This window comes from Prosopis cineraria, unplaced genomic scaffold (assembly GCF_029017545.1).
Source record: "Prosopis cineraria cultivar Desert tree isolate PC_DT_omini unplaced genomic scaffold, ASM2901754v1 PC4, whole genome shotgun sequence".
Taxonomy (NCBI): domain Eukaryota; kingdom Viridiplantae; phylum Streptophyta; class Magnoliopsida; order Fabales; family Fabaceae; genus Prosopis; species Prosopis cineraria.
The window spans coordinates 37,795,999-37,846,924 of NW_026555335.1; the positions used below are offsets into that span (position 1 = coordinate 37,795,999).

Sequence of the window (50,926 nt, forward strand, 5' to 3'; positions counted from 1 at the left end):
CTTCATAGAGCATGAACAATATTCATCAATCATCACACGTGTGTTTCCAACTCCAACCAAATCCAATGCCCATTCAATCTTTGAAACGAGAGAAAATTTTCAAGGGATTTGAGAAGGAACCTCACTGTTACCTGGGTGCTCTATGTTTCTATCACTTGCATTGGTGTGTCTTCAGAGCCTACCTAATCATAAGGAAGCAAGAATCACGAACCCCGCTGCCAACCTGTCTCTCGGGGGCAAAAAAAAAACAAAACAAAACAAAACAAAAAGGTAAGAGAAGATTATAATTTAATGCCATCTAGAAAATGGGAAAGGAAGTGGGCAGGGATCAAGGTCAGAGTTTCAGAGGATTTAATCAGAATATCAGTACCATTTAACTATTCAAAAATATGAGGGCAAGATTCCCAGTTCCCTTCTTCCCTGGCCTCCCAGTATCCACCAACATAACGGTAGATATTGCTGCCTTTGGCCTTCGCAAACCACCTTGGCTTCCAACCCCTCTTTTGCTTCGTCAATGCCTGGCAGTCATCATGAATGTGTTCGAGATTTGGAAAAAAAAAAAAACAAAAAACAAAAAACAAAACAAAACAGTAAAATGAACAAATGCCATTGTCTAACTCAAATAACGTAACTCAGATGCGTGAATCATACCTGCCGCTGTATTTGTTCCAGCCGGGACTTCTCAGCATTAGCCATTTCATATAGTCCATTCTCCAAATACTTTTGATCAGGTCTTAGTCTTGAATCCGTTGGTGGCAGCTTCTCCTGTTTGTGAACTCTTATGTAAGAATTAACAAATCTTTTGAAGAAAGGCATAGATAGAGAGAAAGAGCAATCTTCTAAAGAGTTACCCTGAGACCAGGTGTGATTTCATTTAATGTAATGCCGAACTGTGTGAGGTTATATTTTGTGGGGCGTTCTGGTGGTTCGCTTCGCTTCCATAGAAGATGAGGTTTTGAGGAGACAACGGAACCTTTTCCTTTCCTAGAATTGTCCCCGACTACATAATGCAAGCTCTCGTGCCACTTCCCTCGTAAAGTTGCCACTGTTCTACCTTTCTTATCTGCCACTTGGCCGTGCACCTACAACAGAACTTAAATGACAACAGACCGAGTTATAAAAGTATGTCTACCGAACGCAAAGAATCATGCTATACAGATAACTATCCAGAGATTTAAAAAAGTCAACAATTGTGCAGTTTTATCATTGACAGCAAACAATGATTTAAGTCAGCAGGAACAGACAACTTTCTGCATTATATTTGCAAACAACTAATGGATCAGCATTAAACAAAGTGGTGTGAAGAATAATATGCATGTCATTTTTTCAGACTTCAGGTATTGCTGGAGACCACATAGACCTAGATAGTATAATAAAAATCCATTTCCATGCAAACGTTTTTTTGTTTTTATGGTTTTTTCCATCTCCAACTCAAGTTCCAAGAGTCTGAAAACTATTCTAGTTGACCAAGTTATAGAGAGAATTTCTAGGAACGTGGAAGGTGTTCAGTAGATCAATAAAGTTTGCCTATGAAACCTCTAAATAAAACTCTCTTCCGTCAGATGGCCACAAGGGAGAAGATTACATGCTGAGTCCAATATAATGACACAAGTCAAAGATATGCAAAAATAAAACACTTTAAACAACCCATGAGATCGCACATCCAACAGAAAGGAACATGGAAGAATAGAAGGTGTAGAAAGGGCACCTGGTGAGGGTTTCTGTTGATGATTGACTGCTCTTTGAATTTAACCTTGCATGAGTGCTCTCGATTTCCCTCTATATTCATTGTACCGTAATGATCGCAGTAGAGTTTCCCTAAAATGAGGTTGTAAACGGATGTTGTTACCTGATGGTAGAATATTAGCTAATCAGCAGGCATCTTGGATGAGATTGGGCAAGAACAATACTCGTGAAAACACACCTTACACCACCGAAAGACTTCTCCGTCGTCAAACTCCAAAGTCAATAAACCAACAGGATCAATCTGAATTGAACGACCCCAAAATTTACTTTTTATATTGATGTCACCCCAAAATTTCCAGCAGCTGCCCTCACAGTGGCATGCAATAACCATAGGATGATGACTAACCTATTTCAAGTTAAATTACACAAGTAATTCATTCCCAACTGCCAAAACATTTAAACTTCAAGATCGTCTGAGTACAAACATACATGTATGTATGCGCGCGCGCGCGCCAATATTTCAATATGCCTATCAGATTACTAGCGCTTTCAAAATTATAGATGTTTTTTTTTTTCGGGGGATATTATAGAAAAGGCAAGGTTTTCTAACTTTTATTTAAGATGAGCACACAAAACCTTTTCAGAGATAAAGCGAATTCCCTTGTCCGGATAATCAGCTTCATACGTCTCACCCAACAAAGGATTAAATGGCTTGCAAGCCCTTCCCTCTGTGGAAGCATAACTTGAAACTGCAAATGCAGCCACATATAGCATCCTCATAAGGTTGTTTCCCTGTCACATGCACCGTAGAAGTCAGAAGGAGCATATAACCAGCACAACTATTTACTGAAAAGTGTATGAATTCGGCTAACCCTAGTGAATGATGTCATTACAAAACATTGTCAGAAGGAACTAACCATTTTTCCCCATAAATATGCTTGATCTAGAAGATAAGAGTACTCCAGGTCTTCAAAGCATTTCTGTAACAAGGAGAGGGGCTCGTTGAAGTTAGCCGGAAGACAAACTTTTGTGAGATCCTTCCCAATATTATCCTTTAAAATTGACCACAGACTGACTCCCTTCTGTTTCTCAACAGGATCAGGCAACTTCTTTCGCCGCTTGACATGAGGATAGTTGGACCCAACAGACCCGTTACTTAAATTTGCTTTGCATTCACCCTTAGGAGTCACTTCTCCAGAATCAAGTGGTGATCTCTCTAAATTAGATACATTATTTTTATCACTGACTGGTGAAAGAATATCACTTGAATCGAAGAATGCGTCGTAGTCATCATCAGAATCATCATGCCAGTCAAGCTCATCAAAAAAATCGCTTACACTCCCGTCTGTAATATATTCAAAATAAAAAATAATTATGCCTCTCCTAGAATGGTGACCCAGTGAACACAGTGGAATGTATGAAACATCATATCCCTTCTATCAAGTCTTCTCTGTTCCAAAGCAGTATTACAGAAGTATAACTGACAGGATCATGACCAGACTGAACCATATATCTCTCCAAAATTCAAACCCTTTCAGGATCAGTGCAAAAGAGGACTTAGCATGCGCCAAAAATAATCACCCATCTTTATAAGTGAGAAAGCGAACATGAGTTCAGAATAGGCACCACGATATATAACTGACGAAAGAGACAATGATTGTATAATTTCCTTTTGGCCATGCTTAGTAACCCAAACACATCATTGAAGGCAGTGGAAAAGAGAGCCTAAAAGTTAGAACCATTGAAAGCAGTGGAAAAGAGCCTAAAAGTTAGAAAACAATGTACTAACCTACAGCACATAACATTGAAAATGTGTGAGATAATCTCAAATGCAGAAAGTATTGCAAATTGTTTTCTTCTATTACCGTCAACTCACCATGGGCAGCTCTCAAACCAGAAAGAATCATATAATCTCCATTAAGGGGAAAAATGAACGATATGAATTATTTCACTGGACAAATAAACATAGATTGGAGTGTTTCAACTTTCAACGACAATTTTTTAAACCGGAAGCACAACATTGCATTACCCTTTGAAAAGGAAGTGGATATGGGTTGGTATAAGGGAATGACACTAACCGCTGTACTTCTCGTAGACTGATCTCATGGAATCTCCGTCCTCCTTTGACTGATTTCGGCTTTCATGGACAAAGGTGTTCTCCAAGTCCACCTTTTCTGTCTGTAAAAGCCAGTTGAAATAAAAGAACTTCAACCAAAAATTACAAAGGAAAAAATAAAATCCTTAGCATGGTTCAAATAATCAAACAATCTTGAAAGCACGAGAGGAGAGAAGAGGAGCCGGACCATAATATATCCCAGTCGTTCACTAAACCTCATCGCATAGATTTCGTCATTTAAAACCGTACAATGTTGTTAAGAAACAAAATTGTTTTATTGAATTTGTAATGATGCTTCTGAGCTCCACATCAATAACATAACAGTCATTACTATTCGGAAGAACTAAAAAAAGAATCCATAAAAATGCCAAGAACTTGTTAGAGTCAACAGTCCAACACGTATGAGATAATTTTAAAAGAAAGACATAGGCGCGGTCTGTTCTGTCCTTGAGACTCATTATACGCTCACCTCTAAATTGCGCAACGCGTCCACTAATTGCATCTGCTTGTTCTTGAGGATCACAATCTCCTTATGCATCTCGGTAAGTTGGTCTCTCATTATGTGTTCACTGTCCTGTATAGCAGCCTGACTGATACCCTCTTCTAGGAGGCGTTGCCTCAATTTCTCGGTGGAAATTACGAGAGACTCCGCTGGAGCCATAATCTCTGCATTTGAAAAACGAGGAAACATATCCTTTGCGGCCTGCAACGCCTCTACCCACGCTTCCTTGTCCTCCCTGCTCTCCGCCCGCAAATGCAACCTCTTCTTCGTCCCTGTATATAACGAAAACCTCCTCTCATCCGATTTACTCTCTTGAATAGAACAAACCTACACAAACGTACACGCGGCATTCAAAATTTGAAGCAGTAAACGACACACATCATAATATGATTGTAAAACTGCGAAACTGAAAACCTATAACGCTGAAATATAATTTTAAGTGTCTACATATCAGATATCAAGCATCCATTGTTGCATAGATTACATCACAAATATTCATGAAATTGAATGGAAGAATTGGGCGGAATTAAGAGACACCATGAGATGGATTTCTCCGACGGGCTTGCAGTGTCGAGACGAGCGACCTCGATGATTATATGCGCCATAGAAACTGTCTAAACCAATAAGCAATGACCCTGTTTCGACTTCACGATTGAGTACGACCATACGGGGACCGTTGATTTTGTAATAAGAAAGAACGCCGTCGAGGAGAACGAACCACCGAGGTTGCCAACCTCGACCGTAATTGATCCACTTGTATAAGATACCGGATATGCCGTTTCCGACAATGTCCTTGATCATCAGCTCCCTCTGACCCACAGGCAAATGAAGTTGCCGATAGATTTTTGACGCGGAACGCTGCGAAAAAATGGAGGGAAGCTCGTCGTAGGAGAGGGATTTGGACCTTTGGTGAAAGAAAGAGGGTCGACGGGAGTGGCTTTTGGCCGACGACGGCGTTGAGGGAAGCCTGTGATTCATTTCCGAACACGGCGACCCGGAAACGGCAGAAGAGGTCCGACCTTGTCATTTGTCACGAGAGACGTTGCCTCTCAAAAGAAGCGTTGTTGGAATGGAGGCAAAATCAAGCGAGGGGGCTCCCGCGAAGATCGTTTTGATTTATTTTTTAATTTTTAATTCCCTCTTTTTATATTTTTAAATGATGGGGCGGAAGAAAGATTTGAAAATTTGTTTCTGAGTACTAATTATTTATAAATAATAAATCAAGGAAATAATGGTTATGTTTGGTTACCTATATTTAGAACAGTTTTTTCTTCTTAAAAAATGAAAAAGCCTGTTTAAAAATATATTTTCTGTTCTCAATTTCAAAAAAATAAAAAAAATAAAAGTTATTTTTAAGAACTAAAAAAATTAGAATATATTTTAAATGTTTTAATTATTTTTTATTTTACAAAACTTAAAAAAAAAAAACTATCATGCTTTTATTATCGAGGTAATAGACCAAAAGAGGAAGTATGATTGACATTAACCGAACTTTTATACCTTTAAAATCAAAGTAGTTTTGACTCTAATTCAATTTGATAAATCCAACTCTCTAACGATTCTTATCAGCCGCAATTCCGCTCGTATCTAATAAAAATCAACCACTTTTGTTCATAAAACAAAAAACAAAAAAAAATCAACCACTTATGACTCAACATTACAGCATTTACATAACCTGTCTTGGAAAAGTTTTGGAGGCGGCCCTTGACAATTCCAAGAAAGAGCATCTTTAAAAAAAAAAGTTAATATATAATTTAAATTATGAATTATAACTGTAGGAACAATCTAAATTTTAAATTTATATTTAATACATTTTAAATTTAAGATAATTAAATTTAGAATAATTTTACCCTTATTATTAAATTAAACAAAACGTTTGTTAATTTTTAAAACGTTTGTTAATTTTTTAAAAAGGAAGCCTCATGTGCAATTTTCTGTAAAGGAGGGTATGAGAAAAGGGATAGTAAAATTTGGAAAAGATTTATGCATTAGACTCCATTTTAAAAAAGTAACAAATGTTTGGTTTATTTTAATAGTGGAATAAAATTATCTCAAATTTAATTGTTAAGCCTTTAGAATGTGGTCAAATTGCCCTTGATTTATAATTCATGATCCAAATTGAATATTAATTTTGAGAAAACAAAGATAAAAATAAAAGAAGAAACAAGTATCATTATTGAGATATCATCCCACACAATATTGGGGTCTGGTAGTTTAATTTGCTTGGATACAGGAGATCAATTGAATGTGCTTCTTGCATTTGCTCCTCCATATCCACAATACTACTTTCAGTGTTCTGTTGACATTAATCTCTCGATCTCTAGTTCTTTAGAATTTATAGCCTGTTCCAAGTTTAATGGGTCTCTACAAGGAGTTGCTAACGACCATATGACGTGTTCTTGATTATTATTTATTTTAAGAACAAGAGACATAGTCGTGGGCATCATTGTGGGCTTTTCACTTGTTGATAACTTCTTTTAAAAAATTATGCACATGTATTTTTTTGTACAAGATGCAATCTTATTTTGAGACACTATTAAACATTAAATATGGATATATCTCTTAAAAAAAATTTAAACATTGATTTATTGTGTTGTAAAAAATCACTCTCTTTTGCCAGATTTAGCCACCATTGATAGTTCATTGTTAATTGAGAGAATATCAACAAAAGACCTATGAAAGAATTTAATATTTAATAAAAATTTAGACAGATGGGATACTTGTTAAAATAAGAATTCTATTTATTAATTGTCAATGTTTATTTGTTAACAGTTCCTTTATCAAATTAAATTGCTTTATGGATCCTTTATTATTGATATTCTCCCTTATAAATTTGCCTTAGGTAAAGGTTTGGTGTTTTATCTTCTTGTTTTCTTTCATTCTAACTTCAATTTTAAGATGATCAGAAGCATCTTTTAGCTTTAAAATAATAGATTTCTTTTGCACAACGCCTAAATTCAATTTCTCCACCGATTGTACTTGTTCGTGGCCTATATTAGCCCATTAAAGTCTAAATATTTGTCTTGGTCCGATATTAGGGTTTGCTTATGTTGAGATTTGTTGGGACTTAAGCCCTTTGATTTTTTTTTTAATTCTCCCCCCTAACTCCAAAAAGACACCCACCACCCCTTGTTCAAATGCATGTGCCTTAGAGCAAATTAGGAATAAGCACCCGTTGGGAAATTTGGTTCGAAAAAAGGATGTACATTTTCTGTAACACACCAATTTTTTTTTAAATAATTTAATTCAACTATAGTTGGGTTACAGCCACCCAACACATTTTTATATCAATAATTTCAATATAAAATATTTTATAATTGGCTTCAACTCACACACTATAACATTTCAGATAAATTTTTACCTCCCACATGCCATTAGACTAAATCACATTTATCCATCCTTATACTCCCAACAAGTAAACTAAATCACATTTGTCCATCCTTATACTCCCAACAAGTAAAATAAACAATTTAGTCAATTTTCAACACAAGCCAGTTATTTGGCCTTATAATCATGCCATTTTAACCAATCCAAAGTAAACCAAATATTAAAATTACAATTATCCAAATTGTACCAAAAATAGAAATAGTTGGAAAGGCATGATTACATTTATATATTCATATAATTGACAATAAACAAAAAGCCCTAATATTGGCAATATAACACATTATAAATCATAAATTAAATACCCAAAAGAGACAGTGGATCTATACCACTAAGCCTCTGGGACTCCTCCACGTGTCACTCATGGCTCTTCTCCTAAAAATTGTTAACCACATAATGAGACTCAAAAGTCCCATTAACTAAACCCAATTTATGATAGTGTATACAAACAGTTAAGTGTGTGCTTACTAAGTGAAAATTAAAAATAATATAATTCTAACAAATATAAGAAATATTACAATAAACACAAATAATCATCCTTATATCCCTCCATTAACCTCGAACCGTAGCCCTCACTCAGTGCTAAATTATCCGGCCAAAGGTAGATTAGCTCGAGCCCTTACAAGCCAACTATTGAGCTCCAATAGGGGCGTACCACGTGGCACATAAATACAACAATAATAGCAAGTCTCCCAACACCTCCCATAATAAATAAACAAATTCATAATAATATTGCACAATTATACAATATTACAAAATTCATAATTTTCTCAATAATCACCCAATTAACATGAAGTAACACTAATCACAAATTAAAAGCATGGTTACCTTGTGACTTTTTCAATAAATTATTCCTTAAAATTTCTCTCTCACCACAATCTTCATCAGTAATACAATCTACAAATAACATATTATTTATAAATATTAGTTTCAATTTTTGAAACTAATAAAATAATTCTAATAATAGAATTAAAAATATAATATAATTCCTAATCTCAATCTTAATACAAATCTATAGTTAATACTATTAAGTAAAATTTTTAACTCCTCTTTTAATTATCAATAAACATTAATAATCTAAAAATCAACTTCTAAACTAATTTCTATTATCAAAATTTTCTTTTTATTTCATAAATTCGTACCTAAAATACCCAAAAATTAAAAATTGAGTCTCTAGCTTAGAATCATAATCCTATAACCATAATAATTCATTTCTCATCCCAAATAATCATCTAAACCTCAATAAATCAACATATATTTTCAGATCTAGTTTAGAATTTGATCCATAAGTCACAGATTCAAAGATCATCAATAAATTTATACTCTAGAACATTTATTATACTACTGACAACCTCAAAAATTATATTTATTCAACATAAATTCATCCCTCTTCCAGATCTTAAATTTTCTACCACTACAAACTCAGAAACCAAAGAAAAATGATGACTAAGAAAAAATTTTAGAACACTTACTTAGTCTTGAAAAGCTTAAAATCACACCCTAAATATCTTATTAAAAACTCTTACCTTAAAACCCAGCACTGGTGAACTTGGCTCACAGATGCTCTCTCTGTCTCAGCTCATGCACGAAAGAAAGAATGAAGAAATGAAGGAACAGGTGAGTTTTTATAAAAATTCAGTAGGTCCCACACATTTTTTTTATTATTTCTTCTTTTCTCTCTCTCCCCCTTTTTTTATATTATTATTATATACAATGATTGTTGTGGGCGGCCGAAAGCAATTTTGTTCTTCTTCTTCTCTTTTTTTTTTGCATACCTTTTCCCTTTTTTTATTATAATAATAATTTAATAATATTTTTATTTATTTATTATTATTTTAATTATTATTTTTTTAATTTTTTTAGAATTATATCCTAAGTTAGATTTAATAATCATCTCTTACTAATTTTCTTACCTCTAAATATTATTATTTTTAAATTTTTATTAACCCAAATTAACTATTAAAATTTAAATTGGAATGTTACACTTTCTCAGCCAAAACCCAAAAATGTAGAATAAAAATTGTAGGCAAAAGTTAAAATGTGGAACATGGAAGATTAAAGGGAGAAGAACATCTAGGGCCCTTGGAAGGAAGAAAATTGCATAGAAGGCTTAATGGAATTTAAAATTTCTCTGCAAGTTAAAAGGGACCCAAATGAAATTTTGTTTTGAAGTAGAAGAAAGTCAAAAATACCCCAAATTTTCATGGATGCCCTTTTAAATGTTGCCATGTTTGATGCCCCTTCTCAATATAGCTGGAGTGTTATACAAGTATGAATGTTGTTTTTTTTTTGTCAGAATCTGTATTTGTAAATCTATATAATATTTATAATTTGGTTTTTTAAAAAAATTGAATGGATTGCAAGTTGATGTTAGAGAAGATAAGTAATTATAAAAATATACTTGATAATATTAGAACTTTTAGTTGATATTATCATGGACTTGTATAAGGTATTTAAAAAGAAATAACAACTAGATATTTACTTGTTAAAATCTAAATGAAAATTTGTCAATATCTAAACATTTACATGATAAGTAAGTTAGGTTTTAACAAGTAAATATCATCTTGTTATATCTTTTAAAATATTTTATCTTTTGATTACCTTATTTGAGTTATTTATAATATCATCAACTATAAATTATGATATTGATAATTATATGCTTAAAATTGCTTGTCATTATATTATTTATGTTTTTACAGCACAAAATCTAGTTATTTTTAGGAGGAACTTTCAACATTTAAAAGACACCTTCAATAAATCTAGGGCATTTTTGACTTTTTACCTTAAAACATAATTTCAGCGGGTTTCTATAGGCTTGTAAAGAAATTTCAAATTCCACTTAGCCTTCTTTGCAATTTTCTCCCTTCTAATCCTAGATACTATTATCCCAAGATTAAATGCATATTTTTGTGCATTTTATTTTTCATATTTGCCTTTTATCTTTTGCATTATGAACTTTTTCTTTTTATGTTCTTGGGCTAGGGAAATCTAGGTTTTCTTGCTAATTATTTTTTTGATCAAGTACTCCTTATTCCCAATTTTCCATCTTTATTATAAAAACATATTAGTAATATAGTTTAAATTATTTATGTTTTTGAGTTATTTCTAACTTTTTATATAATTACACACAATTCAATGTTTTAAATTTTGTGCATTATAACGCTATTTTAAATCATTAATATTTTAAAAACTATGCACAAATATATACATTAAAAAAATCCATCCATAATATGGATTTAAAGAATAAAATGGCTTTTTCACTTAAAGAAAAAAAGAATAAAATAATCTAAACTCTAGCCCTATTTGCTACTTGAGATGAGAGGTTGGGCTTTTAATGTTTGGTATAGTGTAATCAGCAATCTAAGTCTAATATCAATCCCAACCTACATGAAATTACTCAATACCATCCTTAGCATGGGAACACCACTTCCCGCCTGACTTGCATGCGTTAAGCATGCCACTAGCATTCATCGTGGGCCAAGATCAGACTCTTCATGAGATTTATAGTTACATTACTTATAGCTTCTTTATCCGTAGACAAAGCTGATTCGAAATTCTCTTTCATTCTAAAACATAACTTATATCCATATGCTTCATATTTGCCTAGAGTTTGCTCCCAGAAATATAGTCCTCCCTTTCATTCCAAGGCAAATTGACTCTTATACTAAAAAAAAAATTACCTAAATACTACACTTTTAAAAATATTTCCCTGCATACTACAAATTTAGAACTCGGTTCATATCAAACCAAGTTCCAAATTTTTTTAATATTGCAGTACAGAACTCAATCTTTGCTAGATGGAGTTTTGTACTTATAAAAAAATAAAAGTCAAAATGTAACCTCAAGCTACTCTGCACCTCACCTCCTCTATCCTTTCAAGTTTTTCAATAATATACATCAATATGTTTTATCCATGGTGAGTTGACTTTTTTGCTTCTAGCTTTGTTTTTTTTTTTTTGCCCACGAGATCCCAACATGTAATTGAATATCTATATATGATATAAATAATATATTACATATAAAAAATATATCATTTTATTAATTATAATTATAGTAATTACATACTTCAAAAAATTATAAAAATTATAAAATAACTACATAATCAATAACAACATAAAATTACATAAATTTAAATCATAATATATAATTTTAGGGTTAAACTATTAAAGATCATTTCTCCCTCTAATGCTTTTCTAGCCGCACTTGGATACCCTATAAGGTGAGGCAATGTCATTCCTAAATACTCTATACGTTAAAAAATATAAAGTATTTTTTGAAAGGTTTGATGTTAAAAATGTAAAACATTTTTAGTCCTTTAAGATGTAATTATTATCTATTTACCAAAAGTACTCCTATTAAATAAATTACTTTATATTTATATCAAGATAAAATACCTTATTAAATAGAGATAAATATAAAAAAATGCTAGTTTGAAGACAAGTAATTATTTTATTAAGGGGTGAGATTTAATTAAAAAAATTAAATTTCTACTAAATAAAATGTAAAGTGATTTATTCAATAAGGGTACTTTTGGTAAATAGACAATAATTATATTTTGAAAGACTAAAAATTATTACATTTTTTAATACCAAACCTTTCAAAAAATTTCTTATATTTTTAAATGGATGGAGTATTTAGGAATGATATTGCCCCACCCTATAGGGTATTCAAATGTCGTTAGAAAAGCATTGAAGGGAGAAATGATCTTTAATAGTTTAACCATAAAATTATATTTAAATAATATAATATAATTTAAATTTATGTAATTTTATGTTGTCATTGATTATATAGTTATTTTATAATTTTTTGAAGTATATAATTACTATAATTATAATTAATAAAATGATATATTATTTTTTGATACATAATATATTATGTATATTATATATAGATATTCAATTACGTGTTGGGATCTCCTTTGCACAAAAAAAAAAAGAAAGAAAGAAAAAAAAATTTATATGTTGGAAGCAAAAAAGGTAACTCACCACAGATAAAACATATTGATGTTTATCATTGAAAAATGTAGAAGGATAGAGGATGTGGGGTGCAGAGTAGAGTAGCTTGAGGTTATACTTAGAGTTTTACTTTTTATATATATAAGTACAAAGATCGAGTTCTATACTGCAATATTAAAAAAAAATGGAGCTTGGTTTGATATGAACTGAGCTCTAAATTTGTAGTATGTAAAAAAATATTTTTAAAAGTATAGTATTTAAATATTTTTTTTTGTAACATAGGAGTCAATTTGCTAGCAAAATCAGTATTGAGATTGAACTTTTTTTTTTTGCAAATTTCCTCTTCGCTCTATCCCCTCTCATCACTCCCTCTGTCATCCTCTCATCCTATTCATCCCCCTTCGATGACATCTCTATGGATGATTCCATCTTCCATCCACGAGGACAATAAAACTCATATGATAGAATTCACCTTCTAATCATATTTTGTTTCTATCACCAAAATCCTCTCATTTTTCTTGTTTTGCCATTAAATGTGTTTGGAGGCTCCCCTGCAATCTGAATCCTCTATGCTCGCCACCTACCATTTCATTACCGGCCTCAATAAACTCAACATTGCTCTAGAATTTTTCCCAAGGAGCCTCCTTGCTGGCACAATAATGACTACAGCAAACCTAGAGTTAGTAGGCTCAATCTGCCACAAGATGCAAGTCAGGTTAGTAAAATATGCAGCTTGTTTAGATGTAGGTCTTTTTTGACTCGCATCACATAACCCAAGCCCATAGCAGGCCTCATTTTTTAAATATCAGGATGAAACCTAATAAATGTACGATAATAGTTATTTTTTTCATTTTAATACTCATTTTTTAAATATCTAAATTCTGTTAAAATATATTTAAAATATTAAAAGAATAAAAAAATGAAACCTAATAATGTACGATAATAGTTAAAAATGAAGAAATAGTGCATGGAGTTTAGGGGAAGTCATTGATATTAATATTTTCGTGTTTTAATTTTATTTAAGAATGCAAATTAATTAACCTTGTCGAATAATTTCTTACTTTATTTTTTTTATAAGTGTCTCAATGTTACATTTGTCAATTTAATTTTGCTGAGGCAAGCAAGAGTTTATTCCGTTAGGTATTTTAATTCAAACCCAAATTTGAGTATCTAACAAACCAAAATTTCAACATTTCAATGTACTAATATGCAATACGAATTTATAAGGGAAGGAAATATTTATAAATGAGTTAAATTTTATATAATGAAACGGAAATATGTCTAATTAAAAAACATAACAGTATTTAGAAAGTTGGCAATTTAAAATATTTGCTAAATAAACAAAATGATTCATTTAAAATTTCAAAACAAAATTAAGAGAACAAAATAACTTCTTCTTCTTCTTTTTTTTTCAGTTTCCCATTGGTGACTGTTTTACAACTGTGAATTTGTCAGTATAAGTTAATGTGAATTAAAGTGAGTCAAGTTGCCGTAATACCAATGCTCTCCCATGGCTGACTTATTGGCCTGTGAGAAAGCTATTGTCATAACTGCTAATTTTCCTTGCTCAAAAATGATTATTGAATATGATTGCTTGGATCTAACTACTGCTTTTAATTCCAACAGCTTTTATTTATGTCACATTGAATGATCTCTTTGAACTCAACAAATAGAAACCCGTGGGTTGGCAAATTGTATTAATGTATTTTACACTTTCTATTGTTTTTTTAATGATTTAGAATGAGTTTTGTTGTTATTTGGATAACTAATTTTTTGGGAGGAAATATAATTTCTTTTACAATAAAAAATCATGAAAATATGTGAATTTGTAATTTTTAAAGTTGTAAAAAAAAATTCTATTAGCAGGTTAGCCTACCATCTCGCCAACCTATTGTGGGTTGGCAAAAATTCAACCCACCAAAATACAGGTTATGCCAATCCGCAACCACCACTTGCAACTCATGAGCTAACCAATATTACTAGCTCTAAACAAACCCCTTGTTGACTTTAATCAAGCTCGCAAAACAAGCCATTACATCTGAGACAAGGGCATACAAGGACTCAAACTTTGGAAGGTTTATGTGCCTTCATGAACATAGAGGAAATGACATGACTAGCAAGACTAGATCTCATTTATTTTTAGATTGTGGGGTAGTAGCACGAAAAATTGAGAAGATGAGGACCCTTATGTCTTTTACTTTTGCTTTTTTTTCTGGATTAAAGGAAAAAAAATGCCCTAATTTTTTTAGAAGCGCTTGGTATTCAAAACTTTTGTTTGGAGCAAATTTGTCCTAAAACTTTCAAAAAGGGAGCAATTTCATCCCACCATTAATTTGATTGTTTGTTTGACCATTATTTTAATTTGCTTTATATCCTAATGGCATTTTTAAAAAAACTTAAAAAAAACACATCTAAAAGAGACTCCCTCTCTCCCCCCCATTCATTCTTTGTCAAACTCTCTCCCCATTCTTCTTGTTCTTGTTTTCTTCATTCATCATCACTCCCTCCTTCTCCACTAGTGTCACTTGTGAGAATGCCTTATTACTCTGGCATTTAGCTAAAACCTGTATGATAATCATGAGACTAACCCAAATGAATTACCATAAATCATTATAAACAATAATCTGTAATCAAAGTAAATAAACCAATATATATAAAAGTGGGATCCAAGTTTTCAATAGTTAAAACCCTGTTAAACTTATTAAAACTAATGTAAATTAGAGTATAAATAATTTCGAAAGCATAGGATAAAAGTTAATACTTAAAATTACTTAAAATCAATTGAAAATAACAAGTTAACAAGAAATAGAGGAACATGTTGTAGCATGCAAACATGCGCTATGACTTGCCCTCTTTATGGCACATGTCACAGCACATTGTGCGGTTTGTGATAGCAAGTTATTGTCGTTTTACAACTTATAGGGTGAACTTTCAACGTGTTCTAAATCTTCATCTAATATCTAATTGAGGTGATTTAGATGTCCAAAGAAAATTCTTTTCACAAACAAGCTAGTGACATGAGTTTTAACTTGAAATTGGTTTACACAAAAAGTTAGACACCCAAATATAATTTGATCACTTTTACATATAACCATAACAACTAAAGTGTCCAAAGCCAAGCCAAAGTGCCAAGAGCTTAACCTAACACCTAGACTGTAATATCCTAGAAATTTAAACCCAATTAACTAAGCTTAATGAGGGTAATTAAGTGAATTAATGTGGTGTGTATCCAGAGAGATTTAATTTATGTAATTGATTGTGATTTATCGTTAAATGTGAGTTTGAAGTGAAATTAGGCCAATCCGGGCATCAAGAGATGAGAAAGAATAAAAGAAAGGTACTTTGTGCCATATGTTGTGGCACAAGGAACATCTTTCTGTACTGTGCATGATGGCATGGGCTGCGTGTACCGTGGCATATGGCCAAAATTTTGCTTAAACCAATCATGCTCCATTCAAAAAACTAGAGAGAAGGAAAAGAGAAAATGAGAGCACACTTATTACTTTGCTATGGTATAAGCTTAGGGACCCTTAGAGACATTTTGGAGCTTCCTAACTCATAAGGTAAGTATATTATGCCTCCCCCTTCCCTTTCCTTCCATTATTAAAGAGGATTCAAGTTAGAGTTTGAGTTGTGAAAGTGATTTTCAATTCCTATGAACTATGGGTCCAAACCTATTGGTTAAAATGGATATAATGGAGTTATTTAGGATATTTAAACCCTACATTAATAATTTTATAAGTGATTAGTTATTGAGGACCATTAATACTCGAAAATGACAATAAATAAGGTTGTTCAAAGTGTTTGATGGCCATTAATGATGGTTTAAGTGCTCATTAATGATAATGTGAGTTATTGAAACTTAGTAAGCCCAATGGGTATACTTGGGAGTGAGCTAATGACTTTGATGAAAGGGAAAATGTGAAGTTGTAATGTTGAAAATTACTTAGAAGGGGTAATTGATGTTATCCTTGTTATATGATTGTAGATTAACCCAATTGGCACCGTTCAAGTTAATTTGGAAGCTTTGGAAGTGGTTGTTTAGAGGGGCAAACCTTTGACTTGAGGTAACTAGAAAAAACCTTGTTTGTATAGTTGTGTGTCAATTACTTATTAAATAAATGAAATTATTTGAAAATTATTTGGGTACTTGAGAACTATTTGATGCAAATTTTACAATGTATGAAATTGTATTGAATTGTAGAGAATAATGTGCATATTTTCTCATATGTAATTAATGATAAAAATGCAATGTTTAACATGTGGAGAATGATGAATGTGATATTTCAAATGTGTTGTATAGTGGAGAAAATATGGTTATGGATGAGATATGATATAATTGTTGGTTGAATTACAAAATGTGTAATATGAGCATAGCATAATCATTGGCAAGAGTTCATCTAAGGAGGCGAGTAGATTGGTAAATTCACGTGGTATTGGCGGCTTACCGTTAGAATCAAAAGCATGCCTTGGCACCAACCGATGGAATCAAGAGGTAGTCATTATCACATAGTTGATTCAGGGCTGTCATACTTGTTCTTTAAGGAATTTAAACCTGACTAGTCTCTACCAATTTATAAGGAGGCTAGATTAGAAGTACGACACCCATGGTTATTTGTGTTGGGAAAAACCACAGTACATAAGTAAATAAGTTAACCCTAACTTGGTAACTCTTCACAGGTGGAATGTTAGGTAGTCCAAGTTACAAACGTAGCCACTAATAGCCACTGATTTTATGTTAAAGGTAACATAAGGTTATAAGGTTGGAATTGATCATGCATTAATAGGTTTAGCCACATGGTTGTTATAATTGTGGTCTGGCGTGTTTTATGTAACATCATCTCTGGCATTACCAAACACACAGAACACCAAACACAGAACATCATTATGATAATTAGGATTAGTCTAATCTCAAGGTGAATGATCATCATAACAAAAGGGTTAAATAATGTTTGAGAAAATGGGATCCCGAGAAAAACCCTTTTTAAACTTGTTTAAGCTTAAACTATAGTTTAAAATCAATTAAATAAGATAATGGAAGCATAATAAATTTATCATGCTACGAAAATAATACAACAAAAATATTTTTAACCATACAGGCATAGTGCGCCGTGGCACAATGCATCGTCTGCCATTGCAGACTGCATAGAGAGAACGCCCCCTTTTTGTGCCTTGCGACTCGGCGCGCGACTAATATTATGATAGCAAACTGCTATCATGATAGCTCTCCCGACCAAATTTCAGAATGTGCCATTTCACCGTTAGACATCCAATTTGAGTGACTCAAGCGTCCAATATAGCTCTTAGAGCCACTTAGCTAATGGTACCGGTTTCACATCTAAACATTAAGTTAAATAAGATCTGAACACCTGAATCTAAAATAACTCATTTTCTTTCAAAAATACTACCAAGGTGCCCAACCCCCAAACCAAATGCTAATAGCTGTAGAACCACTAGACATAACTCAAATGGATTATAAACAACTTGTTCAAGCATTCACAGCCACAATAGTCTATACAAGATTTGACCATCAAAACCCCAATTTTTAATATAATTTTACAAAGCGTAATAAGTTTTCATAAACACTCTAATGGCCAATTTAACACATAAATCAATATAAAACTAATACTTGCAATTGAGAGCTAGTTCCCTCGATACTTGATTGTACCTTTCTTTCTCTTACCTCTATTGGAGCCTTCGCTTATAAAATATAACCATGGGATGAGTCAAGGACTCAATAACCAAATAGTCTAATCAACTACTCGTGTGTGAGAACAGTTTGTGCGTATATGAAGTGGCACAGTAAATATATAACATGTCTCATAAATCCACATATATGGTTATAATGATATGTATAATCAACACACTACCTTTACCTTTCTTATCTCTTCCGATTGAATCTGTAGGTTGACTATTGGATAGGACTAAATCTATTTGACTGGACTGGCCTAAGCTCACCATTTGTAAGAGGCAGCCCCAGTCTAGAGTGCCTTCACCCACTATGAACCATAAATTACCCCTGTCTACAATTATTAAGGGTGTTGATGCCTAATCTACCACTTGTAGCACTAGGACCTCTAAACAATATAATATTGAGCATCAGAGCCTCTATGGTGCTAGTGTACCATTTGAATTTTTAAACAATATCTTGAAAATACACTAGGGTGAACTTCTACCCTTTCATAATGATTATGCCAAACATGCTTAATACACCTAACACATATTCATAACATATCATTTATCACAATTTCTCATTTCCACTTAAACCACAAAATTTTACAAGTAATTTTACATAAAAAAATAGCATTTAACTTTTCAAATATAAAAGTATTAGAACAAGTTTTCATCCCACTTCATATAACTTCAAAATCATAATTTCATATCAATAATAGGCTAGTATTAAACCAAAACATAACTTCTAAATCAAACACGCTACCATCCAAATACAAAAAAGAGAGATTAAATAATCCAATTACCTCAACCCTTTTGTCATAAAAAGGATTATCGTGGTCAACTAACAGCTCCACACGCGTCTATTAGCACCACAATGCTCGATCAAAGATAAATTAATACAATTAAACTCTTAATTGTCAAATCCTCACACTAATCACCTCATTTATAATACAATAGGGGTACCCATTATGCTCAAAACCTTAATTTAGCTTTAACAGTCCTTTCAATACACTACATTAACCCTATTTAACATTCCAATACATAAACAACACCATTACATTACCCATATTGCTCTTAATAATCCATTTTCTACCTAGGGTTTGTCTAAACCCTAACAAAAAATTTTAAATATTTATGTAATCTATAAATATAGGTTTAAAGGCTTGATTTAACTTCTCAAGGCCTTAATTAAGGTAATGGGTTCAGCCATTACCTGAGAAAACTTAAAATTATAGCCCCAAAATACCTAAATCATTAGAAAACTCGCATAGAGGGAGAGGAAGAAGTGAACGAAGCTTATCAAAGCTAAATCTTGCTCTAAATGATTCCAATAGTCAAGCCCTAGTGCCTACCAATCATCTCCCATCGTCTCTATGCATTCTCTCTATCCTACTTCTTATACCCATACACCCGCCTATAACTATATAATTTGAAATAAAATTCCCTAACTCTCATGAAACCTTTAAAACTTGTCTCAAATACTCTAACCATTTTAGAAAACATGTACACATAGAGTATAAAATGCATGTGCCATCACTTGTAAATAGTTAACAAGTTAATAAATAACGTGGGCTATCTAATTACATTAATCCTTTTGTCACAAAATGGTTACCTGTAGTTTGTATTCATTGCTTTCATTTTTGAAACTCTAATAAGTTTCACACACCTCAATCTGTAATACAAAGTACTTTATGTTAATTCCATGCTTAACACAAGTACTTTTAACTATATATCACCCTAAATTCTCCACTAATCACCCATAATCTCACTCAAGGAGCTACTTAAGATTATAACTAGCTCACATCATCACATTAAGCCCCCTTTCTAGCTTAATCTTAGCATGTCACAACCTACTACAGCATGTCACACTTCAAGACCCTAAAATTTAGCTAGGGCTTGAACCAATCTCTTCGTCTAAGAACATAAACCAAGTTATTATAACCACATGCAACACATAGAGCATGGATTCCTAGCTTTTTCAAGACTAATCATCTATTTCTCTCTTTAAATCCTTGAAATTTATGGTGTTAAAGTAGAGAGAAAAGAGAGAAGGGTTACCAAAACTTTGTATAGTTTGAATTAGCTTTTGGTATCTCAACTTGCCAAACCTTAGTGGACTACTTTTCTTCTCCTTGCGTGCTCCTCAATTTTCCCAGTTTTCCTCTTTGTCTAAATGTTGATTCACAAACTATTAAATTTAATTAAGTGTTATGAACATCAGTGCAACATGTACATGTCGTGGCGCATGGTACAAAATGTGGCATCACCCTAATCCGCTTCCAAATCCTTCCTAGCCTGATTTGAAAACTTCCTCGTAGTTTAAAATACCAATTATTTATTTGGAATTAATCAAAATAATTCACTTATTTACTAATTTTGCCCTTAATTTAAGAATTAATTCATATTAGGATGTTACATCCAACAACCACATTTATGACTTCACAACAACCAAATTCATCCTCCATTATGAGCCCAACCATTAATGCTAGCTTTAGTTGACTCAAACAATCTTCATTAACTTTATTTAGATTAATGGATTTGGACTCATAACCTATAAGTTCAAAAATAACTTTCTAAATACAAACCCTAACTTAAGAATGGAGTAGAAAGAAAGAGGAAGGGTGGGGAAGACTTACTTTGATGATTAGAAGCCCCAGTTCTTCCTAAAGCCCTTCAAATCTTGTGCCTTAGCAGAGTAAGTAGTGTGCTCTTTATTTTCTCTCTTCTCCTTCCTTTTGTTGTTCAAACCTATAACTATCTCATTTAATCATATTTTCGACCATGCACTGTGAAACATGCAACCCATACTGTGGTGGATGGTATAGAGAGAAACATTACTCCTAAAAGCAAGCCATTCACTGTGATGGATGGTGCAAAGAAGGCATCCTCTTAAATTGCTCCTTAGCTAGGCTTAAGTGGCCTAAATCTACTCCGGACTTGTTCCAAAGGCTATAACTAAAACTCAATAAGTGCATTAGCTCTCTTTAACCATCCTCAAACTCATTTATACTTAAATTTACTTAATTATCTCTTATTAACTTAATCAAATATGGGAGGTCAAATTTAGGATGTTACACCACTGCATGCTTCTCTTATTTTTTTTCCCATATTTTTGTCCTCCATTAGTTAAGAATTCCACCTACCTTGATCCATACCTCTATTCTACCTACGACCCCATAAGTCCTAAAGTGACCTGTTGAGATACAGCTAAATTGAACTACGGCTCAATTTGAAAATCGAACACGACTTGGTCTGTAGTTGTAAGAGTGGATAATCACAGCCAGGATAAGTACTTTTATAAAGAAAATCAACCTTAGGATTTAGGTTTTTGGATTGTTTGTGAGGATCTGAGTTTGAATCTTGATAAGGAGATCTCTCTCATCCTTACTAACTTAAAATCTTCAGTGAAAGGTTCTAAATCTATGATTAATGTTAAATTTAAATTTGCTAAACTTAAATGTGAGAAAACAATTAGTTTTGTCTCTGTTGAATAATTAAGATTGTGGATCCTAAAACTGGTAGGCAATGTTCTGTTATTAATGTAACCAAATTTTTGGTTCTCTCCTTTTACTATTTTTAGGTGCTTACTAGCTCTAGTGTATGCACATTTGTGTCTTGGTTCTGGCTGGGTTGAGATGCTTACTAGTGTCTTTTCCCTTTAAAAAATTGCTCTCCTTTTCATGTTCTAAGATTTTTTTTGCAAGTTGTTTTTTTAGTTCTAGCTTGCAAAAGGGGGAAAAAGAAAAATTAGAGATATTCGTTTCATTCTTCCCTTCACTTGACGATTGTTTTGATTCATTTTTCTAAAAGGATGGTTTACTTCGTCTTTTGCTTTTGAACTGGCATTTACCTTGATAATCAAATTGGTGCTCTAAGTTTATGATGAATGAATTGGGGGGAGTATTTTCTTTTATATTTTTTTATTTTTTTTAAAATACTAGGTGGTTGCCATCTAACAAAGGAAGTCAAAATAATGTTTAAATTAAAGATGGGGTGAAATTGCATCTTTTTTAAAAGTTTCGAGGCAAATTTACTTTAAACAAAAGTTTAGAATTCCCAATACTTTTGGATAAAAATTTTTAGGGTATTTTTGCTTTTTAACCATTTTTTCCCTTAATTTGAGTCTTAACTTTTTTTTTAATCCCACCATATACCAAACATAATTTTAAAATTTATTCTTACTTTAGATTTCGTGCCCAATCTCATATCTAACTTTTTTAAAATTCAACACCTTATAGCAAGATTGTGAAAACTCGTGAGTTTAAGCATACTCATGTTGGGATGTAAACTTGTAATACTTTATTTCTATTAATAAATAACCATTAAAAGTATATGATTAAATAATTAAAATAAAAGTAATAGCATAATTTGATTTAAATATATTTTAAATATAAATCATTGAAATTAAATTCATTTACATTGATAGGTTATTGTACTTAACATAAAGATTTCAAAATCAGGCAACTTATTTTTAGTAATTTTTATTTTTTATTAATATTAGCTTTTTTTTATTTTGAATAGGGTCCTACTGTTTCTATAATTTGAGTTTTATACAATATATACCTAACTCCCTCAACTTAATAAAAAATTAAAGAGTTTAGCAAGTTTAACTAAATTTAAATCTCATCCAAATTTATGAGTGAGTTGACACAGTTTTATAAGTTATAAATACAAAATTAGTAAATTTGAAGAATTAGCCCACAAGTTTAATCGAGTTTACATTTAGTCTAAATTTATGAATAAGTTAATATAATTTTATAAGTTAAAAATATAAAAAAAATAAATTCAAAATTTTTTCGGCCAAAAATAAATTCAAAAAATTAATTTGAGAGATTTTGACAACAATATTTTATACCGAGGAGGCCTCAAGTCTCAAGTCTCAACCCTCAAGGCCCTATTTGGTATAAGGTATTGAATTTTTATAGGATTAGGATTGGGATTGAAATTAGGATTGGGACTGAGACTGGGATTAGAAATAAGTTTTAAAATCATGTTTGGTATAACATGGGATTAAAAAAAAAGACTCAAGTTTGACCCAAAAAATAGCTAAAAGACAATATTGCCCTCATCTTCTCCATCATCATCCTCTCTCTTGCAAGCTTCATCGGTATCGACGAATGGCAAGCACGTCTGTCGTCGCTGGGAGGTCTAAAATGAGATTCCTGCCTTTCCTCTGTTTCACACTGTCAAGTGTTCGTCCTTGCCAGTTGCTGTTAAGCTCATTCTTCCATCACCGTCGCTGTTAGAGTCGCTATTGTCTACTCTTGCAAGGAGTTTCGTTTAGGTCACGAACTCTCCTGTCTCTGCCTTACTGTCGATCCATGCCTTCCCTGTCTTTACGTTGTGGCAATGCTCTTCCATCGTCTCTGCTCCTGTTCACAGGCGTGTCGACGTTGTTAGTACACAATGGCATCGTCTTTATCTTCCTCTGTTCCTATTCCGTCCCTATCATGTGATGATAGGCATCCTTGTGTTGCCGAAGTCATCTTCAATGGAGTGTGCAAGGTCGAGGATCATGGAGGAGATTTGTGCGCGATGATGGAGGAGTAAGTTGACTGGACAGGTTTTTGATGAGGGCATTTCAATTATGAAAATTTCAATCTCAAGATTGAAATTACAGTACTAGAGGGGAGGTGGTATTGGGTATTTCCACCAAGATGGGATTGAGTTTGGGAATAAATTTATCATTACCACCTACCAAACATAAAAGCTTGGTATTACTCAATTCCAAACTTAGTCTCACTTTGTCAGTGTTGCGTACCAAACGAGCCCTCAAGCTCACACTGTGGAGGGGCATATTTTGAAATAAATATTAGCTGAAGGGCATGATCGTAATATTAAATTCATATGCAGCGTTAAATAAAATTTTGTTTCCCACAAGGAGGGACGGGCGAGACAGGGAGTCTAGAGAGAGAAAACGTGAGAGACCTCTTCGTCTAGAACTCAGAATATACAAACCAAGAACCCCCCTCGCTTCAATATACATTCTGGTTTCTCACATTCCGCGGGATTTCACTGTAAGATCCTCTCTCCTACCTCTTTCACACTCTCTCTATCTTCTCTCTCCACCTTTTCACTTCACTGCCTTTTTTTTCCCGACTGCTCGCAAACAGGTTCTGGCGGGAATGAAGGTTTTGTGTCGCAGTCGGCGATTTAAGATTCTCCCATTTTTCGTTTCACTCCTTTTTGTCGATGACAGTCACCATTATTTCTATTTATTTTTAGTTTGTTCATTATGCAGTGCTTCGAGTGTTTTGCGAGGTTTGCGTATATTGGCACCTAACTTTATTTGGTCTGAGATCGGAAAAAATGCATATTCTAGGGTTTCCGTTCTGTTGCATCGTATCGGGGCTTCTCGGTTTTGTGTTTTGATGGGAGTCTCAATGTTAGGCGTTTTTATATTCAATCTTCAACGTAGGGTCTTGTACTGTCAATTTTTCAAAACAATTTTAATTCTTTTTGTAGCTTATAATTTATGGAGTTGAAACTAAACAACATGAACTTTTATCTGACTTTGTCTTTTTTAAGCTAGCTACATTGGTCATGGAATGAAATGTCGCAATGACAATTTAGGTTGCCCTGGCAATTCTTAGTGGTTTATTTGACCAGGAGTAACTTTTCATTTTCCTTTTCTGGGGCATGTTAGGGTTTCTGGCACAAGAGACGCTTATTTTTAATTAATGAGCATGCCTCACTGGAGTGAAAGTGTTTTCTATTCTGGTTTTAACACTTAAATTGGACTTCTTTTTCGTTTACCAATCGTTAGGCTCCTCTTGCTGACGATCTAGGAGAAAACTATAAAAACAATATTGTTATTTGAGGTCTCGTACTTTATGGTTATCATACTGATTGATACTCAGCCAATTAAACCATCTTTAGTACTGACGTAGTTTTTAATCCCAACTAGTTTGGTGTGTTGGTCTTATGATTTGTATGGAGTTTGGGACGAGCCACAATATAGTTTTAACCCTAACAGTATTGATGATTTAAGTGGTTCTTGTATTCAGCTGTTTCGAGCTTTTGTGGGAACTATAAGATTAATATTACTGAAATAGTTCTGCCAATTTCTCTGTGCAGGGTGATTGTCTTCGTTTGACAACATATTACTAGATGCCTCTTTTAAAAAGGAAGCCTTTTGTCTTGGCTGAGCTGCCTAAGGATTTGGAGCCCCATGAGCTTGTCCATCAAGTTCGATTTACGAAAGAAATATTTCGAGATTATCAGTATCCTTTTTAATTTATTAATATTGATGCTCTATACTTGGGATTCTTTTTGGCGTTTGTAATTTACATTGATGTAAGTAAATAAAGAGACATCAATTACAATTTTATTGATCTGTATAAAATACATTGTCAACATTTCGCACTTATTCCTTTCAATTAGATGATAATTGTTGGCCTGCCTTAATGTGAAATAGTGACTATTTGAACCGTATAAATTTGTATCGCCAGAGAGTTTGGACATGTAAGGTCACTGGGAAAACTAACTTGACTTATGAAGAGGCTATGGTGTCTGAAAGGCGTGCCACTGAAAAAGTCCAACAAATTCCCAAAGAATTAATGGCCCCTGCACTAAGGATTATTCAATACAGTAAGAACTATTCTTATGTGAGACAAAAGAATATATTTTGATATGATGATAGATCTGTTTTCTATTCTTCTTTTATGGCAAATCACATGCATGATTTTCTTTCATGATGTATAATTATATTGCTGTGTGCATTTAACAAATCTAAATTTTCTTTCTATATGATGTCTACCAGTCTGCTGAATTTATAGGAATTGGATGTGGTTTATATGGGTATATATCTGAAGGATAGATGCTTGTGGAATACATTTTAAGCATCTATAGAGATGGAGTGCTTTCAGAAAAGTGTCTGATGCTTTCTACTTGAACAGTTATGAATTAAAGTACTGTGTTTTTTTGATCCGTTAATGCAATTAAGAAGAGAAATGTAATTATGTTTGGTTTTCTATGCTGCACAGAAGTAGTTCCCAAGATGTCTAGTTGTTGGTTGTCATCATAAGCCTTTTAATCAAGCCGTTCATCTCTCATTCCTAAGCATAGTCTCATGACTCATCAACTTGCAAGTTATCAGTTCTGGGCATGTATTACCCCCACTTAATTGTATATAAATTATGATATCCTGGGCCTTATGATGCCCTTACACTTCTGGTTTTGCTTCAAGATGGTAGTTGGATGAGGCAATAGTTATTGCTAAAGTGTTCTAGATGAAAAGCATTTGTTTTTCTTTCCTAGAGTAACCATTGTCATTGTGTTGGTACATGGTTTTCAGTTTTAGTATTTGATTTTTTTTTTTTGGAAAGAAGCTGATAAGACTATCTCAAAACCTTTGTTTTTTGTAATTTAGTTTATTCTTTCTATAATGTGAGAGAATTAATGTTCACATATCCAGCATGGCAACATGGAACGTATTTTAAATTAGAACTTCTAAACATGTGTTTTACAATCACTAGAGAAATTATGGGAAAGAACTTGATAATGTGTCTGGAAACACACAACTGCTGAAAGTTAACTAAAAGCCAGTAAACAGTTTTAGATTTTAAATTCGACAAATTTAAAATAAAGCAGGCTTTGAATCTTGTTCTTAGAGCTAACTCACCAAACAAATCTTCTGTTCTCTGACAATGAATGATCCATAAATGGATTTATCTTTTCCCCCCTAGAATTATTGTTAAGACTTGTTTGAAAACTGAAAATTAAAAAACAATGAAAGAAACAAACAGGTCTTGTGTGTCTGATTGAAGTGTGTTTGGATTATACAATTTGTTGAGTTTTTATCAAAATGTATATGTTTTGTGCAAAACTAAAGGGTCCTGTGTGTTTCATCCAAGTGTGCTGGATTATGCAACTTGTTGGATTCTCATCAAAATGCTTGTATTGTGTGTGTATTGAACTCCGTGAATGAACTTTTGTTTTGGCAGGCATGCTTCCTTTGAGGGAACTCGCTGAAGCAATAGCTGACAAATTGCAGGAACAAGTTTATGTGGGTGCTGAGCTGCATGGAAAAAAGGATGATGGAGAGCATCCCTGCAAAATATTGAAAGTCATGCAGGAAGGAGTTGATGAATTCCGTTATGAGGTAGCTTGGCTTGACAAAAACAAGAAAACAGTTGAAAAGGCTGAAGTCAGTGCCAAGGATTTGGTGCAGAAGAAATTTCCTTTTAGCAGGAACATCTTGAAATCTTTTATTCGGGAATCTACATATCGTAATGCTCCTTGGGTAATACATGATGAATTGGCACAAAATTATGGAATCTCAACTGATATCCCAGAGGAGTTAAAAGGAAGAGCTTTCTTCAACAACGGACTTTTAATTTGCAACAAGAAAAGGAAAATTGAGGTAAACAGGAAGAGAGTGGTAGCAGTTTCAGCTTCGTTCATCTCTCTAATCCATGCATAAAGAAACAAAATTTAATTGGTAAAGGAGATAGAAACAGTAAACTATTATAGGATTAAGGGTCCTGAAGTATCTTTGTTGGTTTGTTATTGATGCTATTTTTCTGTATCAAATCTAACATGTTCAGGATTTAAATGGAGATGCTGAAAATTGCAAAAGGAGGAAATCAGATCAATCAAAAAATAATGGCTCCCATTTAGTGAAAGGTAGAATTTAAAGGTTGAAGTCATTTTGTCTGTTAGAATTGGTTTTGCCTCCATTAATTTACAGCTGTCTAATTGGAATTATTTTTTAGTAGAATTTTATTTTGCTTTGCTTTGAGCATTTCCATTTCATCCTTCCCTTTCTCTTTCACTTTCTATGTTGCCAGGGTTGGGTTGTAGTGTGCACCATGGTAGTAGCCTCTTGTATTTTTTTTTAATTGGAAAGCTCTCTCTCTTGCGGTTTGGTGATAATGAATGATTGATAAAATTGTATTTCAAATCATATTATTGCTATTGCGGAATTACAGATTTCTTACAATTGTCCAGTCAATCATCCCTTTATGATTTTAATGCATCAAATTGTCTTAACCTTATTCGTATCACAATTTTGCAGAAAATGGCCAATGTAAGGAAGAACCTATCAAATATCCGATTGATGATTTATTGGTGGAGCCTAGTCCAAATGATCCTGTTTTTGCTGATCGTCCTTCTCCATCAAGAGACTTCAATGTTCCAATTCATTGTGTAGGGGATCTCTTAATGGTTTGGGATTTTTGTACTTCTTTTGGTAGGCTGTTGCGCTTGTCACCCTACTCTCTGGAAGATTTTGAAAACTCAATCTGCCACAAGGAAAGCAACGTGGTTCTCCTTATGGAATCTCATGCAGCACTCCTTCGGGTGCTCATGAAAGATGATGGTGAGTACGCTTCAGCTGTACAGAAAAGAAAACGGAAGTTTAAGGTCAGCATCGCCCTTGTGCATATATCTTTCTATTACCAGTCATCAGTATATATTTTTTATGCTCCATGCAAATGTTCCAAATGAAACTTTAATTGCAACCTGGCATTCTATGCAACTTATTTCTTTCTTTCTTGTATTAATGATATGACAGTATCTAACCCCATTTCATTTTCAGATTACAATGATTAATTGGCAAGAATATTTATGCGATTTTCTAGAAATGATCAATGTTCCTGGGTTACGGCAGTTTGAAGCTACCATAAAAAGGGGACATTATGGCCTCGTTGATATCAATGCTAAACTAGAAATATTGTGCGAATTGGTCAATCAAGTTCTTGAAACCTCCATTTTTAGGGAAAGGTTGGACGAGGTTATTGAACAGCGGCAGGCACTTGGTGCTACTAGAAGAGGAGAAGCACTAGAAGATGGTAGGAAAAGAAGGGAAGAAAAGGAACGGTTGAAAGCTGAGTTTGAAAGAAATGGTAGTATGAATGGGCACTTTCAAATAAATGCAGCAACTGTCTCAACAAAAAATAATCACAATAGAGAGAACGGAGATATGAGAAAGAAAAGAAATGGAGAGAAGGAACCATCTAGGCAGGGGGATGCTTTGGGTGGAAGGTCAGTGTTTATATTGTGAACTGTAGCTGCGTGCCTTTGAGTTTTCTTTCTAGTAATTATTATGACATCCGACATAGAATTTGTTCTAAATTTCTGAGCAGCATGGATAAGCATTCGAATGGTGCATCCAAAAAGTCATCTAAGAAGCTGAGTTTAGAACTGAAAGAACCAACAGAAAATGGAAATGAATCATCCAGAAAGGAATCACAGAAGCAATTAAAGGGGGAGAAGGATCCATCAGAGAAGAATAGTATAGAAGAGAGGGTGCAACCCACCTCCTTGCTTTTTTTTTTTTTTAACATTATTTAGTTTGCCCGTTAGACTCCTAATGATGCTTTTTGTTGCACAGAGAGAATATTTTGAACGAGAGATGGAAAAACGATTTGTTCGTACAAGTCCCCTTGGCAAAGACAGGCATTACAGCAGGTATTGGTGGTTTCGCCGTGATGGGAGGATCTTTGTAGAAAGTTCTGATTCTAAGGAGTGGGGCTACTACAGCACCAAGGAAGAGGTGCTTAATTCAAATAGCCTGCCATATATGCTTTTTCTTTATTCATGAGACTTCTACTAACTTTTTGTTGGTATGCTTGAATAGCTTGATGCATTGATGAGGTCACTGAATTGCAAGGGTGAGCGGGAAAGAGAATTGCAAAAGCAACTGGAAAAATATTATGCTAGAATATGGTGAGTTAGATTTATTTTCCAATTGAAGGTTTCAATGGAGTACCGGTAGAACATTTCTGTGTCCTTGGTTCCATTTCACGTGGTGGAATATGATGCCCTGAACCTAAGTAGAAGCCTACAATTGACTTTTCTCCCAGCTGTACACGTTTTATAAGTGCTGTTACTGTAAGCTGACAAAACCAATGAAGGTATACAACAAAGGAACACCGTTGTTCTTGTTTAGTTATAGCTTCTACTAAGTAATTCTAATGTAACTTTGATACTGACGAGAATAGTGACATGCCATAGAATGACCTCCGCAATGAGCTGATAGTTTGGAGTGATTGGCCTTGGCTGAGAACAGAAAAAAACCTATTAGAAACTGTGATCAGCAAGTTTGATTAATTTAAACATTTTGGATGCATGACCTTGGTTGCCATTTGATTCTCGTGAAACCTGTGTCGCTAAGTTAGATTCTGATCTTCTAGCGACACATATAGATTACCTATCTTGAATATGCTTCTAAATGTTATCGATATTTTTTGTTTGCCTAAGTTTTTTTTTTCATCAGTGAACTTCATTTTATTTATATTCCATGTTTATAGTACGGAACTCCAGAAGAGATCAAAGGATCAGATACAGCAGATTGCACTAGATGAGTCTGTGCTCCGAAGGTCTACTCGTGTTCGAGCGCCACCCAGAGAAAATCCTGCCAATGCTTTCCTCAAATATGTTAACAAGTGGAAGGAAGAGTAGTCTGTTAAGTTTAGCTCTTCAGATTCATGAAAGCTGGAACGTTCTACCCTGATTGTCTTTCCATTTGTTTCTTTCGTGATTACATATGGAGAATAGTAGGAAATGATTCTGTTGGTCCAAGGTCTGAGGAGGAATAGGAGGATTGAGCCGTAGTCTAATCTATCATCGGATGATGGACAAGCATGTATTCTATGCTTGATCCTGAAATTTTGTATATGGATAATAGATTACGCCATTTTTAAATAATAATCATAATCATTGGTACAAAAAGAATTCATGTATTCTCATCATCATCATCATAGTCATTTTGTTCTTTTCATCGTTACTGCATTTACATGATGTAGAAATTTAGATGGAACTGTCCATGTGAAAGAATATGGTCAAAGGATGACTATTGTTTTCCGGGTTTCCGACAGGAATTCATTCTGTAGTCTTGTAAGATTAAATTGTCCCAATATTTGTAGTCTTTTCGCCCTATGATTCATCTAAAAATCAATGAACACTACACACGTTTTGAAGGTTAATTGAAAGACATGTAATTATGATCTAATTCATTTTTTGTCAAGGGAGAGCGTACTTTGTCCAATTGTCAGTACTCTAAAGTAAATAATACAAGGGGTCATCAGGACCTTGCACGTTCCGCATGCATGAAACTGAAGCATGTACTTTTTATGCATCCTTAATATTGTTTACAACATTTATGACTTGTAACACTATTTATGATTTATAGTGTCGTTTTATGTGGATTTTAGGTAGACATATAAATTTGAGAAATAAATCATATTGCTGGTAAGTTGTAAATAATAGAAATATATTCTATATTGATTGAGGATCTTCCTTTGTATGCTTTTCAAAGCCATCTTTATGACATTTTCTCACCTTTCTTTTTGGCAATTAAAAGTGAAATAGTAGACAAAAGTGACCTAGAGAAACTAAAAGCATTTATAGAATGGCGCCAAAAAAAAAAAAAAACAACCATTACCACGCTTGTTACTCAGGGAAGAAGCGAAATAGACTACAGCTGGAAGCAATGCACCTTAACATAGGCATCAAAGTCAGGCAATAAAACTTGCAATGTAACTTTTCTAGAGCTGCAAAATTTGAAATTACAGACAGTGAACCTCTCAACCAACGATTTTGATTCCCAAATGTCTTCCTTTATCAAGATTTTAAACTTCAATCCAATGACTGCCATAGTGCCATAAAAAGAGAAAAGAAAACTCCTACTAACGGCAGGGCTGCAGAGTCCCAGGGGAGGTCGAGATTAGTTTTTCATTATTCTCTTTTTCCTCATTTCCTTCTTTTCCCTGACTGCATGCAGGATAAAGCCTAGAAGAGAAGGTGAGGAGCTCCGATGCATTCTTACCCACTTAAAAAAAAAAAAAATGCAGGACTTTCTCGTTCATGTAAATTGTAAAGTACAGTGCATGAATGCAGTATATTCATAACATGTATATGAGACCTTTGGCCAATCAGATATCTTTAATTTTCAGGATTTAACCTTAAGATATGTAAATGCACCTATCCCGACCAAATGAACCAGAGGTGGCATGCAAATATTTATTTTATTTAAGTACTTTGACCACGTCTAGGCCATTAGGAACCCTGTTATCAGTATAGCAGAATATGAGCAAACAACATCCATCATGTGTTCTCAGGCCACCAGTTCCTTGCAATTTGGATTACGGGCAAGAACCAGAATTCTAGCCACAAAGCATTGCATGGAATGTAAAACAAGATTATCTTATCTCAATGACGGCTCGCCCGACAATTTTTCCCTGGTTGAGATCTTCAAATGCTTTGCCTGCCTCCTCAAAGCTGTATCTTCTAGAAACAGTATTGGAAAGATTGAAGATACCTGTTTCTGCCAGTCTGACTAACTTGGGAAGATCTTGCCTCGCTCTACCTCCATATGATCCCAGAACTTTTATCTACTCAGAGATGGTGTAATAGTTCATGGAAATAATGAAGGAAGCAGAAATAATTATCAGTTCAGGAGAGAATTCCATAACATTGCATAAAAGAAACTAAAGTTAGTTTCTCTAGTTTGAACTCAAAGATCATCTTCAACCAGATTATTCATGTGAATGGAAGATACTTCACTGAATTGATCCAGCTAAAGCCTTAAAATAGGCTCAAAAGCGGAATACCAACATAAATAAAATTCATGCAGTGGCTCACGAGTATCAGAGTAACTCGTGAAAAAATAATTATACCCATTATTTACTAACATCAAGAGTTTCAATATTTTTATGTTTTTATAAAACAAGTTTAAGATGAAAAGAGTTATTCTATATTTGGTAACAGATTTCCAGTGTTAGGAGATCTTTAATTTCAAAAGAGGGGAGGGAAGTTCCATTCAGATTATAGAAGGCCAGTTTGATTTGAATGGTGATGGTGCTATCTTTGACCATTACAATTGAGACTTGATATAGTATAAGGAGTTACTTAATAGTTCGAAAGATATATTGCATACAAAGAATATGCACCTTTTTACGAACAAGGCGATTTATATCGATTTGTCCAACAGCACCAGCTTTTGCTAGTCCAATCATCACAGCTTTTCCTCCATCCTTCACACTTTGCGTGCACTGGGAAAACGTCTGTGGTTTTCCCAAGGCTTCCACAGCAACGTCAACACCTTTTCCACCAGTTATTTCCTGTTGAAATCAGTGCAAACAAAATAAAGGCTCTCTTCAGAGTGAAACAAACCGAACATCCTGTGAATGAGGCGATTTGTGAATTGGAAAATCGTGAGTGTTCCTCCTAACCCCATGCCTGTGGCTTTTTCAGAAAATAATAGTAAAAATAATGACAAATAAATGTCTTGTTTTTGAATCTCGAGAGTTTGAAGAAAAAGAAAACTTAATTATAGATGACAAATATGAATAGGAAAAGCTTAAAGTAGAGTTTATGGATCAAAACTTCAAACTGTGTCCCAAAAGGAGAATGAGAAGAAACTGACAGTTAAAGCTAAACAAGTTATGGTTGCAGAATAGAGGAACAAAAAACCATGGGCAGAGTCATTTGAAAGCAAAATATATGCTCTCTATACTTCGCTCTGATCAAAATACACAGAAGATCGTTGCAATTTTTTCTAATGCAGAAGTCTATCTAATAGCCTTAGAATTAGAAGTTATTGATGCTTTGACAGCCTTCTGAGTCAATTTGTTTAACTACTGATTCCTGGTAGACACACATGCAAATAAGTCATGAAAAAGATCCTTTCGTGTTACTCCTTAAAATATAAAATACCAACCAGACATGTTTCAATTAGAAATAATATAGCAGTAATCCTCCGACATAACACAGTTAGATCTTGAAAGATTGAGTCAAAGGAAAATGCATTTACAATTATCTTTCCAATTGGATCTTCTCGTGCTGCATTCACGGTGTGAGTAGCACCAAATGTTTTTGCTTTCTCTAGCTTTTCATCCTGAACATCCACAGCAATAATTTCAGAAGCACCAAATGCTCTAGCTATCTGCAAACAGCTGGAAAGAGGAGAAAATTCGGCTCAATGTTCTGTATCAGAGGGGTAAATTGAAATCCTATATTCTCCAAATCATTTTGCAACACCTAAGTGGTCTCCATAACGAAACATAACTATCACATAGTTAAAGGTATGATTCCCAACAAGTTGTAGACAATCTAACTACACTATGAGAAACAATCAAACAAGCATGTTAACTTGGCATACCTCAAACAAGCATTACCAAAGAGAACCAAAAGAAAGGCAGTGCAACTGCTAGGTGAAAATTGTACACTCATCAGGAAAGTAATATCTTTTACCTAGAACCAACACCCCCTGTTCCGATAACAGCAACAGAGTCCCCTGGACGCACCTCAGCCGCATGGGCCATTGCTCCATACGCAGTAAAGACAGCACATCCTAGTATTGCAGACTCTGTGTATGGCAATGAGTCTGGTAATACTGTCAACGCATTTGCTGGCACCACACAGTATTCAGCAAGCCCTCCCATACTATACATGTAGACTGGTTTTCCTATAAGTTATTAATTATTTTTAGTATTCAATAATGAAGAGCACTATCAATGAGTAAGTTAAAACTCTGAATAGCATTAAGATTGTTATCAGCTGAAAATAAAACACCAACAAGCGGATTGGGATTTTTTTGGTAAGAAGTTGCAAAGCATTAAATTAATTGATCCTGTGCAGATGCAATCAAGGAACATGCATACTTATTTCAGCGAACGGAGCTTGAATTGGTATGTTACATCAGTTTATCACTCAACATTAATAACAGTAACATGTTTCTTAAGTGCCAGTAAAAAGCACAGGTGCTTCCAGTAGAAAATTATGAAAATTAGTAATCTACCATGAGCTTTCAGGATATAAAGTAAATCATAATATTAGTTCTGCTGACTGTGCCAGTAGTTGATTGAAGAGAAAAGTAACTAAAGGACCATTGTCAGCCTTAAGAATAACATACAAATCATACTTACCACTGCTGCGAAGAAACAGCCGAGTTTCACCGTCATAGAGGGTTCCTTTTGCCCGGTTATAAGCAAAGAAAGCTTCACATAAATCATCATGCCCCTGTTTAGTAGCGGGAGACTTATGACAACATTGAGGGCGAGCAATAAATCAGACAAAGTGATCGATGCGAATATGCGATGTTACCTTTGAACAATAAGAACAGTTGCCACAAGGCATAATGAAGGAACCAACGACTCGAGATCCAACTGGAAGCCTGCAACACAGGAAAGCTTAATTATTACGAATTTTTACTTTCCACCCGCATTGACTTAAGAAAGTACACTTTTCCTAAAAGTCAACTGACTAGAACATTAATGATTAGCAAAAGACCATTAAACTTTGACTGCTACCTTTGTTTTGTTTTATCATCTGTGAGCGGTCCATGTTCAAGAATTTCGCCAGTTATCTCATGTCCCAGCACGCAAGGACTGGAAAAAGGAATTTCGTCCTTTATAACGTGGAGATCGGAGTGGCATACTCCACAACCTGCATGCACAACAAAACATTCGATAATTAATTAGTTTAGTTCCCTCGTTTAAAGCCGGAAAGCTTGACTCTAGGAAATTAGACGAAAACCGGGTATCTTTAGGACCTGAAAAAGTATGAATTAATCATCGACGATTCTTTTTGACAACAATGTTTTCGAAATCAGACAGGTCGCAAAATTGAAAATCAACAACAACAACAATCACGAAGAGAAAACAAGAAATTGAGGATTATCAACCCTTGGTTCTGACGAGAACTTCTCCAGCCTTGGGGCGAGGGATGTGGAATTCCTCGATGGAGAGAGGCTTGCCAGATTCCCAGAATACAGCTCCACGCATAAACGATGGGAGTCCACCACCACCGGCAAGCTGGGAGTAAAACGAAAAGCCCTTTGAAACTCTGCGAATAGCATTTTCATTCACAGACTTATCGATCGGAAAATGCTGAGTCAACGCCTCACTAAGACACCAAGAAGTAGCGAACTTGAAGCGGCGGGCATTGTGGGAAATACTGGTTCTCCGAAGTAGAGCTGCTGCCATGGTGGAATCATACAATCTGAGGTCAAACTGAGATGGTCAGACGGATGAGTATGTACTGCGGGTGTAGTGTGCGTAGGTGAAATTCAAGCGGATTGGAACGAGAAATTAACAATATATTATCGTGGGCCCATACCTGACAAGTCATCGGATCGCATCCTTTCAAAGCGACAAAAATGGCATCCAAGACCGCTTCAATTTTTTTTGCTTTTTTGAATTTTGGAAACTATTGATATTGTGTTGAAGTAGGATTGATTTAAAAATAAATAATTATTTTATTAAAATAAAATTTAATTAAAAATATTTTATATTTTTAAATGGAGGAGATACGTTCTAATATTTTATATATTTATAATTTTTATAGTTATTAAAATGCATGTATATGATTCAAAATAAAGGGTTAAAAGGATTAAAATTGAAAACAAGGGAAGGAGCCAAGCTAGGTGTGGTCTTTTTCTATGTCATGTATTTACTTCTGACGTCAGCTTAGATTGAATCAAGTCAAGTCATGTCCAACTAAGTTACAAGTCGCATGTATAGTCCTAATAATCTTCAACATAAAACTAAATAGAGCTTTGATAAATTTATAAATTAATTGACAAAAATATGTTGTTTGATTAAATAAAAAAAATTTATCTACAATTTTCAACTTTAATTTGAAATAATTTAAAAAATGACATTTTGATTAAATAAATAAATAAAGCTATTAATTACACATTTATTTAGTCTATAAATGTGACATGAGACACATATCTTGAAACGGTATGCTTCATAATCATTCTATCCTTTGTATGCCTTTGGATGCTAACTAAAAAATTAAAAATTCAAGCCATAATTTCTCAGTAAATAACAAGTATAATTATAAACAATTAAACCATTAGAAATTAACTCAAGTAATAAGGATGAAACTATGATGCATTAATATAGGGTAAACTATCAACTTGGATGCCTAGTCATTGTGTATTGAAATTTGAACTAGGCTAACTTTGTATCACCATACCAAGGGGAGGGAACAGAAATCTCTCCATTTCTTTACTCTCTTTTTTCCTTCATTTTCCAATCATAATAATTCATCAACTTTATGATTAAAACAAGTTTATTCAATAGAATAATATCAATGGTAAAAATTGAGAAGTAGAGAGAAAATAAGAGTAAAAAAAATGGAGAGCCCTCACCCCTGTATTAAGTTTGGCTTTGTCCGCAACAAAATTATTTTAAAAATAATAAATAGATTTTATTGATTAACTTATCTCCATCTAAAGATATATTCTTTCAAAAACAATAATTTTTCAACAGTATCATTTTTGAAATTATAAAAATTGAATAATTATGCATTGCTTTTACATAATATTTAGTTAAAATTAATTGAAAATATTGAATTCTTAAAATTTTCGTGATCGTAATGAAGTCAATATATACTATCGTACCCATGATGTGTCAAGTAAAATAATCTCATTCAATTAATTAACACTAAATAATTTAAAATACACTCGCGCACACACGCTCAAGGTGGGCAGACCAGGTTTAACAGGTTAGCTCGACATCGAACCCATTGCAATCTAATAATAGTGTGGGCCAGGCACAATCGACTAAAGCTAGTTGCGATTAGAAGGCGGTGAAGGCAAAACGCATAGTATAAAAATTCAGTTAAGCCACTCAATTGAACCGATAAATTAATAAACAAGTGTGTTAACAAATTTAATAAAATATTTTTTTATGATCAATTTAATTATGATTTTAATAATTAAATCTTGAACCAATACTTTATCAGTAGCTTGACAAAACGACATATATAACACGTGCAAAATGAAGGACTGAGAACATTAAGCTAGTAGGGGATTTTTTAAAAAAAATCACAATTTTTTTTGACAACTTATTATTAATTAAATACAATATTTTTAACCTCAAGATTAAGTTAAATAAATTTGATTAACTAATTATATTTGCACTCCTCTCTTCAAAATATTTAAATTTTAATACAACATTGAAACATTATTTTTTCAAGTGAGAAAGATTGATATTTTAGTGGGTTTAAAATCTTAAATTTTATGAGTACAAAGTGTAAAATTTTCTCACACTAACATGCAATTTTTTCTAAGGGAATGGAGGCATTTGCTCACACTCATGTACATATAAAACACTCGTATACGTATAGGTTTGTCACTGCTCGTGGGTCCATAATTGACGATAATTGAGGGAATCAAACTGATGGAAGATCTTGCATTTGGGTCACTCTCAATCACAACATCGGGCACCGTGATCTGCAACGTGCCTCTGAAGTTGAATTAATGATATGAACTAACAGTCTATCAGTCTAAAATGACAAACAAAATTAAATCTGTAAGCTCCTACTCATAAAGGAGTTTACATACTATTAAGATGCAAGGCCATTAGTGACCACTCCATTTATCAAAGCCATAGTGAAAAAAATAATAGTTATCGAACTTGATTAATCATATGATGACAGAAAAGTGTCTCAAAACAGAAACAGGAAGCCCATTTTTAAAACCATGAAATTCATGAATCTCGGATCGTTGTCATATATGGAATACTACATCGCGAGCAGCGAATCAGAACAAAGTTTGTGTGCGTAAACCAAAGCCCAGGCCACGACCACCAAAGATGAAAGATATATATATTGAAGAAACAAAGAAAGTCTACTCAACACGTTGCTCTGAATTGTCCCCATCCCTCTTTCTTAGATCCCCCTTTTAGACATTTGCCTTTGTATTGCCCATTCTTTCGTCCCTTTGAAATTTAAACCAGAAACAAACATCGTATTATTATCGTGATGGGAGGATCTTTGTGGAAAGTTCTGATTCTAAGGAGTGGGGCTACTACAGCACCAAGGAAGAGGTACTAAATTCAAATTAAATAGCCTGCTATATATGCTTTTTCTTTATGCAAGAGACTTCTGCTAACTTTTATGCTTGAATAGCTTGATGCATTGATGAGGTCACTGAATTGCAAGGGTGAGCGGGAAAGAGAATTGCAACAGCAACTGGAAAAATATTATGCTAGAATATGGTGAGTTAGATTTATTTTCCAATTGAAAGTTTCAATGGAGTACCGGTAGAACATTTCTGTGTCCTTGGTTCCATTTCACGTAGTAGAAGCCTTCAATTTAGACTTTTCTCCCAGCTGTACACGTTTTATAAATGCCGTTACCGTAAGTGGACAAGACCAATGAAGGTATAGAACAAAGAAACACCGTTGTTCTAGTTTAGTTATAGCTTCTACTAAGTAATTCTAATGTAACTTTGATACCGACGAGAATAGTGACATGTAATAGAATGACCTCTGCAATGAGCTGATAGTTTGGAGTGATTGGCCTTGGCTGAGAACAAAAATAACCTATTAGAAACTGTTATCATTAAGTTTGATTAATTTAACATTTTGAATGCATGACCTTGGTTACCATCTTGATTCTCGTGAAAGCTGTGTCGCTAAGTCAGATTCTTATCTTCTAGCGATGACATATAGACTACCTCTCTTCCGTTGAATGTACTTTTAAATGTTATCGATATTTTTTGTTTGCCTAAGTTTTTTTCATCAGTTAACTTCATTTATTTATATTCCATGTTTATAGTACGGAACTTCAGAAGAGATCAAAGGATCAGATACAGCAGATTGCACTAGATGAGTCTGTGCTCCGAAGGTCTACTCGTGTTCGAGCGCCACCTAGAGAAAATCCTGCCAATGCTTTCCTCAAGTATGTTAACAAGTGGAAGGAAGAGTAGTCTGTTAAGTTTAGCTCTTCAGATTCATGAAAGCTGGAACGTTCTACCCTTATTGTCTTTTCATTTGTTTCTTTCGTGATTACATATGGAGAATAGTGGGAAATGATTCTGTTGGTCCAAAGTCTGAGGAGGAATAGGAGGATTGAGCCGTAGTCTAATCTATCATCGGATGATGGACAAGCATGTATTCTATGCTTGATCCTGAAATTTTGTATATGGATAATTGATTACGCCATTTTTAAATAATAATCATTGGTACAAAAGGAATTCATGTATTCTTATCATCATCATCATAATCATTTTGTTCAGTTCATGGTTACTGCATTTATATGTTGATGTGGAAATTTACACATGCGAAAGAATATGGTCAAAGGATGATGATTGTTTCTCCTGATATCCGACAGGAATTCATTCTGTAGTCTTGTAAGATTCAATTGGCCCAAGATTCTCCTGAAGTCCGACAGGTGGCAAAATTGAAAATCAACAACAACAACAATCACGAAGAGAAGACAAGAAATTAAGGATTATCAACCCTTGGTTCTGACGAGAACTTCTCCAGCCTTGGGGCGAGGGATGTGGAATTCCTTGATGGAGAGAGGCTTGCCAGATTCCCAGAATACAGCTCCACGCATAAACGATGGGAGTCCACCACCACCGGCGAGCTGGGAGTAAAACGAAAAGCCCTTTGAAACTCTGCGAATCGTATTTTCATTTACAGCCTTATCGATCGTGAAATGCTGAGTTAACGCCTTACTAAGACACCAAGAAGTGGCGAACTTGAAGGGGAGGGCATTGTGGGAAATACTGGTTCTCCGAAGTAGAGCAGCTGCCATGGTGGTGTTATAATATTCTAAGGATATGTTATTTTTTTTATGCCATTATTCTGGTCTCTCTCTTATCTCTAGCAGCTTTCATTGTATTAGAGTTATGGAATATTTTTCATTTTTTCACAGGCAAAGTAAGATTTTAAAGAGTGACAGCCTTCCTTAATATTTCTATCCTCCATCCTGATCCAGAGGTGGCATAGTCAGATTGATGTACAGCCATATGTGAAAGAAGAAGAGAGAGTCATTTTCATAGGACAATCTTAATAAATCAGAGTTTACAAATTCATTAATCGTTGGATTAGACTGAAACTTGGTCATCACATTTGTAACATCGAATACATCTTTTTCAACGGTTGATTATTGATTTGTTACTTGTTGTAGGAGTTATTCATCTGTACTACAACCTTTGTGGTATTTGATTTTTTTTGTTTTTTTGTGCTGGTTCTTTTTCTTAAAAATGGCAAGGTTAGAGGTTGAGTAACTTATCTCAGTTACTCTAAATAGTTACAATTATCACTTTTAGTTAGAAAAATGTGATCTTGTTCAGTTTCTTTAGGATCCTCCTCTATTACACTTAAGGCTTAATCTACTTTGAGGTCTTCTCCGATTAAATTTGAAGCTTTGCTGTGTGCATTCATCTCTCATTCCTCTAGCCCATTTGTTGCTTTTTTACTCTAACTAGTAAATCACTTGGTATTTTAATTTTGCTTGTTACAATCATATAACAAGTCAGGCAAATTTTTTTTCCTCTATGACAACTAACTCTATTATCTATCCTATACATTTTGTTAATAATTCTCAAATGCCTGTTAGTCACATTGGTACTATCTCCTTGCCTTCTCTATTTATTCATGATATATTTTTTGTTCCTATCATTAGCCTTAACCTTTTCTCTATTGGATAACTTGTTAATATGGGTTATAATACAATATAATGTATTATTTAGCAAACATGGCTGTGCTGTGATGAATTTTCAAACAAGATAGATTGTTGGGACCGGGAGCAAAGTTGGTTGTATGTTTAAGCTCACCTTAATTGCACCTGCCTAAGGTCACTGCTCCCATATTGTGTTATGCCTCCACATTCTCTTCTTCTAATTCCTCTCCTGACTTGTGGCATTGTCGTCTTGCTCACCCTTCTTTGAGTAAATTAAAGCCTTTAATTTCTAGTGGTCATTTAGGTCATGTTCATAATCAGTCTTTATAATGCATTTTTTATCAAACTTCTAAACAACCCGCTTTATCTTTTTATAAAAATGATTCCATTGTTGCTTCTCCATTTGATTTAATTCATTTGGATATTTAGGATCCTAGACCTACTCCCTCTATGGGGATCTCGATACTTTGTGATTTTTATTGATGAGGTTTCTCATTTTACTTGGATCTATATGATGGTATATCAATCTGAGTTACTTGAAATTTATATTAAATTTGCTACTATGGTTCACACTCAGTATTCTAAAATCATCAAAAAAAATTGTCATGATAATACTTTGGAATACTGTAATTCTAAATTACTCAATTTTCTTAGTGCTTCAAAAAAAATTGTCGTGATAATACTTTGAAATATTATGATTCTAAATTACTCAATTTTTTTAGTTCTTAGGGCACTATTTTGAATATTCTTGTCCCTACACTTCTTAACAGAATGGTCATGTTAAGTATAAACACCGTTGTATTCTTGATTTTGTTAGAGGATTGTTCATTTCCTCTTCTTTCCCTGATCCTTTTTGGGATGAAGTAGCCTTAACTTCTATTTTTTGCATTAATCGACTCCCATCTCATGTCATTGATAACATTTCTCCATGGTTATCCTCTTGATTATAATATCTTAAAAGTCTCTGCTTGTGCTTGTTTTGTTCTTCTTCTGTCTCATAAGATAAACAAACTTCAAGCTCATACCCGTGTTTGTTGTTTCCTAGGTTATGATTATGAGCATAAATGTTATCGTTGTTAGGATCCTCTCTTTAATCATATTCGCATTTCTTGACATGTTGTTTTTTGCAAAAATATCAAGTTTTCATCTCTAACCGATCTTTTGTTGTTCTCTTCTTCTTTACCTCTTATTTTTACATATATTTCTACTAACCTTTTACTCAGTGACTCAGGTACGAAATCTTCTATTGAGCTCTTTTCCACAACCGACACCGTGCCTGCTCCAGATGTGCCTACTATCACACCCACTTATCCTCCAGCGCAAATCACGCCTTCTAAGTCCATAACATCTATAGACTCTCAACCTAATCGTATAAGAAATCCTCCCTCTCACCTCAATGATTATCATTATTTTTCCACTAGTATCTAGTTTTAGGAACTCAAATTTTTTAAGAAAGCCTCTTGTGATCCCCTCTAATAGCAAGCAATGGATGAAGAATTACAGGCTTTAGAGAAAATGCATACTTAAGATCTTGTTAATTTTCCTCCTAGTAAAACTCGAGTTGGGTATCAATGGATTTACAAGAACAAGACTTATTCCAATGACTCTTTGAAGTAATGTAAGGCTCGCTTGGTAGCCCAAGAATTCAGTAAAAAATGTGGTGTTGATTATGAGAAGACTTTTGCACTTATTGCTCATATGACTTTTATTCACAGCGTTTTAACTATTACTATTGTTAAACACTAATCTCTTCATCTAATGGATGTTAAACCACTTATTTGATTCTCCTATTGAAGTGATTTCAAATTGAGATGCTGGAATCATACAATCTGAGGTCAAACTGTGGTCAGCTACGGGGGCTGTGTGCGGTAGTGACATTGAAATGGGTTGGAACGAGCAATTACGATTATACTGGGCCCATACTTGACAAGTCATCGGATCGTATCCCTTCCAAGGCGACAAAAACAGCATCCAAGACGGCTTCAATTTTTTTTTCTTTTTTTGAATTTTAGAAACTACTGATATTGACATTGTATATGAAATTTTTCTGGTTTATTATTTAAAATTTGAAAAATAAATAATACTCATAAACAGTGTAACCTATTATTAGATACATTTTGTGTTATGTTAAATGTTAATAATATATTAGTACTGATGATTTTCGTTTTGTTGCAAACTTTCACTGTATATAAATGATATTACACATTCTAAAATTTAAGCATGAAGTTTTTGTTGGAAGAAGCAGTAGTCTTCTTCTTCAATCTATATTTTAATATTTTATGCATTTATAATCTTTGTAATTATAAAATGCATATATATGATTCTGAAGAAAGAGTTGAAGTTGAAGACACATGAAGCAGCCAAGCTAGGTTGGTCCATTTTTATGCCCTGTTTTTCCTTCTGCTGTTAACTTAAATTGAATCGAGTCAAGTCAGGTCCAACCAAGTTATATATTACACGTAAAGCCCTAACAGTTTTCAACATAAAACTAAACGCATCTTTGATAAACTTATAAATTAATTGACAAAAATATGATGTTTGGTTAAATAAAAAATTATCTACAATATACAACTTTAGTTTCAAATAAGTTTAAAAATGACATTTTGATTAAATAAATAAAGCTATTCATCAGACAATTATTTGGTCTATAAATATGACATGAGACGCATATCTTAAAATGGCACGCTCCATAATCATTCTATCCTTTTATGCATTTGGATACTAACTAAAAAGTTAAAAATTCAATCCATCATTTCTTAGCAAATAACAAGTACAATTAAACAATTAAACCATTTGAAATTGGCTCAAGTAACAAGGATGAAAATATAGATGCATAAATATAGGGTAAAGTATCACCTTTGATGCCTTGTCGTTGTGCATTGAAATCTAGGCTATGTCAACTTTGTATCACTATATCAATAAAATTAAGTTTGGTTTTGTCCGCAACAAAATTATTTTAAAAATAATAAATAGATTTTAACGATTAACTTATCTCCATCTAAATATATATTCTTTCAAAAACAATATTTTTTTCAAAAGTATCATTTTTGAAATTATAAAAATTGAACAATTATGCATTGTTTTTACATAATATCTAGTTAAAATTAATTGAAAATTTTTAAATAAAAGTAAAATATTGAATTCATAAAAATATTCATGATAGTAATGAAGCCAATATATATTATCTTACCTGTGATGTGTCAAGTAAAATAATCTCATACAATTAATTAAAACTAATAATAATTTAAAATTATATATGTGCATGTGCGCCCCAGTGGGCAGAGCCGGTTGGACACGTTAATTTGATATCCAGCCCATTACAATCTAGTTATAGTATGGGCCAAGCATAGACGACTAAATTTAGTTGTGTTTGGAAGGCGGTGAAGGCTAAATGCAAAGTATGAAAATCTGATCAACCCACTCGATTGAATTAATAAATCAATAAACAAATGTTTTAATTGATTTAATAAAATGTTTTGTTTATAAGTGATTTGATCACAATTCGATTACAATTTTGATTATGGCTGCACATGGGCAAAGTTGGACCGAGCATCACCCTTGCTCGATGCCTTGCGTGATGTGTAGTTTGAGCCAGCCCGATGCTCGAGTGTTCAGGTTGAGTTTAGCCCGATTGACCTGAAAAAGTTTTACAAACATTTTTTTAAAGAATATATAAAAATGTTTTCTTTGAAAAAAAAATATTATTATTATCATTTAAAATATATTCTTGATAAAACTAATATTGGAATCAAAATTAAAATTTTTAAAATTACATATAATCAATTGCTGTCAATTATTCTTACATGCTATTAAGTTAAAAACAAATTTGTGATTTTGAAAGAGATTTTAAAAATTATAATGATAAAAAATGTCTAAAAAATCATAAAAATAATATAGTTCATAACAACTTTCAACAAAAAATATTATTATAAAATAAATATCTTTCACAAAAAAAATTTAAAAAACAAAGAATGGCACATGTTCAAGTTGGGTTGGGCATGGTAGAGTTTGACCCCTCCTCAGTGGCTAATCCAAAGCCCAACCTAAAGTGCCCGAATGTCTTAGGCAGGGTTGGACTAGCCAAGCATTTAGACACTATGCAGGGCCCTAGTTTTGATCATTAACTCTTAAATTAATACTTTTTAATAGCTTGGCAAAATGACATAACACATGCGCGCATTGGTGGACCAAGAACCTTTGGCTAGTAGGGGACTTTTTTAAAAAATACAAATTTTTTGAAAAACTTATTATTAATTAAATACAATATATTTAACCTTAATATTAAGTTAAATAAAATTCATTAACCAATTATATTTGCACTCTTGTATTCAAAATATAGAGATATATTTAAATTATAATATTACATTGAAACATTATTTCTTTTAAGTGAGAAATATTGATATTTTAGTGGGTTAAAAATCTTAAATTTTGTGGGGACAAAGTGTAATATTTTTTTACACTAATATACAATTTTTTTCAAGTGAATGGAGGCATTTTCTCACCCTCATATACATATAGGTTAACCACTGATCATGAGTCAATAATTGACTCTTGTCATTGCATTTTTAATAGTATTTAAAAAATGAATGGAAACCTTTTGACTAATACCTAATGGGCCTCTTATTTTTCACTTATTTTGTGCTGATGATTTGTTACTTTTTATAAAATTATCTCTTTCTCAATCACAAATCATTCTTCAATGTCTTTCAAACTTTTGTAAAGCTTCCGGCCAAAAGATCAAAACTGGCAAATCCAAACTTTTCTACTCTAGAAATGCCAATTTCAACAGAGCTTTACAAAGTAGCAATGATCTTGGAATTCCTCTCACTAGTAACCTTGAAAAATATCTTGGAATCTCTATCATTCATGAGAAGGTTACGAAGCTCACCTTTGCACCTTTAATTGAGAAGACAAACTCTCGCTTGGCAAATTAGAGAAGTTGATATCTCAACATAGCAAGAAAATCTATTCTCATAAAATTTGTTCTTTCAACTCTTTCTAACTACACCATGCAAACTATGCTTTTACCTAACAATGTGTTAGCAGAATTGGATAAAATCTTTAGAAATTTTCTTTGGGATTTTTCTAATGGGAGAAAAAAATAGCATCTTATCTCCTAGGATTGTGTCACTTTTAATAAAAGTTGGCGGTCTTGGCCTTAAAAATCTCAAAAGCCAAAATATTACCTTTATCATGAAGCTTTGTTGGGGCATCCTCACTAAAACAAATTGTCTTTGGGTGCAAGTTCTGAGGGATAAATATAACTATAGCAAACTGACTCTCCCTATGGTTGTTAAATCTAATTCCTGCTCCTATATCTGGAGTAGCATTTGCAAAATTTGGGACACGATCATGTCTTTAATTAGTTAAAAAGTTAGTAAAGGAGATAAAATATCCTTGTGGTATAATAGATGGACCTCCCTGCCTGATCCTCTTGTAAAACATGCCTTTTATAATGCCGATTCTATTCTTTATGTAGGAGTCTCGAATTTCAACAAGCCCAATGGAGGTTGGAATTTAGATCTTATAAGAAGATACCTCCACCCAAATATTATTAAATAAATTGCTCTTGTATAACCTCCTAATACTCAGGGCGAAGATGACATTCTTATTTGGAGACCCTCTTCAGATAATAACTTTTCTATTAAATCTGCCTACAAAACTATGGAAAATTGGCAGGCTTAGAAATCTAATGATATTTGGTCTAAAATATGAAAATGGCCTACTTATGAAAAGATTAATTACTTCCTTTGGAAAGCAGCTTGGGATCGTTTATAAATAAATGTCATGCTCTTTAATAGAAATACTATACAGTATTATACTTGCCAATTGGATTGTAACTCTCCTGACTCTTCTATTCATATCTTACAAAATTGTAAAGATGCTAAAAAGGTTTGAGAAAAATTAGTTAACCCTTTTACCTTTCTCTCTCTTCCTGTGCAGGACTAGATAATTTGAAATACTAATTATGAGCAGGAAGTAGATATACTAGAGGATTGTCCTGAAAGAAACTTTTTGTCCAAGCCTGTTGGAATATTTGGAAAGCAAGATGCAAGAAAGTTTACTCTGAAGATGATACTATGGACAAAGAGATTGCCTTTTCAAGCACCCAACAAATTATAAATGACTTGTAGCTTCAATCCAAGCTTGATCGTTTGAGTAATTTAGACACCAAACATGAAGCGAGTTGGAAGCCTTTGAATCTTGGGTAGGTGAGACTTGATATTGATGGTTCCATCAAACATCATGGTGTCACAGCTTGTGGAGGTTTCATCAAGGATGACAAGAGTAACTAGATCAAAGAATTCACTAAAAACCTTGGTTACCAACACATCACAGCTGCTGAGCTTATTTGAATTCTAGAAGGCCTAAACATCTGCTGGAATGCTAAGATTCATAAAATTAATGTTTGTACTGATTCAATGGAGGCTATATCTCTCATTAATGAAAACTTAGTTCAGAGTCATCCACTCTTAGCAATTATCAAAAGTATCATAAATCTCATCATGAGGAATTGGGAGGTTACCTTAGAACATGTCTATAGAGAAGCAAATTGCTGTGCTGATTTTCCAGCTTACAAGGCCTCTAGTGACCATTTTGATACTACTTTACTTGATGACACTCTCATAAATTGTAAAAGCATTATGACTTTTGATATGATCTAATTTTGGTCCTTTTGCGTAGTATTTTTACCATGGCTTTGTATTCAAAAAAAATAATTGACTCTTGCATTTAGGTCACTCCCAATCACAACATTGGGCACCGTGATTTGCAATGCACCTTTGAAGCTAGTGATCTAGACTAGCACTTTAAGCTATCAGTGAGGATGTAGTTGAAGTAGTCGAAGCACTCCATATTTTATGAATCAATAGCGGGCATCAATAGTTTAAAATTTTCAATAATTTAACAATTGAACTAGATAGTCGAATTGATTGAATTGTTGACCGGAGTTATTAACAACTCGATTTAGATCAAAAAAATCATTTTCATGATTGAATCAAATTGGATTGGAGTTAAGCCACTATTGAGCTAGAAACTGGAGTTGAACTAAGAATCAGAATAGTTTTAAACATAATATTAAAAAAATTAAAATTTAAAAAATTTAAAAATTTAAAAATTAAATTTTACTAAAAGCTAACTTTATTTTTGAACAATTCACATATATAGAATGTGATTTGAGACACTTTTTTTTATAAAGATATTGACAATTATATATGAAAATACATATATTTTTAGATCTACTTATATCTAATTTAACTAAAGTCCACTTATATTTGATAAATTATGAAATTATAATTTATAATCATATTATGTCATTTTATTAACATACTATAGATTTTTTTCTTGTATTTATTTTATATATACATTTAATATTATTTTTATTCAATGTTACATCATCGTTTTGACTATTAGTTCAACTCAATTGGATCATACGAATCATGAATCGTTGACATTTTTAGTTTAATATTCAGTTTGATTTTGAAAATATTGAAGATTACAAACAAAATTAAACCTATGACTTTCTATTTATAAAAGAGCTTACATGCTATTAAGACACAAGCCTTTTGGCCACCACTCCATATTTTGTTATGTAATTATCAAAGCCATAGTGAAAAAAATAGTAGATATCTTATCTGATTAATAACATAATGATGAAAAAGTGTCTCAAAATAGAAACAGGGAGCCCATGTTTAAAACCATGAAATTCATGAATCTCAGACCTGTCGTCATTTATGTGAAATACTACATCGCAAGCAATGAATCAAAACAAAGTTTTTGTGTAAACCAAAACCCAGAACACGACCACTAAAGATGAAATATACTCCCTCCGTCCTTATATATATAATGTTTTCAATTAAATTTTACATACCAATAAAAATTTGTTATTTAGTTGAATTTACATAAAAATACAATGATTTTTTATATTTTATCTTTAATAATATCATAATTAATATCATGATAGTGATAGAAAAAACATACAATTAATGATCTATTCTATTTTTCAAGACAAAGATAAAATTATTTAATTATTTAAAAATATTATTGTCATCCCTTATATTTAGGGACAAAATAAATTTTTAAAAAATACTTTATATATAGGGATGGAAGGAGTATACATTAAAGAAACAAAAGAAAGTCTGCTAAACATATTGCTTTGAATTGTCCCCATCCCTCTCTCTTGGATCCCCCTTTAAGACATTTGCCTTGTATTATCCTTGTTCAAACATCGTATTATTATCGTTCACATTAATTTTGGTTCAAAGAGAAAATTTAAAAATAAATAAACGAATGAATATTGAATGTAAGAAAAAGAAATTTAAAGTCAAAATGCTATATATTTTTTAATAACTGAAAATTAACTCTAGCCAAATTGAGGTATATATTTTTTTAATAAGTAAAACTTTAAAATTTATTAATTCTTTTAAAAATTTAATAAGTTTCTGATTTTTTTATTAAATACACTTACTTTAACAATATATTCCTACTCATTAATATTTGAAAGGATAAAAGGAGAAAAGAGAAAATTTATGATAAAAAGTTGATAACATACCTTATAATTATGATAAAAAAAATATATCTTTCTCTATGCTTTATAGATGGGATCGAGGAGAGTGCACAATTGATTTAACCAAAAATAAGTAAATATGCTTAAGAGTTTAAAATATTAAATAGGGGCCAATGGAATTTCATATAGGGACACACAATGAAATTTTGGGAGAACGGGAGGGGTGACAAGAGTGATGTACTAAAGGACTCGTGAAGCTTTTCTCATTTGCCCTCATTTTCTTCAACCTGGGTCCATCTATGACACTTGGTCAGGATTTAATGATTTGTTCAAGTTCTACGACTTGCTTTTATCAATCAAGGAAAAACTCACTTGGGAGGTGGGGGAAATGTTTTAGGCCATGCGTGATATGGCAAGATCAAGCCAAAATTTCCACAATTATAGATGGTCCATACATTTTTTTTTCTTGGAAAAATCACACAGGTTTCATATAGGTATTTTAATTTCTAAAAGGTCCCATGAAATGTATGAACAACCGTCAAGTTTCATAAGCTTTGATTGCAATTATTTTTATATATATTTACTAAAATACCCTCCTTTAATATGACCTTCTTTTCCTTCCACAACCTTCCTCTATCATTCCTTTTCTTCTTCATTCTTTTTCTTTTAAAAGGATAGACCTGGCCTAGCTCCAGCTCATGCTCTTAACCATAAAATCATATCAACCTTGAGTG

The 50,926-nt window shown here is 33.2% G+C and overlaps 5 protein-coding genes across 8 annotated transcripts in view; 2 read left to right on the forward strand and 3 right to left on the reverse strand.

The window, feature by feature from the left end:
- Window positions 1–5,331, reverse strand: part of LOC129309572 (oxysterol-binding protein-related protein 1C-like) — a 5,462-nt gene extending 131 nt beyond the window's left edge. Inside the window, exons 1-11 of one of the 3 annotated variants that reach the window (XM_054951189.1) lie at window positions 4,842–5,331; window positions 4,272–4,631; window positions 3,765–3,864; window positions 2,604–3,031; window positions 2,323–2,478; window positions 1,925–2,092; window positions 1,709–1,849; window positions 852–1,082; window positions 652–765; window positions 371–518; window positions 1–223 (exon numbers count right to left, since the gene is read on the reverse strand). The exon at window positions 1–223 is cut by the window's left edge and continues 131 nt beyond it. In XM_054951189.1, the coding sequence (XP_054807164.1) occupies window positions 378–518; window positions 652–765; window positions 852–1,082; window positions 1,709–1,849; window positions 1,925–2,092; window positions 2,323–2,478; window positions 2,604–3,031; window positions 3,765–3,864; window positions 4,272–4,631; window positions 4,842–5,282 (2,280 nt within the window). In that variant the 5' untranslated portion in view covers window positions 5,283–5,331 and the 3' untranslated portion in view covers window positions 1–223; window positions 371–377. Of the gene's footprint in view, window positions 228–370; window positions 519–651; window positions 766–851; window positions 1,094–1,708; window positions 1,850–1,924; window positions 2,093–2,322; window positions 2,479–2,603; window positions 3,032–3,764; window positions 3,865–4,271; window positions 4,632–4,841 lie in introns of those variants that run through there. The other 2 variants (XM_054951190.1, XM_054951191.1) reach the window with 2 other exon arrangements.
- An 18,853-nt stretch (window positions 5,332–24,184) lies between these two features.
- On the forward strand, window positions 24,185–30,994 carry LOC129308459 (uncharacterized). 2 transcript variants are annotated; one of them, XM_054949569.1, is made up of 11 exons: window positions 24,185–24,333; window positions 25,394–25,539; window positions 25,734–25,906; window positions 27,262–27,680; window positions 27,865–27,943; window positions 28,335–28,681; window positions 28,857–29,302; window positions 29,380–29,566; window positions 29,652–29,813; window positions 29,898–29,986; window positions 30,571–30,994. In XM_054949569.1, the coding sequence occupies exons 2-11, from the start codon at window positions 25,427–25,429 to the stop codon at window positions 30,719–30,721; spliced, it is 2,166 nt and encodes a 721-aa protein (XP_054805544.1). In that variant the 5' UTR covers window positions 24,185–24,333; window positions 25,394–25,426; the 3' UTR covers window positions 30,722–30,994. The 2 variants fall into 2 exon arrangements, with proteins under 2 accessions (XP_054805544.1, XP_054805545.1); XM_054949570.1 differs by having other exon boundaries at window positions 24,186–24,333; window positions 29,404–29,566.
- Window positions 30,995–32,267: 1,273 nt separating this feature from the next.
- LOC129308460 (uncharacterized) lies at window positions 32,268–36,312 on the reverse strand. Its single transcript, XM_054949571.1, has 8 exons — window positions 35,946–36,312; window positions 35,572–35,707; window positions 35,366–35,435; window positions 35,188–35,281; window positions 34,514–34,727; window positions 34,074–34,215; window positions 33,211–33,381; window positions 32,268–32,652 (listed from the first exon to the last, which is right to left on the reverse strand). The coding sequence occupies exons 1-8, from the start codon at window positions 36,244–36,246 to the stop codon at window positions 32,461–32,463; spliced, it is 1,320 nt and encodes a 439-aa protein (XP_054805546.1). The 5' UTR covers window positions 36,247–36,312; the 3' UTR covers window positions 32,268–32,460.
- A 2,033-nt stretch (window positions 36,313–38,345) lies between these two features.
- Window positions 38,346–40,146, forward strand: LOC129309008 (uncharacterized). Its single transcript, XM_054950355.1, has 4 exons — window positions 38,346–38,369; window positions 39,010–39,099; window positions 39,182–39,270; window positions 39,833–40,146. The coding sequence occupies exons 1-4, from the start codon at window positions 38,346–38,348 to the stop codon at window positions 39,981–39,983; spliced, it is 354 nt and encodes a 117-aa protein (XP_054806330.1). The 3' UTR covers window positions 39,984–40,146.
- A 364-nt stretch (window positions 40,147–40,510) lies between these two features.
- On the reverse strand, window positions 40,511–40,816 carry LOC129309009 (uncharacterized). The gene has a single exon (XM_054950356.1). The coding sequence runs from the start codon at window positions 40,814–40,816 to the stop codon at window positions 40,511–40,513; it is 306 nt and encodes a 101-aa protein (XP_054806331.1).
- Between the last annotated feature and the right edge of the window lie 10,110 nt (window positions 40,817–50,926).

Bases quoted from the DNA above. Each gene is read 5' to 3' on its own strand.
- LOC129308459 (XM_054949569.1), top strand. From the start codon at position 25,427: ATGCCTCTTTTAAAAAGGAAGCCTTTTGTCTTGGCTGAGCTGCCTAAG. The intron at 27,681-27,864 runs GTAAACAGGAAG...TAACATGTTCAG, and splicing joins ACAAGAAAAGGAAAATTGAG to GATTTAAATGGAGATGCTGA. The intron at 27,944-28,334 runs GTAGAATTTAAA...ACAATTTTGCAG, and splicing joins TGGCTCCCATTTAGTGAAAG to AAAATGGCCAATGTAAGGAA.
- LOC129308460 (XM_054949571.1), bottom strand. From the start codon at position 36,246: ATGGCAGCAGCTCTACTTCGGAGAACCAGTATTTCCCACAATGCCCGC. The intron at 35,436-35,571 runs GTAGCAGTCAAA...CCTGTGTTGCAG, and splicing joins GATGATAAAACAAAACAAAG to GCTTCCAGTTGGATCTCGAG. The intron at 32,653-33,210 runs GTGCATATTCTT...ATCTCTGAGTAG, and splicing joins ATCGCCTTGTTCGTAAAAAG to ATAAAAGTTCTGGGATCATA.
- LOC129309008 (XM_054950355.1), top strand. From the start codon at position 38,346: ATGGAGGCATTTGCTCACACTCAT. The intron at 38,370-39,009 runs GTACATATAAAA...AATTTAAACCAG, and splicing joins AGGCATTTGCTCACACTCAT to AAACAAACATCGTATTATTA. The intron at 39,271-39,832 runs GTGAGTTAGATT...CCATGTTTATAG, and splicing joins AAATATTATGCTAGAATATG to TACGGAACTTCAGAAGAGAT.
- LOC129309009 (XM_054950356.1), bottom strand. From the start codon at position 40,816: ATGGCAGCTGCTCTACTTCGGAGAACCAGTATTTCCCACAATGCCCTC.